Below are 72,089 nucleotides of genomic sequence, written 5' to 3' on the forward strand. Positions count from 1 at the left end.
GTTTTTCCCACACTCCTGGCAGCATTTGTTGGCGGTTGTTCTGTTCATCTTTACCATTCTCACTGGTGGAAGACGAAATCTCAAGGCTGTTTTGATTTGCATTTCCCCAATTGCTAGGGAGATCGACCATTTTTTGGGAGACATTCTTAGTCATTTTTTTCTTCTTTTGAGAATACTCTGTTCAGGTCTCAGGTCCATTTTTTGAATGGGTCATTTGTTTTTGTGACTTTTTTTAATTTCTTGGTTTTTTGAGACAGGGTTTCTCTGTGTAGTTTTTGGTGCCTGTCCTGGATCTCTCTCTGATAGAGTCCAGGCTGGCCTCGAACTCACAGAGATCCACCTACCTGCCTCCTAAGTGCTGGGATTAAAGGCTAAAGGATTAAATCCTCTGTCAGATGTACAGCTGGCAAAGATTCTCCCCTATTCTGTGGGCTTCCTCTCACCCAGTTGATTGTTTCTTTTGCTAAGTAAACTCGGTGTGTCCAAAAAAAGAAGTCATGAAAGTAGGAAGGAAACTAATTGGGAAGAACAAGGGTTCAGAAGGAGAGGGAGAATGTATTCACAACACAATGTATATGTGTATAAGAAATTGTTAAAAAGAGAACAATAAGTCTGGGCATGGTGGCACATGTCCTTAGTCCTAGCACTGAGGAGACAGAGGCAGGTAGATGTCTGAGTTCGAGGTCAGCCTGGTCTACAGAACAAATTCCAGGACAGCCAGGGCTACACAGAGAAACCTTGTCTTAAAAACTTGAGAGAGAGAGTGAGAGAGAGTGAGAGAGAGTGAGAGAGAGTGAGAGAGAGTGAGAGAGAGAGAGTGAGAGAGAGTGAGAGAGAGAGAGTGAGAGAGAGAGAGAGTGAGAGAGAGTGAGAGTGAGAGAGAGTGAGAGAGAGTGAGAGTGAGAGAGAGTGAGAGAGAGTGAGAGAGAGTGAGAGAGAGTGAAGAGAGAGTGAGAGAGAGTGAGAGAGAGTGAGAGAGAGTGAGAGAGAGTGAGAGAGAGTGAGAGAAGAAATTATAGTGTGGCCGTGTCACGAGACCTCCAAACAGGACCACCACAGAGCCGATATCTGATGCAAAACACACAGGGATTTACTGATAACAAGCAGGCCCAGGCTTGGTCCATGTCTAACATCTGACACAGCGGGTGGAGGAGGACAGCCCTGAGCTCTCTGGGTGAGGGGTTTTTAAAAGGAAAAACCACAGGCAGGGTGGTACAAGCCTTGGCATCATACGATCGGGTGAGGTTATGTAACCTTTGAATTTACTGGTTGGGGGTTACAGTTATCATTTTGGACAGGCCTGGACAAGTCCCAGGCTCTGTCCTTGAGCTGTCATGGGGGCTGGCTGACCTTGCACATACTGACTATGGGGGCTGACTCAGTGGCCCAGGCTCTGTCCTTGAGCTTCTATGGAGGCTGGCTGGCCTCACACGTTTACACTGACCCATGCACGCAGCTCTAAGTTGGTGAGGGGTCCCAGACAGTAAACAACTGCCTGCTTGAGCGGTCAGAGTACCTGCAGAAAGGGAGCTACTGCAAGGACTATGTCTTTTGTTCATGGCCCTCCCAGAAACTGCTTGCTCAAGTCTCAGGAAACTGAAATTGAGACCTGATCTCTGAGAGAAGACTGACAGCCTGTTATAGCATCTGCTTGGTCCTTTCAATAGCTAAGAAATTAAACTGTGCTAATTTAGTTTAAGTCATCATAATAAAACCCATCCTATATTAAAACAAATAACATATTTTATGAAGAACAATTGTATCTTACAAACAATAGTGTTGTTGCTTGCAGTTCTGCCAATTTCTTTAATGTTTTAATGTCTGATTTAATTTAGTCCAGAATCTCATATCTTCTTGTGTACTCAATTTATTATAACTCACATCGTATCTTTTTAAAAGGTAATTTAAGTTAAAAAGATAAATAATAGCTTAGAAACTGTTTAAAAAGTATTGATGAAGAAAAACCATAAAATGTGACTTTCTTTTAGAACCATTTTCTTATGTGACTCTGTTTGTTAGAACAAAATTTGAAGGGCATAGATCCTTATTAACCAAGAAGAGAACAGAGTGGCAACAGTGTTTGTATGTACACAAATGTCCATGCATCATGAGAAAAAAAGACAAAAATTCTTGTGGACCCACTGACTTTCATACCAAATAAGATACTTTGAATTAGGTTTGTAAGATAAAATAGTATAGATTCCTCTATAGTCATAGGCATACATTTTTTTTTAATAATTATCAACATTTAAATTTGTAAGACTAGATTGAGACTGGATATAACCATAGCAATCACTGACTCATCACAATTGTAATTACCTGCAATTAGCCCCAACAATACAAATAGTCCTGAACTATTGGCTATTAATAGTTTCAGAGAGGTGGAATCACTTCCTTAGCTGTGTACCTACTGTTGAGTCTATCGGACTCAACATGATAACTTCAAGCCCATGGTCATACAGACTGCCCAGGATAAACTCAGTGGACCACAAGACAAAATGAATAGACATGACTGTGACAGATTTGTGGGGAACAAAAGGCGCAGACAAGGAGAGTAGGAAAGCGGGGGGGGGGGGGGGGGGGGGGGGGGGGGGGGGGGGCCGGGGAGTTGTCAGTACAGGTGAGTAAAATTGCCTAGTAACAAATTTAATTAGTAGAATATTTAAAATAAGCATAACAAAGGAAAAGAACATAGTGAAGAGACAGTCTACAGAATGAGACAAAATATTTGCTTGTTATCTGACAGAAAATTAATATCCATTACATACAAAAAATTAAAAAATTATACCAAAATGACTAGGTCATTCACTATGTGAATGAAAGCAATGGGAAGTTATCAAAGATGAAGGACTAAAGGCCAATCAGTTTGTCTTAGACTCTCCAATATCCTGACACATAAAGGAAATATAAATGTACTGAGATTAGAGCTTGCTCCGGTCAGTGACTCTCATTAACTCAATAAACAAGATGAAGTGATGCCTTAGATGTGGGGCATAAGGAACCATTATGTAACATTGCTGGAGATGGAAATTAATCTAGTGCTTCGAGAAATATCAGCATATTGATTCCTCAAAAAGTTAACAATAGTACTACTTATGAACCCTGGAGAATAAAACCCAGCATAGCAGAGCTATTTGGATATCCATGTACTTTGCTGCACTATTCACAACAGTCAAGTTATGAAATCAGCCTTGGTGTCTACCAAAAGGTGAATGGATAAAGAAAATGTGTTACGTACATATACACAATTGAGTTTCATCCAGCTATAAAGAACAAAATTATATGATTTTTAGAAAAAAAAACTGATGGAATTGGAGATCATAAAAATCAGATACAGAAAGCAAAGTATACTATTTTATCTCATAAATGGTTTATACACATACACGTGTGTGAATAGATGACCACATGGACAGCATATAGACAGGAGACTATTTGGGAAGAGGTAGAGAGAGGGGAGAGAGGGGACAGGTGATGGTAATGGGAGGCGGACATGTTCAACACATGTGATATACTTCAATGAAAATGTCATCATGAGGCCCAGAATCTTTTTTTTTTTAATGAGATATTTCTTTTTATTTAAGCTTTATTTCAGTTTTACATTTATATTTTGAGTACAATAGGCTAAATACTTTATAAAAGCTTAAACTTTTAGATAACTATTACCAGTTAGTAAGTTACATATGTCCATACAAACATTAGGGTCTAACTTCAAGCTCGTTTTCAATTTTCTTTTTTTTTTTTAATTTTTATTTTGCAATGCAATTAAGTACTACATACAGGCACAGATTCCCTTGTTCTCCCCCCCTCCCGCCCCCCTCACCTTCCCCCCAGTCCGCCCCCCATTCCAATCTCCTCCAGGGCAAAGCCTTCCTCACAGACTGAGATCAACCTGGTGGACTCAGTCCAGGTAGGTCCAGTCCCCTCCTCCCAGGCCGAGCCAAGGGACCCTGCATAGGCCCCAGGTTTCAAACAGCCGACTCATGCAATGAGCACAGGACCCGGTGCCACTGCCTGGATGCCTCCCAAACAGATCAGGCCAATCAACTGTCTCACCCACTCAGAGGGCCTGATCCAGTTGGTGACCTCTCAGCCATTGGTTCATATTTCATGTGTTTCCGTTTATTTGGCTATTTGTCTCTGTGCTTTATCCGACCTTGGTCTCAACAATTCTCTCTCATATAAACCCTCCTCATTCTCGCTAATTGGACTCCCAGAGATCCACCTGGGGCCTAGTCATGGATCTCTGCATCCAGATCCCTCAGTAGTTGGATGAGGTTTCTAGCACGACAATTAGGGTGTTTGGCCATCCCATCACCAGAGTAGGTCAATTCAGACTGTCTCTCGACCATTGCCAGCAGTCTGTTGTGGGGGTATCTTTGTGGATTTCTGTGGAGGCCCAGAATCTTGTACTATGAAATACGAAATACTTTGTCAAAAATAACAAAATATAGCAGAGAAAAAGAATTCCTGATATCTACAAAGGGCCTGTTTTGAATACTCATCAGACTATCTACTATTGTATACTTAAAGCAACTATTATGGTAGGAGAAAGAATCATTTGAAATAATGATAATAGTTTTTATTACTTTCACTGGACCAGGAATATTACCAGCCACCAACAAGTAGCATAGAATAATTTTCATAGATTATTATTTAGTTTCTACCTAGCCAATCGCAGCTGTTTTAGCACAAGTATATGAATGAGTCGTGGAGGCCCTCTTTGTCTCTTTTGATTAGTGTTTGTTTGGAGTTTATTTTGTCAGATAGGACAGCAACGCCGCCTTCTTCTTCTTCTTCTTCTTCTTCTTCTTCTTCTTCTTCTTCTTCTTCTTCTTCTTCTTCTTCTTCTTCTTCTTCTTCCTATTATTATTTGTTCTTCTCTCATACAATAATCCCAACCACAGCCTCTTCTCCTTCATTCCTCCAGTTTCCTCCCACATCCCCTCTCCTTCAGATCCACTGCTCCCCCATTTCTCTTCAGAAAAGAGCAGGCCTCCCAGGGATATGAACTGAACTTGGCATAACAAGATACAACAATAAGACCAGCACAAACCCTCATATCAAGGCTGGATGAGGCAACCCAATAGGAGGAAAAGGGTCCCAAGGCCTGTTCACTTCTTGATTCCATTTGCATAGAATCCTTTTTCCCATCCTTCACTTTAAGGTGGTGCCCATCTTTAAAGCTAAGATGTGTTTCTTGTAGACACAAATTAATGGGTTTTGTTTCTTAATACATTCAGCTAGCCTGTGTCTTTGATTGGAGAGTTGATGCCATTAATATTTAGAGTTCTTATTGAAATGTATGTGCTGATTGCAATCATTTTGATATTTTTATGGTTTATGTTCTTACCTGTGGTTTGTTTTTCATTAAGCTATAATTTTGTTTTCTTTCTAGAGTCTCTTGGCTGTGATTAGTCCTCTCTTCAATTGAGAGTATTGCTTCCAGTATTCTGTTTAGTGATTTTGTTGGCTATGATGTTTTTTAGTTTGTTTGGATCATGGAAATTTTTTTCTTTCACCTTCAACTTTGGAAGATGGTTTTGCTGAGTACAGTAATCTAGGTTGTCAGTTTGGGTCTTCTAGAACTTGGGACGTATTGTCCCAAGCTTTTCTGGCTTTCAGAGTTTCCACTGAGAAATTAGATGTTATTCTGATTATATACAATTCTTTAGAACAAAGGAAAACTCATACCAGATGAAAACACAGAATTTCTAAACAATGAAGAGAACTGGAAATGAAAATTATGAAGATAAATATATATACCTCATTATTATTTAAATATCTTTATGGATATTATACAAATGAATATGTATTGTAACATTTATAACATACATATAAATCATACATATTACAATAACAAAATGGTTGTCAGGGTAGGATGAATAGGGATATACTGTTCTAAGCTTGTCATAGTATGGTACAGCTGGTATAATGTCACTTGAGGTAAATGATACACTGTAAAAACTCCAAAACAATCACTAAGATGAAGAGAAAACAACATGTTTGATGACAAGGTGATGTCTTCAGCGATAGGCTCTTATTATCAGGTTGTGGCTGAGAGCCAGTAGCACTGGACGTAACTTGTAATATTTGAGGGCGTCTATGGGACCCCTTGGTTCAACAACTCAAAAATACATAACTCATTTCTGGTACTGAAGTAATCTTGACCTGGAAAGACAACATTATTATTCTCTCTCTCTCTCTCTCTCTCTCTCTCTCTCTCTCTCTCTCTCTCTCTCACACACACACACACACACACACACACACACATCTATCTTTAGATATGCATGTTTCAATTAAAATAACTACAAAGGTTAGGTAACTAGTAGAAACCAGAGAGGAGGAGAAGATCTTTCAGAGATGGAGAAATAGAATACAGTGTTATAAAGTGATAAATCAGAAATTAGAATAGGATTAAGTGGGGAGGGGCATGGGAGGACAGGGTAGAAGAGATTTGGAGAGAGATAACTCATGCTAAAGGCCTTTTGAACAGCCATATGAAAACCTACTACTGTGGAAGCTTCCTAAAATTTATACATTATATAAATGGAATTTATAAATAGAGTTATCATATAATGAGGAAGAAAATGCCCCAGCTAGATATTATATACTGTTTTTCAGTTTTTGAGAACTCTCCAAGTGGATCTCTACAATGGCTATATTAATTTGAGTCCCCACCAACAATGAATTAGGGTTTCTTTCTCTCCACACCTTCTTTAGGATTTGTTGTCAGATATATTGATAACCATTCTAATTGGGGTAAGGTGGTATCACAAAGTAGTTTTAATATGCATTCCCATGATGGCTAGAGATATTGAACATGTTTTAAAATAGTTATTGGCCATTTATATATTTTTAAAAAATTTCTATTCACTTTATTAGCCCAGTGGTTGATTGGCAGTTTTATTTTCTTGGTACTTAACATCTTTAATTCTTTGTAAATTCTGTACATTAGCCTCTTCTCTGAAGAGTATGTGGTAAAGATTTTCTCCCAGTCAGTCTCATTGTTTATAATGGGTCTTTTTAAGCTATTTATACTTCGGGGCTTAATTTAGATGATGTGATTTTTAAAATTTTTCTATTTTTTAGAATAGATAGTTATGGATGGATAGAAGGGCTGGAATAGGAGGGTCAAGTGGATAAGAGGAGGGGAGATGGGGCTGTGGGAGGGAATACAGGTAGCAACAGCTAAAATGAAGGGGTATTTGAAGGATAGCATGGAAACTTAATACAGTAGAAACTTCCTAAAATATATACATATATGAAGGCGATCTAAATGAAATTGCCAAATAATGGGGTAGAGAGAGTCCCCACTGGCTATATCTTATCACTAAATGAAGCCTCCAGTACTGGAATTAGGTTACATCTAATTTAGTTATAGGCCAAAGGGGCCCCACGGGAACCCCAAAGAACTCAGGCTGTTGCCAAGATAGTATGTTTACTATCCACAAACTAACAGCAAGGGCCCATTGCTGAAGACAACACACAACTCATTACAGATGGAGAAATGGAGCTGGTGCCTACATAGAACTTTCACCCCTATATTCCAGCATCTTTGGTACAGGAACATACTCAGCACCCTACCAAAAGAGGAACATAAATACCAAGCCAGCCACAAAACCTTTGTCTACAATAGTATCCTATCTGCAAGATATGCTAGGGCAACGGTGGCCCAAAGGTTGTGGGAGTAACCAACCAATATCTGATTTTACTTAGACCCACTCCATGACATGGAACCCACACCTGACACTGCTTGGGTGACCAAGAATCTGAGATTAGATAGCCCAGGTACCTAGGGTAAAACCAAATACTACTGATCTAAAAGAAAGAAATAGTGATAAAATGTCTCCTAATGGTATTCTGCTGTACTCATTGATCGGGGCCTTGTTTAGCCCGCAGAAGATGGGAACAAATATAGAGACCTAGAGCCAAACATTACACAGACAGTTATTGGTGAAATTATTAAGGCCACTCCACGTAGTTAAAAGGGAGGTTTATTTTGTGGGGTAACTTACAAGTGAAGGGATAGGGTACAGGGTCTGGGAAAGGTGTGGCACAGTCCTGCGGTGTTCTCTGGAGAACTCTGCTTGGTCTAGCTCCAGCGTCCAGGGTCCAGGAACCAAGAGAGGCCACGCATCCGGATCTCGGGTCTTCAGCGTCCTCTCTCAGCCCCACCTTGTAGGTGTGACAGTTAACAATGGGGCTTGGTACTTCCAGGTCAAAGCTGAAATGGCTACCCACTACAGACAGTGAGAGACCTTGGAATACTCAGCCCTAAATGGGACATCTCCATCAAATCCCTCCCCTTAGAGCTAAGGGGACCTTATGGAAGAGGAGGCAGAGAGTGTAAGAACCAGAGGGCATGGAGGACACCAAGAAAACAAGGCCTTTTAAATCAACAGAGCAAAGCTCATGTGAACTCACAGAGACTGAAGTAGCATTCACAGCTGTGACCTGCGGGGGTCTGTACCAAGTCCTCTGTGTATATATTGTGGCTTCCAGTTAGTGTTTTTTTTTTTTTTGGATTCCTGAGTGTGTGAACGAGTGGATCTCTGATTCTCATGCCTTCTCTTGGGCTCTTTTCCTTCTGTTGACTTGTCTTGTCCAACTTTGATGTGATGATAGTTTTTGTTTTATTTTATTAGATTATATTTTGTTATCTTTTAAAAAGAAATGAATAAATGAATGAAAACCTAGCCACTATGGTAAAGGTTAACAACTGAGCTGTCACTTATACCTGCTGGGAGAGGGAAAATCAGTTTTCTCCAATAGAGTGACACTGGGTATATCAACCACTCCAGGGCAGGTTTTATGTTGCCCAAAATATAATGGACTCCACAGTTTTTTTGTGTTTGGTTCCAGTTTGATATATATATTTGGTTTTTCGAGACAGGGTTTCTCTATGTAGCTTTGCACCTTTCCTGGAACTTGCTTTGTAGACCAGGCTAGCCTCGAACTCAGAGATCCACCTGCTTCTGCCTCCCGAGTGCTGGGATTAAAGGCGTGTGCCACCACCGCCCGGCTCCAGTTTGATATTTTTTTAAAAAATCTTTCTTGGGTGTGATTTTCTTTTGTCTTCTTTTTTTGGGGGGGGTTGTTCTTTTGTTAGTTTTTTTTTTTTTGCTAAAGAACTTAAAGTGGGTGGGTAGGGAGGGCGTGAGGATCTGAAAGAACTTGGGGGAGGGGAAGAATATGGTCAAAATATATTTAAAATTAAAATTGTTTGAAATAATGAAAAGATAATAAAAAAGGGGGCTACAATGCAAACATGGCTTTTAAAAATGATTATTTTTATTGCTGTGCAAATGTGTCTGTGAGCAAACCATGGTGACCAGAAAAGGAAATCAGATCTACTGTAGCTCGGGTTACAAGAGGCTGTGAGTTGAGAGGCAGGGATGCTGGAGATGGAGCAAAGGTCTTATAGTAGACAACCTAGTGCTCTTAGGCCCTGAGCTATGTCTGCAGCCTCCAACATGGCTTCCAGTGGGATCCTGGGCTCGAACTGCAATCTTTTTTTTTTTTAATTTTTTTTCTTTCTTCCTTTCTTCCTTCCTTCCTTCCTTCCTTCCTTCCTTCCTTCCTTCCTTCCTTTCTTTCTTTCTTTCTTTCTTTCTTTCTTTCTTTCTTTCTTTCTTTCTTTCTTTCTTTCTTATTTTATTTTATTTTACAGTACAATTCAGTTCTACATATCAGCCACAGATTCCCTTGTTCTCCCCCTCCCGCCCCCCTCCCCTTCCCCCCAGCCTACCCCCCATTCCCACCTCCTCCAGGTCAAAGCCTCCCCCGAGGACTGAGATCAACCTCGTAGACTCAGTCCAGGTAGGTCCAGTCCCCTCCTCCCAGGCCGAGCCAAGCGACCCTGTATAAGCCCCAGTTTTCAAACAGCCAACTCATGCAATGAGCACAGGACCTGGTCCCACTGCCTGGATGCCTCCCAAACAGATCAAGCCAATCAACTGTCTCACCCATTCAGAGGGCCTGATCCAGTTGGTGACCCCTCAGCCACTGGTTCATAGTTCATGTGTTTCCATTTGTTTGGCTATTTGTCTGTGCTTTATCCAACCTTGGTCTCAACAATTCCCGCTCATATAAACCCTCCTCATTCTCGCTAATTGGACTCCTGGAGCTCCACCCGGGGCCTAGCCGTGGATCTCTGCATCCAGATCCCTCAGTCATTGGATGGGGTTTCTAGCACGACAATTAGGGTGTTTGGCCATCCCATCACCAGAGTAGGTCAGTTCGGGGTGTCTCTCGACCATTGCCAGCAGTCTATTGTGGGGGTATCTTTGTGGATTTCTGTGGGCCTCTCTAGCACTTTGCTTCTTCCTATTCTCATGTGGTCTTCATTTACCATGGTCTCCTATTCCTTGTCAAACTGCAATCTTACACTTGCATGGTCTATGCTTTACCTTCTGAGATCTCTCTATGGCTGGAACAATCAACTCATCGCCCATGGTCATAACATTCGGATTCCATCACTGTTTTCTGGGGTGTTAATGTCATATTTGTACCATTGCTTTTCCAAAATCTGACACACTTGCTATTTCTGAGCCACCTGGGGGTGGAAAGACATCCTGTCCCTTCTCTGTGGTGAGCTTTTCAATCCTGTGTGAAGTCACTTGTTACTCAGGAGTGAAACCTCTGCATTTTCTCATCTTTCTGATAAGTTGGCCTTTGGCTCAGAGTTCAGATGAGGAGTCATTGCTATAAGGCTCCTGTGCTGTGTGTCTTCTACTAAATAGAAAACATGGTTCCTTTCATTTGAGGTTAAAGATGGGGCCTGGCAGGGGAGGGGCTATATGAAGATCGCCAAAGACTGGAACAACTGCTGTGCAATTGTTTCATATGCCAGCTTTCCAATGTTTGCTCTGCCTGATGGTGGGAAGGAAGGAGTGGAACTGAGAGAGCATATGCAGAGGAGACATTTCCCCTTCACAGTGACCAGCCTCTGCTGTGTGGATACTACACTGGAGTCCCTGAAGAGCTGCACTGTGATGTGAGTTGTTACTCTGGTTACCAGAGTCTAGTAAGACATGACCACTCCTGTAACTGATGCTCTGCACTGATTTGTATTTGATGAATGTAACGACTTGATTTTCATTTTTTGACTGTGTCAAATGGCATCTTTAAAAATAAAGGTTAAATTAAAAAAAATTCCACTTCTTTTCGGAGTATGCATTTTCACAGCAATTCTAATGATGCTCTGAATTTCATTGGAGAAAGTTGTAATGACACCCCTTGATGTCTAATTTTATTAATTTGTGTCCTCTCCTTCTTTCTTTTCATCAGATTAGCTAAGATTTTATCTATCTTATTCACCCTTTCAAAGAATCAGCTTTGGTTGGTTTTGTGTATTGTTCTTTTAATCTTAGTTTGCGATCCTAGGCACACTGGAGCCAAAGCTTGGGAGCCACACTGACCCCCAAGACCACTGGGCTGGGACTTGGTCACAAGGTGCTCTCTGATTCTGCAGAAGCTGGAGCCCTGTTTGTAGCTCTCCCATCCTGCAGAACAGTTTAAAGACGATCACCGTTTGAGTTGCTTCTCTCTGCCTTTGCTTGAGGTTTACGGTGGGAGCTCTCAGCTTGCTGCGCCAGCTGTCATGCCTGCCTGCTGCCAAGCTTTCCCAGCATAGTGGTGATGGACTCTTATCACTCCGGAACCGTACATCCAAAGTAACCCTTCCTTCTGTAAGTTGCTTTGCTCATGACATTTTATCACAGCAATAGAAAAGTAACTGGTACTGCTACAGTGCTATAGTAATAAACACATGGTGCAGAAGAAGATAAACAACAGATATAGATCAGTGTAATAGAATAGGGACCTCAGTTAGAAGTCCCTGCAAATAGAGCTATCTGAGATTTTACAAGGATGTCAACAATATACATTGGAGAAAAGACAGAGTTTTCAACAAATGATGCTGAGAAACCTAGACCTCAACATGTAGAAATACTGGACCCTTATTTCTCACCTTGCACAAAAACTCAACTCCGAATGGATTAGATAACTCAACCTAAGGCTTGTTACTATGAAACTGCTAGAGGAAGGAGTAGGCATGCTTCAGTGTACAGGTACATTAATAGATGTTCGGAATATGACTCAGGAAGCACAGGAAGACCAACAATTGGCAGATGGAGTCTCCTGAAACTAAAATGCTTCTGCACTGTGAAGGAAGCTGTCAATCCAGCTACGAGGCAGCCGAAAGAATGGGGGAACGATCTTTACAGATCTACTTCTCACGGAGAATTCGTATCTAGATAATATAAAGAACTAACAAAGCTACATATGAAGAAAACGACCTTTAAAATTGGCCTATGAGGGGCTGGATGATGATGGCTCAGTGGTTAAGAGCATCTGCTGCTTTTCTAGAGAACCTGAGTCCTTTCTGAGCATCCACATCATGTGGTTTGCAACTTCCTGTAACTCCAGCTCCAGGTGATCTGATACTCCATAGGCACTTACACATGCACATACCCTCACACATACACGCACTTATGCACATTATTTAAAAATTTTAAAAATAAATAAAAATTAAAATGGAATATGGAACTGAATAGAAGGTTCTCAAATCGGATGGCTAGCAAACACATAAAACAGTGTTCAGTTATCCATGGCTATCAGAGAAATGCAGATTAAAGTCACTTTAAGATTCCATCTCACACCAGGCAGTGGTGGTGCATGCCTTTAATCCCAGCACTCAGGGGGCAGTGGCAGGCGGATCTCTGTGAGTTCGAGGCCAGTCTGGTCTACGGAGTGAGTTCCAGGACAGGCTCCAAAGCTACACAGAGAAACTCTATCTTGAAAAAAACCAAAACCAAAACCAAAAAATAAAAAAAACAAAACAAAAAAACAAGAAACAAAAAACAAAAAAACAAAAACCTTCCATCTCACTCCAATCAGAGTGGCTATGATCAGGAATACAAATGACAACAAATCAAATGGGAAACTTTATACCCTGTGGGAGTGTAAACTTAGTGCAGCCACTTTGGAAACCTGTCTGGAAGCTTCTCCAAAACAAAAACAACTAGAACTATGGTGCCAAAGAGATGAGTCAGTGGTTAAGAGCTCACACTCTCTTGAAGACTCCTCAAGTTTGTTTCCCAGCACCCATGTTGGGCTCCCCACCGCCTGTGATGCCAGCTCTGTGGGTCTGGTACTCTTTTCTGGTCTCTGAAGAAACTGCTCTCACACCTGTGTGCACGAGCACAAATGTAATTAAAAATAAAAACTTCTTTTTTTTTTTTTGTTCCAGACAAGGTTTCTCTTTGTAACAGTCCTGGCTGTCCCGGAACTCTCTCTGTAGCCCAGGCTGGCCTCAAACTCACAGAGATCCACCTGGCTCTGCCTCCCGAGTGCTGGGATTAAAGGCGTGCGCCACCATCACTTGGCAAAAAGAAAAACAATTAAAAAAAACTAGAAATAAGATTACCTCAGAGCTATCAGCTATACCTCTCCTGGACATTTATCCAAAGGCCCATATATTACCGTACAGAGATAGCCTCACATTCGTGTTTAAAGCTGCTTTACTCACAATAGCAGGGAATGGAATCAACCTAGATACCCGCCACTGATGAATGGATAAGGAAAATGTGGCACATACACACAGTGCAATATTATTTAGCTGTACAGAAAGCTTGTGAAATTTGCAGGTAAATGGATGGAGTTAGAAAAAATATGCTGTGTGAGTTCTCCCCGACACAGAAAGACAAACACTGCATGTTCTCTCTCCTATGAGGGTCTTAGCTTCTAATCTTTTGTTTTCTATGTTTAACTTGGAGTACATGTGGAATCTAGGTAATTAAAACTGTGATGATATTGTGTTCCCCCAAATACTGTGCACCCTAATAAACTTATCTGGGGTCAGAGAACAGAACAGCCACTAGATATAGAGGCCAGAAAATGGTGGCACACACACCATTAATCCTAGCATTCCAGAGGCAGAGATCCATCTGGATCTCTGTGAGTTCAAAGCCACACTGGAAACAGCTAGGCATGGTGACACATGCCTTTAATCCCAGGAAGTGATGGCAGGAAGCAGAAAGGTATTTAAAGCATGAGGATGAGAAACTAGACTGGTTAAGCTTTTAGGCTTTTAGCAGCAGTTCGGCTGAGATCAATTTGGATGAGGACACAGAGGCATCCAGTTCATGGATACAGGATCAGCTGAAGAATTGTCTAAGTGAGGAAGCTGTGGCTTGTTCTGCTTGTCTAATCTTCCAGCATTCACCCCAATACCTGGCTTCAGGTTTGTTTTTATTAATAAGACCTTTTAAGATTTGTGCTACATAAAACGGGCCATTAAAGAAGGTGGATAGTAAAAGGTAGGTAAAATCAAACATGAGAGAGGGAATACTGGGAGAAGAAAGGTTCAGACATGGAGTGGGTGGGGAATGGGTCCATGAAGGGATGGAGAGAAGTTTACCCAAAATGGAGAGTATATGAAAATGCTATATGGAAACTATGGTGATATTTGTGCTGAAATGTGATTTTATTTGTATGTTATAAATAAAGTTGCCTGGGGGTCAGAGCTAATAGCAAGCCGTAGCAGAAGCCAGGCAGTGGTGGCGCACACCTTTAATCCAGACCACATGACAGACAGATCTCTGTGTGTTCAAGGATACAGCCAGCATGGAGACACATGCTTTTAATCTCAATACCAACCATAGAGACCTAGAGGTCTGTATAGACAGGCAGTGATGAGAAGGTCATGTGGTTGGGTTTACAACCAATAAGAAGGCAGAACAGAAAGTCAATAAAAAGACAGACACACAGGAAGTAGGTCTCTTTCTGAGGGGAAGGACGACAACAGCAGGAAGAGTAAGAAGGCGGTTTTAGTCTCAGCTCTTAGCTACTGCTCTGACCTCTTGGGCTTTTAACTCTGCATTTGGCTCTGTGTTTCTTATTTAATAAGACTGTTACATCTACAGGAAACATACAGTATTGAAACCTAAGTAAAAATTTACTCAGAGGGGCTAGTAGAAGACAGGTGTTATGAAAATTAGGGGTGAGGAAGTATTCTGGGTTAAAGATTTAAGTGGGGATGGGGGTAGGGGCACTGGGGAGACCAGGAAATAAAGGGTATGTTAGCCGGACCTAATGATGTATGAAGAAACCTTAAGGAAGTCAACTAATGTGTAAGCTAATTACGAATATAATAAAAAATGCAGTTTGTGGGGATGGAGAGATGGCTTAACAGTTAAGAGCTCTTGCTTTTTTCCCCAGAGGACCTTATTTCAGTTCCCAGCACACATGTTATGTGGCTCACAACCACCCCCAAGTCTAGCTCCAGAGCATCTGACACCCACTTCTGGCCTCTTTGGGTGCCAGTACATACTTGGCATATGTATGTGCTGACACATACAAATAAACAAACAAATTGAAAAGGAGGTTTATCAGAGGTATCCTGCTGAGGTGGACAATACTGCTCCCTGAAGACAAAGGCTATTAAAAGAAAATCTAAGTGCCAGGCGCAGGACATTTCCCTCTTGGAGTTTTGGTGACAGAGGCCCTGCAGGCACCCACACCAGCACTGTTCATTGCCATGGCCTTTGGTTGTCCACTCTCACAAAACTGCAAATCTCTATTGCTGAATCCACCACACACTTGGACTGCAATGCAGCGAGAAATCAACTCCAAAATGCCCAGAAAGCTCCTTGCTAGCTAGTTTCTGTAGTAGTGGAAGATGCTATGCTGGATGCTGGGGGAGATGAGACACTGATGACCTTGCCTAGAACTGTATCCTACACTTTCCAATATTGACTCGGCAGGAAAGTTGTGCCTGCTAGAATTATGGAGGTTATGGGAGTATCCAATCACTTTCTGATATGATTTGAGGGCTACCCAATGGAGGGATTTCACGTCTGTTACTGTAAACCTGGTCAAAGGCTCATGACTGGGGAGATCATAGTCCTAGGTGGGGGAAACCTATTGGTGTTGTTTCACTAAAATGCCATGTTGTCAAAACATCTAAGGATGTATGTTTTTATTCATAGATTTGTGTTGCTCTAGAGCTTGGTGGGAGAGGCTTATTTTCCCAGTGGTGAGTGGTTAGTGCACAGACTATGTTCTAAGTGCTGAAAATAAGTGACTGTGACTACTCGACAATAGACAGGACATCCATATTAACCTCCCGAATCCAAGGTGGGGGCAGAAAAGAGTGTAAGGGCCAAGTGATGGTGAAGAGAGCTGTGAAGTGCTGTCTTCTGGCCACGGAATGGCTGGTGCACACAGCAAATCACAGCAGCCATGGTTGCCCGCACAAAACTTGCACAAGCTCAAGAAAGTAAAAATTCTGGCATGGATGGGCAAGGGGCTCCTAAGACTCCGCCCCTATGGAAGGAGCTAATGACAGTTGGCCGGTGCTCAGGAGGCAAGTCACTTTTCATTTGGGGATATGGCCACTGGTAGGTTTCTCGGACCCCTGATAAGGGCCCCACGCCCATGCACATTTGATAATCACTAATTGAACTTAGTGGATAATAATAATAATGATAACAATATTAATAATTTCAAAAATAGGACATGAAGTTGGGAGAAAGGTGGGCTGGGGATCATGGGATGAGTTGGAGAGAGGTTGTAGGGTATAGATATGCTCAAAGTAGATTGTATGCATGTATAAAGTTTTCAAAGAATAAAAGATTAAAAACTTCAACTTACATATATGGAGACGAGGATGTAGATTAGTAGTAGAGTGCTTGCCTAGCATGCACAAAATCCCGAACTTTACCTCCAACACCACAATAATGTGTGTTTGTGTTTTACATTATAGTGCAGAAATAGTAAAAATCTGCTACTATACTACATAACCACTGCCATTCACCAGCACAATTTCAACTATGTTGTCTGTGTCAATAAGTTTCCAATATTTATCTCTGTTTCAGATCTTAAACTCCCAAATTTATCTGACTGTATTGTAGACACATCTGTTTGGCTAATCTACAAACACATAATAGAACATGGCCTCTGGCCTTCTCGTCTTATCTTTGTATTGTCTCAGCTATTGCCAGGTAAACAGATGGGTTTATGCCAAAAATCAGCTATTAACATGTTCTTTTCAAGAAGCCTTCTCTGAGTCCCTAAAATGATTTAGCTGGCACACTTTCATATTTCTATTGTCTCTACCTACCCATTCTCCATTATGGCATTTTCTGTTGCAATGTTACTGTTTATCTTATTTACTACACAGTGGAAAACACCAATTCAACTTATTAAAATTTTGTGTCCAGATTAAGTCCATTATCACTACATTATTTTTAAATTTATTTTTATTTTATGTGTATGAGTGTTTTGCCTAGATGTATGTATGTATACTACATGTGTGCCGGGTTCCTGCAGAGGCCAGAAGAATTGAATTCCCCTGGAAATGAAGTTTTAGGTGCGGGGAACTGAATCCGAGTCCTCTGCATGAACAGCAAGTGTTTGATTAAAAGCCATATTTCCATTTTATTTATTTATTTAATGTGTGCATCTTTGGGGATGCACATACCATAACTCATGTGTGGAGGTCAGACAACAATTTGCAGGAAGGAGTTGGTTCTACCTTCTACCTTGGTTCTGTTTCTACCATGTAGGTTCTGGGGATCGAACTCAGGTTGTTTAGCTTGATGGCAAGCATCTTTTTACCTATTAAACCACCTCACTATTCCCTAGATGAGTACATTTACTTACTCAATTGATTAGCTAATGGTCATTTTTCTTAAGGCTTCTAATAAGTCTGTCTTTGTTACCAGCCTTTTACCACTTTTGACATTCTCAGCCTGTGTACATTTTCTTTTCTAATTTTCTCTAACCTATTGCTTTGTTCATTTACAATTCTTTGTGGCTGGAATTTCTTTCTGATAATCTGATAATCAAGAAAACAAATTGAGAGAATGAGAATTATCAGTTATATTTGTTTTCATTCCTAGAAAAACATTTAAGTTTTATGTTATAGATAAAGGTCTACTTAATTAAAAGTTTTGGATGCTAGAAGGCTCACACTGAAGACTAAGTAGTCAGCACATGAAATTTTGGGGGACGTACTACATTCAGATTATAGCACAAGCCTCCTCATGTCCTCTTGAATCTACCATTTCACTACTTTTCTTCCCACATGAAATCTTTGTTTTTGTGACTTCTAGAATCATCTATACAAATACATATATGCATGCAATAATAATTAATGACAAAAGAGGACATGAATTTGAAGGATATATGGGAGGATTTTGTGAGAGGAAAGGGACGAGAGAAATGCTGTAACCATATTACAATCTCAAAAACAAACAAAACCCCTGTCTATCCTCTTTATTAACTCCTGAAATAACTCTGTCACCTCTTGGCCACAAATGAGTTGTGGTTCTCCCTCACCTTGGTCCCCCAAAACCACAGCACACTGGTATGCCATAAGCCTGTGTGTAATATTCTGTTCGGGCAGACTCTGGCAGATTGGCAGCCTTGGGTAGCTCATCATGCAACACAGAGCAGAGTGCAATACAATGCAAGAAGGTTATAGTAATATCTAATTAGTAATAAAGAAAGAAGACATGTTTCTGGGAAGACCTTTGTCTTGTAAAATACATAATGATTAAAAGTTGATACCAATAGGATAAAAGGAGATCAAGTGAGAGTCACAATACATATGCCACTGATCTCAATGCCATATATGAAAATTCAGATTCCTAGCACATATAAAAATAGCGAAAAATATAATGACAGTAAAAGTAGAAAAGAAGTGAGCTCAAACATGGTATAGCAGCTCCTAGCGTAAGTATGTTTTTATATTAGTAAAATAATCATATAGTCAAATCCACAGTATACACTAAATCTTAATTTTAATTGAAATTTAGATTTATTGTTTCATTATTAATCTTAAAATAAAAAGCAGGGGCTATGGTGATATCTACATGATTAAGAGCACTTGTTCTTCCAGAGGACCCAGGTTCAATTCTCAGTGCCCACATGGCAGCTAACAAGTATCTGTAATTCTAGTTCCAGGGTGTCCAGCATCCTCTCCTGGCCTCCATGGGTGCAAGAAGTGCATGTGGTGTATGGTGTATGCATGCAGGCCAAACACCTATACAACAGAAAATAAAAAATAAATCCAAAAAATAGCAATCGTTTAGATGTACAATGCTTTGCATTTCCTTATCTGCTAAATAGGATATTATGTTACATTTCTGTAAATTCAAAAACTTTTATATTTATCTTCTAGTTATAATCAACTGCCTATATACCTCCCTTGGGTATACCAAGAAAGTCCATTCCTTCCAGTTTTGCCTGATTGGATGACTCTTCATAGCTTCTCTACCTTCATATCCTCTTCACTCATTCAAACATGACCTCCCTTTCTCAAACCATTCCAGATGCCCTTTTGTATTCCCATAGCATGGCACCATTGCATCTGCCCAATATAATAATGTTCATTCACTTTTCACATTTCCATGACTATTCTTCACGTACAGGGGACAAGTCAGGGTTAACTTCATATACCCTGTATCTGACATAAGACCAGATACACAGTAATACGTTTTCTACCATTTTAATTCATTCATGAATGAACTTCTGTGTATCTATGGTGCATGTGTGAGAGAGTATTGGTGCCTGAGCATCACAACACACATGTGCAGTTCAAAGGTTCTGTGCTTCCAGTGTTTGTTCCCAGGATAAAGTTCATGCCGTTCAGCTCACAGGGCTAGCACTTCCAGCTACTGAGGCATCTCACTGGTTCTTTCTACAAGTTTTTGATGGACAAACAGCAACATAAGTAAAGGAATGGAATACTTACCTAATTTTCAGTAGGATGCTGAGGAGGTCATTCAACTTTATTCAAAACCTCAGAGAAAACACCCTACCAAAATGTGAGGTAGGATGATTAAAATTAACAGTACTACCCTGACTACTTGTATTTGAGGTTCTAAATACCAATATTTATGGGAAAAGCATGTAATTCTTTTACAAATGGCTGATTCTAGGAGTGATGTGGGAAATTTGTTCAGAAATTAAAGAAGACAATGACCAATGAGATTATGTGGAAGAATACATTTACCAAAATAGGAGCTCCTAATTTCTCAAGCATCAAGAAATTGACGACAATGGATCGACACAGTTAACGTATTTTTAAAATTAGGAATTCTAATTATCTTTAGGAAAACAATGACATACCTAAGAAACCAACTCCTTACTGATTTGTTTTGTTTTGTTTTTGTTTTTCAAGACAGGGTTTCTCCAAGTAGTTTTGGTGCCTGTCCTGGATCTCGTTCTGTAGACCAGGCTAGCCTCAAACTCACAGAGATCCACCTGCCTCTGCCTCCCGAGTGCTGGGATTAAAGGCGTGCACCACCACTGCCTGGCCCATTACTGAAATTTTATTAACAAAAATAAACAGCAGCAGTATCCTTAGCTTTTGTGAAATATATTTCAGCACACACATGCACTCACAAATAGTGGAAGGCTCTCCACTCTAGTCATACTTCAGCTACTTGCTAGTACTTCTGCCACGTCCCCCTTCTTTTGGGACTCTCCAGATCATAGACTCCTCCCCATTAGGGACCCTCTAGTTTTTGTGCCTGGTGTAGAGACACAGGTAATCTACCAGTGCTCTCCAGCACAACCCTCCCATTCTGGTGGTCCTGTGGCTGCTTGCCAGGGATCATGACCTCCTCCCAGCCTATCTCCCTGTCTTTAGGACTGGCAAGGTCATAGACCCTTGCTACTGGAGACCCTTTATCCTGCCCACATGACACATAGACATAGGCAAGCTATTTGCACTCCCCAGCCAAGCCCTGCTCGGTCAGCCCATGGCTACTTGCACCAGACCCATCCTCCAGGCCCAGTCCAGACTGCATATCCTATGCTCTAGTCCAGCCAGGTGAGTCTGCCTGACCCTATCATGCCTGTACCCTACCCAGTCCCTATAACTAACCTAGGTCTCCAATCAGGAGCCCCAGCCAAACTGGTGAGTCTAATCTGTGTCTTTACTGACATTCAGGTTTGGGCCAGGGGGTATATCCTGCACATAGGTGGTATATCAGACACATAACCAACAAAGAAAGTCCACATGTCAGATCTCATTGCCAAAAAACAATATGCAAGGTCAATCAGTATGCACCCCTGCAAAATAATCCAACAGTCCTATAGGAATGTTCTCCAATGAAAATTACTTAGCTGAACCTTATGACAAGGAACTTAAAAGAATAGTCATAAGCTTCATCAAAGATTCAAGGAGTTGAGAAAAGACAGAAAAAGCACAACCAACTTTATGAAGTACCCAGGGGTCCCGGGGTTTAGCTACGTCCGGCGTGGGATATCTGAGGAAAAAAATCTACGTACACTATGTTCTTATGTCTGTTAACTTTATAGGAATAATTCTAGACATACCAAGCTCTGTATCTGGCTACTTTATTTCTCTGAGATGAAATCCTGTCTCCATAACTGCAGTTCTGTCTAGCTCCCTAGCTCATAGTCTGGCTAATGACTAACTCTTGTGCTTCCAGACTCATCTTCGTCCTCTGTATCTTCTTTCTCCATCTCTGCTCCTCTCTACTCCTGGCACTCAGAAGACTCTACTGGAGATCTGCTTACCCTCTACTGCTCACCTCTGTCGGCCTCTTTTCTCTCTCACCATGCCATTCCTCCATTTGTTATTCTACCTCTCACCTTGATATGTAAAATCCTCTTTTGTTCTCAGTCAGTTGCTCTGGAGAGCTGCTAGACCTCATGAGCTTCATTTGCACAAGAAACAAAGTGGCTTACTGACCTTATCCAGGTACTGGCTTCAGCAGGGAAGCTACCTAGAAGTTCAGCAGATTTGAAAATATTTGGCCAAGCAGGAATTTCATAGCAGAAGACAGCTGAAATATTAAAGGCTGGATAGCACCAAATATTCATAATAAATGGCTTGCCTTTCGACGGACCCTTGGCTGGTCAAAGTACAGCTTTAATACACAGCTGAATCTCTATGATGTATTCTTGCAGCCTACAAGACAACAAGAATGAACTCAAAACCAATAAATGGCTGAACAAAGCCCAAGAAAACACAAACATAAGTCTGATTGAAATGATGAAGACAATCTAGGATTTGAAAACCAAATCAAATAGAAATATTGAATATTGCTGAAATAAAGATGGAATTGAAAAACTCACTAACCCAATTAGAAAATTCAGAGGAAAGAGGAAAGTCTTACAAGTAGAATGGATCAAGTAGAAGATAGAATATTAGAACTTGAAGATAAAGTAGAGGAATAAAACCATACAAGCAATGAATATAATTTTTTTTCCAAAAACACAGGAAAAGAAATGAAATATGAGATGAAATAAAAATACCAAACCACACAAGTTCAATCAAGAAGAAATCATCAGTTAAACAGACTCATGACAAATAAAGATATTGAAAAAGTAATAAAAAGCCTTCTGACTGAAAAAAGGCCAGGCCCATATGGATTCACAGGAGAATTCTACCAGACTTTCAAAATGTTAAGTTATTAAAAAATAGGGACAGTTTCAAACTTTTTCTATGAAGACACACACACACACACACACACACACACACACGGAACAAACAAACAAACAAACAAACTCAAAAAGCTAACAAACAAAAAACAACAACTTTAGGCTAATATGGCTAACACTCCTGATGACCATAGATTCAAAGTTCCTCAATAAAATACTTATAAACCAAATACAGACATACATCAGAAAGATCATCCACCAAGATCAAGTAAGTAGGTTTTATCCAGAAGATGCAGGGATGGTTCAATATATGTAAGTCAATAAATATAATAAATCATACAAATTCAATTAAAGGAAAAAACATACAACAACTTCAATAGATGAAGAAAAAGCCTTCGACAAAATTTAACATGCCTTCATTATAAAAGTTTTAGAGATAATAGAACTGAAGGAAACTTATCTCAACAAAAGAAAGACAATAGATGACAAACTCACAGCTAACGTTTTCCTGAAAGGATAGAAACTGAAGCAGTCCCATTAAAATCAGGAATGATACAGGACTGTCCATTGTCCTCACTTCTTTTCAAGAGAGTGCTGGAAGCACTAGGTGGAGCAATAAGACAAGGGAAGAAAATTAACAGGATACAAATAGAAAACGAAGTCCAATTATGTGTATTCTCAGATAATATGATATTATACACAAGAGATCCCCAAAGTTCCATCAAATAACTTAGAAATGATCAGCAATTTCAGCAAAATGGCAGTATATGAAAACAACTTACAAAAATCAATAGCATTTCTACACATCAACAACAAACATACTGATAAAGAGATCATGGACACACTCCTATTCACAATACCCTGAAAGAAAATAAAATATCTTGGAATAAACCCAACCAAGGAAGTGAATGACTTCTACAATGAAAACTTTAAATCTCTAAAGAAAGTGATTGAAGATGGTAAAAATTGGAAAGACCTCATGTGCTTATGGATTGGCAGAATTAATATTGGGAGCAATGACCATTCCATAAAAGACAATTTATAAATTCAATGCAATCACAATAAAAAAATCTCACAATCTAGCTATACTACACTTGGGCGTATACCCAAAGGACTCTTTATCTTACTATGAAGATACTTGCTCATCTATATTCAGTGATGCTCTATCCATAAGAGCCAGAAACTGAAAACAGCCTAGATGTCCATCAGGTGATGAATGAATAATAAAAATGTGGTCCATTTATACAATATAATAATATTCAACTACTAAGAAAAATTAAATTATGAAATTTGGAAGTATATAGATGGAGTCAGAAGCAATCATCCTGAATGAGGTAATCCAGACCTCAAAATACAATCGTATGTTGTCCCTTATATGTGGATGTTAGTTAAGCTTTAGATACATGTTTCAATCCAAGTAACCACAGAGCTTAGGTAGCTAGCTAGTAATGGACCATGGGGAGGAGGGGATCTTTCAAGGAAGTGGAAATAGAGTTCAGTGTTATAAAGACATGAAGGGGAAACCAGAGTAGATGATTAATTGGGGAGGGATGGAAAGGGCAAGGTAAAGGAGTAAATATGGGGCAAGACAACTAACATTAAAGACCTTTCGAAAAGCCATATAGAAACCTACTACTGTAGAAGTTTCAAAAAATATACGCATGTATCAAAATAATTTAAATGGAACCAACATATAATGAAGGATACAAGGCCCAAGCTAGACATCTTATGCCAACAAGCAAAACTTCTAGTTTCAGAAATGGTTTGCATCTTTTTGTATCATTGGCCAAAGGGGTCCCCTAGATCTGCCCAAACATCACAGACTATTGCTAAGGCTATTTGTTACTCTTCATAACCTGATTGGCAAGACCCTATTGCTAAACACACCACTTACATATGTCATTGAACATGGAGAAATTGAGCTGGTGCCCAGCTAGAAGCTTTACCCCTATTAACTAGCAATCATGGTGATAGAAAGCACTTTGCATGCTACTGGAGGAGGAAAGTAATCATCAGCATCACCTAGCTACAAACCCTGTGACCTACAACAGAAACTTGCATGCAAGATATACTGCTGAAGCAGTAGCACAAATATTATGAGAGTAACCAACCACTATTTGATTGGATTTAAAGCCCACTCCATGAGATGAAACCCATACATGACACTTCTAAGTGGCCAAGAACCTGAGTCTAGATAGGTCATGGCCCTAGGGGAAAACTTACTACTATCATTCTGCTAAAGGAACATAGAAAATAAAATTATGCTTAATGACGTGCTATACCCATAGAGCTGAGCATCACTCTACCCTTATCAGAGAAGTTTCTTTTTGTAGTAGATGGTAATCAACACACAGATTCACAAATGGACAGAGAGTGAGAGACTTTGGAACACTCAGCCCTAAAGGGTATGCCTTCATCAAACCCCATTCCTTAAGTTTCAGGGATCTGTGTGGAAGAGGAGGAAAGATTGTAAGTCAGAGGTGGTGGGTGACTCCAAGGAAACAGCGTCCTCCCTGCAAAGCAAGACTGATGCACATATAAACTCCCAGTGACTGTGACAGCATCCACAAGACCTGCCCAGGTTCAAGTCAGACAAAATCCTAGCACTGAGAAGGGGAAGTGCACACTAAACAAGAAGCTGTTTGCAATTGATTGCCTCTGGAAGAGGGAAAGTCAGTTTCTCCAAAGGAGTGTCACTGTGGATATCAACTACATCCTGGGGCAGCCCCAAGCCCAAGGAGGTCAACAGAAAATGGACTCCAATGGTGTGTGTGTGTGTGTGTGTGTGTGTGTGTGTGTGTGTGTACTTTTTGTTTTGTCTTGGCATCTTTTTCTATTGATTTTGTTTCTTTTTTTTTTTTTGGTTTGTCATCTGCTGTGATTTTTGTTTCTTGTTCCCCTCCCCCATTTTTGAAATATGGAGAAAAAACATGAAGTTGGGTGGGTAGGGAGGTGGGGAGGATCTGGAAAGAGTTGGGGGAGAAGAAAGAATATGATCAAATATGTTGTATGAAATACATTTTAAGTAAAAATAAAAAGGATTTAAAAAAATCCCCACAATAGTCTCCACAGAAATAAAAAAAAATCTAAAATACCCATGGAACCCCCAAAGGAATTTGGATAACCAAAGAAGTTCTGAACAAAACCTCCCCCAAAACCAAAAAACCTAAACCCAAACCAACCAAACTAACTAACTAAAAACAATGCTGGACAGATTACCAAACCAGATTTCAAGGCATATTGCAGATGTATAGTTATAAAAAATTGTATTGTACTGGCACACAAATAGGCATGTAGTCCAATGGAACAAAATAGAAGTCCCAAAACATGAGTACATATAATTATAGCCATTTGCTATTTGACAAAGATGTCAACAATGTACATCAGAAAAAAGATAGTATCTTCAGCAAATGGAGCTGGAAAACTGGGTGTCCACATGTAGAAAAAAGAAATTAGACCCCTATCTATCATCCTGCACACACACACACACACACACACACACACACACACACACACACAAACAAACAAAAAACCCCAACTCCGAATGGATCTGGATCAGGTAATTCAACATGAAACCTAAAATGCCGGACCTGCTAGAAGAAAATATAGGCAGTATCCTGCAATGTATAATAGGTATAGGAAAGGGCTTTCTGAATAGGACTTCATTTGCACCAGAATTAAGACCAACAGCTGACAGGCAGAGCCCTATAAAGTTGGAAATTTTCTGTCCAGCTAATGCAATTGAATGATGAGGAACCCCACAGCGTGTGGAGAGAATCTTCAGTAGCTATACATTTGACAGAGAATTAACATCTAGATTATATAAAGAACTTCTACCCCTCCCCCAAAGCCAGTCAAGAAAACAAATAACCCAATGAAAACAGCCTATGGATTTGAACAGAGAGTTCTCAAAAGGAGAAGGAAAAATGGCTAAGAAATCATTTAAAAGGTGTTCACTATCATTAGCAAATTAAGGAAATGAAAATGAAAACAACTGAGATTCCGTCTTATTCTAATCAGAACGGTTACGATTAAGAAAACAACTTACAACAAATGCTTGTGAGGAGGTGGGGGAAGGGGAACCCTCATCACGGTTAGTGGGGTTGTAGACTGGTGCAGGCACTCTGGAATTCACTGAGAAGAAGTCTCAAAAAGCTAAAAATCAATTAATCATACGATTCAGCTATCCCACTCCTTGGCATATACCTAAAGGACTTCCGCTCCACAGATACTTGCTCAGCCTTGTTTATTGGTGCTCTCAATTCACTATAGCTAGGAAATGGGAACAACCTAAATGTCCTCCAAGCAATGAATGGATAATGAAAATATGGTACATGAACACTATGGAATGCCATTCAGCCATAAAGAAAAAACCTGAAAAAAAATTACAGGTATGTAGATGTAAACAGAAAATACTAAAAATGAATGAGGTACCCCAAAGTCAAAAAGAAAACCATTGCACATTTTCTCTGTTTCTTCACTTCAAACCTTCAGATATGCGTATATAATTAGGAGTAAATGCAGAAACCAGGAAAGTAAAAAAAGGGACCAAGAATGTGGGGAAAGAATTCCACAGAGAGGAATTACAGGGAATAGGTGATAGGAAGGGAGAAATGGGAAAAACAGAGAGAGCTTTAATTTGGGATGGTGGAGGACAATACAGAAAGACAGGAGGAAAGAGGGGATGAATAACACTAGGTTTGTTTTCAGTAGCAATAGTGAACTGTATCATTTCATATTCACCTAAAATTACATAACTACATATATGTGTGTATATATACATATATACACATATAAGTGTACACACACACACACACACACACACACACACACACACACACACCATAAACTATCTAACAGAGTCCCCAGTGCCAGACATGGGAAGCCTCCTTTTGAGTGAGTTGTCACAGGAGTCCAGGATGCTCTAAAAGCAATATGGAATATTGCTGTTGCCCTTGGTTGCTTCCCAGAAGTTGCAAGTGGGACCTTATTGCTGAGGACACCACAGACTTTGGACACAGGACTCGATGGATTTGAGCTGCATCTGGCCCAAAGGCCCATTCCCTCCAGACTACAGGAAGGTGCTCTATGCAAGTTGCCAAGGGAGGAAGGCAATCAATCTCAAAACTGCTGTTATCATTGTTCAAGACTTTTTTAGGCAGTCATATTGTTGAGATTTCATGAGTTTATATTCCCTGTCATGTCTAGAAGACATAATATTGTAGACTTCCTAGTCCTCTGCCTCCTACAGTGCACCCACTCCCCACATCACACCCACAACACACACACACACACACACACACACACACACACACACACACACACTCCACAGTGTTCCTCATACCCCAGGTAGAAGGCTTGTAGTACAGATGTGGCAATTGTGGTAGAATCCTGGACTCCTGTGACAACCCACTCAAAAGGAGGCTTCCCATGTCTGGCACTGGGGATTCTACCACCCAGTTCTGATGCCTATGAATCACAGCAATGACAATCCCTGCAAGATATCGCTAAGGCACCATGATGACACTTGGATCTTGGTGATAACCTACAGCTGTCTCTTTGAATTTAAGGCCTGCTCAACGGGAAGGAAATCATGCCTGGTACTGTAAACCTAGTCACCCCTTGTTAGTGAGTTCATTGTTCTTAGATGAGAACACACTTCTACCACAATGGCCACATCTGTAGTACAAGCCTTCTGCCTGGGGTATGGGGAACACTGTGGAGTGTGTGTGTGTGTGTGTGTGTGTGTGTGTGTGTGTGTGTGTGTGTGTTGGAGGTATGATGTGGGGAGTGGGTGCACTGTAGGAGGCAGAGGACTAGGAAGTCTACAATATTATGTCTTCTAGACATGACAGGGAATATAAACTCATGAAATCTCAACAATATAACTGCCTAAAAAAGTCTTGAACAATGATAACAGCAGTTTTAATTCCACTGGCATGGGTGAAAGCTCACCAGGCCTCACACCTCGATAAAAAGCTGTAGGTAATTACTGTCTGTTGATAGAGGGATAATTAGTCTTCCTCAGGAATGAGACCCCTCAATGGTTATCCAAAAACAAATGGTCAGCTCTGAAATCACACACACACACACACACACACACACACACACACACACACACACAGCAGGGGAGCCATTCTACAGTATGAATGAGCTTGTATGAATAGAAGACAAGTGGTCATTTTAAAGTTTGTTGTTATTGTTCAGATTCTTCCTTTTAACTCTTAATTTTTTTGAGGGGGGAATATAATTAAAGCATTTCCCCCTTCGCTTTCCTTTCTCCTGTCGAGTCCAGCTCAAGCTGTTGACTGGTTCTGAGGCGGGGGAGTGTGGAATTGGGAAATAATAGCTATGAAATATACACGTAAATGAAGAAGTAGACAGAGACACAGGATAGCTTCAGGAGGGCTCTGGGTCAATACCACAGACCCCTGAGTTTTATTACTCACAGTCTTTATATACTCAAAGCAAGGGGGGGCAAAAAGATCTCCCCCTTTCAAGGACATCATGGTTCAAGATACAAAGTACAATCAAGTGTAAACACCTCTGCTGTGGGATGGTCTGTATGTCAAATTGCTCTGATTGGTCAATAAATAAAACACTGATTGGCCAGTGGCCAGGCAGGAAGTATAGGTGGGACTAACAGAGAGGAAAATTGAGAGAACAGGAAGGCGGAGAGAGACACTGCCAGCCGTCACCATGACAAGCAGCATGTGAAGATGCTGGTAAGCCACGAGCCATGTGGCAAGGTATAGACTTATGGAAATGGATTAATTTAAGCTATAAGAACAGTTAGCAAGAAGCCTGCTACGGCCATACAGTTTGTAAGCAATATAAGTCTCTGTGTTTACTTGGTTGGGTCTGAGCAGCTGTGGGACTGGCGGGTGACAGAGATTTGTCCTGACTATGGGCCAGGCAGGAAAACTCCAGTTACACACCTCCTTAGTACTCAAGACATCTGGTGACCACGCCTTATGGCAAAGCATCCCATAATTAGGCCTTGAAGTATAAGACACCCAGTAACCACACTTTTGGCCAAAACATCCTATTATGCAGCCTTGCAGGGAAAAACAAGCTCAGACTCTCTGACCTTGAGTCAAGATAAAAACAAGTCACAAGCTGGGGTCTCTGTGGGCCACAACATGTAACCCTCCCATGTAACATTCTGCTCTCTTTCAAATTCATGGCCGCTTTTCTTTAATTATATACATATAATTAAATATATTATTAAATATAAATATATTCCTAGATACATAATATACAACCTGGTCTGTCTGTGTAAGTTCCTTGTACATATGTATGTTTTCAGGGCTGACCATTTGGTATTGGACAACCAGTTGGTGTGATTTTCCCCACAGAAGTCTATTTCCCTCTCTGTCAGTATTCCTTAGTTACCTGTGAAGATGGTAAGAGCCAGAGAAACATGGAGTTTGCCACGAGATTATGCCTCCTAGAAATGTGAGAATGTAACCATAAAGTCTTACTAACATGGCTGCCTAAACATGACCTGAACAAGAACAACAGCAATAGACATGCTAATGTGGATGGGGACGATCATGAGGATTCAACCCTAGCAAAGAAGGTTTTATACTGAACTAATAAAGTTACTGTAAAAAGACATCTTAAAGACAATCATGGATTTATGAGTATAGACTATTATATGACATAAGAAAATGTTCAGAGCCGGGCTGTGGTGGCGCACACCTTTAATCCCAGCACTCGGGAGGCAGAGTCAGGAGGATCTCTGTGAGTTCAAGGCCAGCCTGGGCTACCAAGTGAGTCCCAGGAAAGGCACAAAGCTACGCAGAGAAACCCTGTCTCAAAAAAAAAAAAAAAGAAAAAAATGTTCAGAATCTTCTTAAGTTTTCAAAAAATCATTTCTTTTATTCTTGAGATTATAACATAATCACATTTTCCCTCCCTTTCCTCTCTCCAAACCCTCTCATATACTCCTCCTTGCATTTTTTCGAATTCATGGCCTATTTTTCATTAATTGTTGTTACACACACACACATACATGTATATATATATATATATATATATATATTCCTAAATATATAAGTACAACCTGTTCAATACTCATAATGTTACTTTCATGTGTGTTTTCAAGGACAACAACAGCAGATATGCTAATGTGGACAGACAAAGCCCATGAGGCCACAACCCTACACAAAGAACTAAAGACAACTAAAAAATGCTGAGAGTGGGAAACAGTCTTCCCCAGGGAAGAGCACACCAACTGGTTATCTAATACCAGTGATCAGCCCTGAAAACATATGCACACAAGGGTGTGTGTGTCATAACAATTAATGAAAAAAGAAAAAAGAAGCTGATTCTAAAGTATATGTGGAAATTCAAAATCCCAAGAATAATCAAAGCATTATTGAAAAAAATAACAAAACTACATGACTTCTATGACCATACACATATTACAAAGTTATATTAATTAAGGTGGTTATATTCATAGAAGAATAGACAAACCAAACAGCAAACTCTAGAACCAACACATGTATCGATAATTTGGTTTATGACAAAGATAATGCCACAAGCAGGGAAATGATATTTACAGTAAATGCTTTGGGGTTGATTAGATGTCCTTTTAAAAACAAACAAAAAACCCAGGCCTTTTACTCATACCAGTACAGATAACATATACAAAAATGAGTTCCAGATAGGCTACAAATATACATGAGAGATGGGGCAACAACATGACATTAGGAAAATATTTTCATGATCTTGGTAAATATAAAGATGTTTTCTTAATCAAGCCAAAAAGTATAAACATAAAGAGAGAGAATGATGAATGTTATTAAAATTGAGGCATTCTGTTCATAAAAACTGATTAAGAGACTACAAATGCAAGGCACTGTGATTTCCAGATGATAGATCCTTATGTATTTTAAACAGAAAATCTCCTTCAGGTAATAGCAACATATTCAAGAGAAAAAGTAGACAATAACCTTGAAGAGACACTTCATAAAATTTATATAAACAGCTAACAAGCACACAGAAAGGTATATACTAATTAGCAGAACAATGTAAAACACACACACAGTTAACTAGCACTCACAACTTCTAGAATAGCCATTCTTTTTATTAAAACATGATGGCTGATAACAATATTCTAAAACAGTTCAAACTCTTAAAAATATTTTTAGAACTCCATTTTTGTTGTTTGTGTGTATATGATTTTGTATTATTGTTTATTATATCAGATAACCAATTAGGGGCTCATCACTGAGAGGCTTTATGCATATATAAAAACATAATAATAATAATAATAATAATAATAATAATAATAATAATAATAATACAATAACAATCAAATGCTGTGGATATTGCTCTGTATGTTGTGAATGTATTGCTCTGATTGGTTAATAAATAAAGTGCCAATTGGCCAGTAGCCAGGCAGGAAGTATAGGCGGGACAAAGAGAGAGGAGAATTCTGGGAACAGGAAGGCTGAGTCACGAGTCATCAGCCAGACAAGGAGGAAGCAAGATGTAAAGATACCGGTAAGCCAAGAGCTACTTGGCAACTTATAGATTAAGAGAAATGGGTTAATTTAAGATATAAGAACTAGATAGCAAGAAGCCTGCCACGGTCATACAGTTTGTAAGTAATATAAGTCTCTGTGTGTTTACTTGGGTCTGAGTGGCTGCAGGAGCCAGGTGGACACAGGAAAACTTCAGCTACAGTCAAAGAAAAAGAGGCTATTAATTTGAGAAGGAATGGGGGAGACATGGGAGGGGTTAGAGTAAGGGGACATGAAAGGGGCTAGAGAGAAGAAAAGGAAGTGGAAAACAGATGTAATTATATTTTAATTAAAATACTTAAAAATTATTAGGAGCTTTTTTAAAGTACAATTGCTTTGGAAAACTGGTTGTAGTATCTAATAAACATAATTAGATATATAAACTGTGATTCAGCAATTCTACTCTTATGTGTTTGTCAAGAAGAAATTTGTGCATATGTCACCAAAAGACATGTACCAGATAGAATCTTCATAGTACAATTTAAAGTTCAAATATGGAGACAATCATAATGCCCATCTGTAATAAATGATCTAATTCTATTGTGGTCTCTTCATACAATGAAATTCTATATAAGAATTAAAATAAAGGAATTACTATTGTATTCTATAACACAGATGAATTGCAAAAGAAATATTTTTTTCTGATCCAAATTATTTTTATTTTTTTGAAAAATTTAAAAATTAAAGTATATTTATGTCATTTCTCCCTCCCTCCCTCCAACCCCTCACTTACCCCTGTCGATTCACTCTCAAATTCATGGTCTCTTGCCTTTACAATTGTTACATATACATGTGCACAAATATATAAATAGAACTGCTGAGTCTATGTGGTGTTGATATATATATATATATATATATATATATATATATATATATATATATATATGATTTCATTGTTGACCACTTGGTACTGGATAACTGATTGGGGGCACCCATCCACCTGGGAAAGACTGATTCTCCCTCTCTCAGCAATCATTAGTTGCCCACAGCTATTTGTCAAGGGGTTGGTCCCCATGAGATTTTCTCCCTTTTCATGTTAGCATGTTCATTGGTGTTGGCATTGTTCGGGTCTTACTAAGCTAGCCATTCTTTTATTTTTTTTTAAGAACTGTAAATTTATTATTTTAAAAGCTATTTTATAATCGATATATAAATGGGCATTGATATGAAAATAATGTTTAATTAAAAACAATGTCAATGAAGAGTAGGTTTGCATAATATAAGTACAATTATTTTTACATAATATAATTACCAGAACCAGAAACTGAAGTCATATTGAAAGTATCCTTAATATTACGAGGCCTATTTTTCAAAAATCTACCAATTCTCAAATGGATTTTACTCTCGAACTCTTTCTTGGCTGTATTTTGTTGCATCTCTTTTAGTGTGAAATTAAATCTCTGAAACTCAGGCATGGCATCCACAAAGTTAAGAAGTTAGTCCAAACTGTCTTTTCCAATAGGTAAGTGAAATTCAGCAGTCTGCTTTTCAGCTCCCCACTTCGGACAGATTCTTTTGTTATCTCACCTTTTGTTTTGGGTGAAGAACGTTTTTCTTTATTACTTCAACTTAACTGTACCCTGTCATTTACCCAACTTGGTTTCTAACTCTGCACCTTTCTCAAGAATTTCTCTATGATCTCTATCTTCTAATCCTTGAAGGTCACAGACAGGCTCCTTTTTATAAAGATGTTCCTATACATTTGTTATTGTTAGCTGTTTACTTCACCTCAACTTTTTGTCCAGTTAAAAACCGAACTTTTCACATTGTAGATTTTAATCTTGGGAATTACCTTTTATCTTTCATCCTGTTCATCCTTACTTTCTCCCCAAATTGCAAGACTCTCTTCAGGTTGTTTCCATCAATAAAGTTATTTGCAGCGCAAGATCGCACCTTTATTCACTGGTTGAATCAAAACTGAAGTATTGGAGTAAAGAACTTGTATTTTATTTGACCATTCTCATTGGTTAATGGTTCAGCAGAAGGGTGAACTGGAGAATTCTTCAGAATTAACACTGCTCTGATTACCTCTTCATGAAATCTTAGATCATTAAGTTAAAAATGCTTGATCTCAGGAGCAAAATTTTGAAAGAACCATCCTGAAAAAATTCTCTTGTGAACCAAATGTATTTCCTAGGTTATATGTCAAAGATAATGTACTTGGGTCCTCTTTCTCACTTTTGGGCACCTTTGCTTTTCCAGTAATGACTGATTTTAGTTTATAAGTTCCATTTGCATTTGCACATATAGGGCAGACAACCATTCTTGGTTTAGTTTCCTCCCTGGTAAGCAGGTATCTTTTCTATATGCCTGAGTGTTCTCTGGCATTGACTTCTAAAAAAAGTCAGTCTCATCCCCACTGGATAACTGAGCTAAATGTAGTTTTCCCTCTAATTATCTAGATAGTTTTTGTCAAAATAGCTCAAAGTGTTCTGAAACTGAACCTCAGACATGTTCCTCACATGCTTTTGGGTTCCCAAAATTACATGACTATTTCAAAATCTAAAAAGTCAACCAATACTGGCCTTAAAGTCTATTCACCCAAAACACTGTGTAAATCTTTCTGCAGCAGCCTGAACAACCACACCTTTAACAGATTAGCGGTTCTGTTAGGACCACACGTAAACATTACATCACCATATTTGGCTCCTATTGGCCCCCTTCTCTTTTCCAGCATAGCATATCTTGTTTACTGATACCAAATTCATCCCTTACACTTTAAAGAGATTGGCCAGCTTCAATCCTACTTAGAACCTTCATTTTCTTCTCCAAGTTAAGTATAGTATATTTCCCTCTCGTTCATTCTGAATTTAATTTAAGACAACCAACAGAGATAAGAAAGGGAAAAGCCTTAGTAAGCTGGGAAGAGGGTCTTTGTTTTGCTTTTTTTTTTAGCCTTTGCAGTAGAAAGCAACTGACTGGAAAGATTGAGGGTTTGTGACTGAAGTGCTAAGCTAGAGAGGTAAGGAAGCTGCCATTGACCAACTACTGTCTGCTTCTTACTATTGCAAGACAGAGGATGTCAGTCTTCAGAGCTCTACTGCTTTTTCTACCAGTCAGGAATGCCAGGGATACCTGCATATTTTCCCTAACTCATCCTGGGGAAAGGGGACAACATAAAGCAGGAAGCAACTCAGAGATGCTCCCACAAGAACGGCTCCAGAAGGGATGTCAATAAGAAGCCATGCTTGAGCAAAGTGTGACAGACTTGATTGTGAAGAAAAGTTAATGGGTTGTACATAGGAATGCAATCTAACTTTTATTTCAGTCAACATAGCAGTGAGCTTTGAGTGGCACTAAGTCCCTGAGGGAATCTGTAAATATGGAAATAGTCTTTCACAACACTTTTCCAGTCTCAGATCTTCCTTGGGGATTATGGATGTGTGTGATCAAGTGTTATCTTTCTGTGAAATGGTTTCATATTTGGCATCTCACCAAGTTTCAAAATCATGGCAGTTCTCACATAGGAGTCTAGAAAGTTTGCAAAATATTTTACCAGAGTTAAAAAAATCTGTCCTTTCATTTATTTTCGTAAGTTTACATTAGGGTGATAAATGATGTGTTTCATATTTTAGAGCTGAGTTTTTCTTCAGTGCAGATTTTCTTTAATTTGAACCAAGATTCAACTGTCTGGATTCAAATGCTGCTGTTTCTGATAAGCTGTTTCCCATAAGTTCTTCAGATGGCAAGTTCTTCTATAGCTCTGTGCCCTTAGCATTCTTTTTTAGCTTTCCCTGATGCTGTTGAAAGCCAGTTCAGGTCTTTTGAAATGGCCTGCTCTAGATATTTCACGGTTTTAATTCCAGGTACACTACCTCACAGGAAAAACAAAAACTACCACGATAGTCCCTTCCAGGTGCTTCAGGGAAGAATCCTGATGGAAAAAAGCAGACTTTGTGACAACAGGAAGCCCACCTTCTGGCTTAGCACCTGCCACTGAGAAAATATGTGGCTCTAAGCCAATCACTTCTTAGGTCTCAATTTCTTTGTCAAGGAAAATGCAATCTATTTCACAGTTTAAAATTTATCTTACACACACACACACACACACACACACACACACACACACACACACACACTACAAAACAAAAACTAATGGTTGTGAGGAAAGCATTACGCGACTCAGTAGGCATTCAAACCCGAGGTCCTCCCAGAAAGCCGAGGAGGACTCTGTAAGCGCAGACACGACAGGCGGGACCCAGGCAGTGAGCACAACATGCAGAGGAGAGGCTGCAGCCACCAGCGGCCACCAGCGGCCCCAAAGCTAAGCAGGGACAACAGAGAAGCTAGGTGGCGATGCCCTCCCTGTCAGCGTGCAGGGCACCTCTAGGCCAAGGTAGCCATTCTTGAAGCAAGGAATCTGTACACAAAACCTTGCAAAATCTAAATGATTGCGTTTTTTATAAAGTTCAAAACCAATAAAATTATTAAACAACGATAGAAGCCAGGACTGGGATTCATTTGGAATTAAGGTGTAACAGGAAGTTGATACGTTTATGATCTTGCCGATGCTGATCATAATTACATAGGTGTGCTCACTCTGAAAAAGTGATTTGAACTATACACTTAGAACATATGGCACTTTCCTGCAGGCATTTATGTTTACATAAAAATAATGCCTGTAAGCCTCAAGTGGTTCATCCGAAATGGATCAGAAAGTGAGAAGGACAGAGACATAAACTGATATGATAAAGGTTAGCAATTATTGTTCTTCTAGGTTCTGACTACAAAAGCATCACTTGTAACCTTTCAACTTCTGCAATAATTTTGTTTAAATTTTATGTTGAAAAAATATTCAGATTAAAAACAGTCATCAGAGAGATAGGCTCATAATTCCAACACTTGGGCAGCAGTGGCAGGAAGACAGGGAGTTTAAGAACCAGTCTCAAAAATGTAGAAACAAAAGAAAAATTCATTGTGCTTCTTAGCTAGGAAATTAACCAACTGCCTGGGAATAGGAAACTAAGAAAATATCAACACCTAGATTAAAGGGGCTGGGAGGAATCAGTGGGTAGAATAAAAATAAAATATAATGATATATATGTATGAAAATAGCACAACTAAACCATTACTTTATGTACTAACCAAAATACAACTAAAAAGGATAAAAGAATATATTATTCTGTAACTGCAAATAGTATAACTTCTCTAAATTGATTAAAAAAATAATTTTCAGTCTTCTAATTCTGATTTGCCCTGTAAATGATAAAATCACCATTTCTATAACACTAAAAAATCCTATTGTGATAATGGTTGAAATAGTGTTAAATTTATAGATTAATTTGAAGGTGACTGTCACATTTTTTGTATAGAAACTACTAATCAATAACACTACACATCTCTCAACTGTTTTAAAAATCAGCTTTATTTATCGAGATTAGGCTTTCTGTATTGCTCAGGCTAGCTTTCAACTCCTGGGCTCACATGATCTTTCTGCTTTTATGTCTTCAGTAGCTGGAATAATGGGCATGTAACACAGCATTCTGATTGTTTATATAGTTTTCAAATTTCTTTCATTAGTGTTTTGCAATTTTCAAATGCATAATCTATGCATTCTGTTTGTAAATTCATATCTAGTTATTTTTTGAGATATCATAAATGTATCATTTTAACAACAATGTAATTGTTGTTGCCATTATAAATTTTGAAAATTTCATTACTTTTATATATATATATATGTATGTTTGTGTACATTGACTTATTCTTTGAGTTTCTATTAAATTCACTGGATATTTCTAGGGTTTATAGTTTTTTGTAGATTTCTTGGTAACTATCTTTTAGAAAAATATGAATTTTATTTAATTTTCATGAGAAATGTCTGTTGTCTTTTTAACAAATTGGTGGTTACTTATTTGGTGCTAAGAAATTAATTCAAGTCCCCACAGTTTTACACACTTTTTCTAATACCATGATATGTGACCCTGCATTGTTTACTACTTCTAAAATGATGTTGAGTAGAGGTGATGAGAAAAACTTCTTTGCTTTGCTGTAGACTAGAGGAAAAACATCCAGTTTACTGCCATTAAGGACGTTAGCTGTGGGTTTGCAGTAGAAGCTCTTATTACTAGCTTGAGGGAAGTTTCCTAATTGGTCAAATTTGTAGAGTGATGCCTTTTCTAAACCATTTGAGACACTGATCTTATTTTTTTCCCAGTGGACTGGTAATAGGGGTAGTTTACACTGACTTTTTGACTATTGACTAACTTTTTATAACAATAGCAGACCCAATCTGGTCATAATAAATTGTACTTTTGTGAACTGAAAATCCCAGAAGGTCAAATGACTGAACTTGAAGATTATGGAGGCTTAAAATGTAGGCGAGGGTCAACTTATCTTGAGCTACTTTGATTCCACTTGAAATCCACTCTGACCACTCGTGTCTAACCTAACATCTTTTTGACTACTAAAATCTTAAAAGAGCAAAACACTAGCTTCCACCAATCTGAAAGCTAAGGAAGTCATCAGATAGCACGTGAAACCCACACCAGTGTTCTCCCTGGCTTGCTATAACCTGTGTACCTGTGGTCCCCTTTAATGTATTTGACAAATACTTTTATGGTTTTTTAAATTCTGTGTCTAATAAAATCTTACATAACTTCCTCCATACTGGACATACTTGTGGTGGCTTAAATGAGAATGGCCCCCATATATTCATATATTTTGATGCTTATACCCCAGTAGGTGGAACGGTTTGGGAATGATTAGAAGGTATGGCCTAGTGGATGAGCTTTGAGCTTCTAAAAGATCATGCCATTCCCAATCCCTTTCTATCTGCTCATACTTGTGGCTCAAGATGTGGGTTTTCAGCTGTTCCTGTTCTCAGTCTTTGCTCTGCCATCATGGATTCTAACCCTCTGAAACCATAAACCCAGATCAAACACTTTCTTTAATTAGTTGCTTTAGTCATAGCATGAGTCTTTTGAAACCTCAAAGCCTACTCCCAATGACACACCTCCTAATCCTTTTCAAACAGTTCTACCAATTGGGGACCAACTAAGCATTCAAACCACCATAATGATATATGTGGAAACCTGTATATGTGCATTCCTGGGTCATGGTCACTCATATTTGGCCCCAGAATAAACTCTCTCTTATGTCCTTTGAGGTGAGAGTTGGGTTTTTGTATCAATACTTTCCATATATTATTATGGTATTTTTGCTAATAACTTATTCAAGAATTTTGTGTCTCCATTCATGGGGGTTATTTATTTTTTTAAAAAACACAATTTTATAATGTGAGTTAGGAATTGTTTCTTCCTTTTCTGTTTTCTGAAAGTAATTGTACAGGCTTGAAATTCTTCATTAAATATATAATCAAATTCACTAGCAAAAAATTTGGGCCTAGAGACTTCTGTTTCAAAGTGATTTTAGCAGCGACACAACTATCATTATAATAATTATAGTGCAGTTTGTGTTATCTATTTCATCATGGGTGAATTTTTGTTGTTTAATGCAATTAAGGTTTTGACTAATTTTTTATAAATTGCTGGATATATATATATGTATGTATATGTGTGTGTGTGTGTGTATGTTCAGAATGTCCCTTATTAGCTATTTTATATTATGAGCGATATAATATCTCCTACTTTACACTTGATAATAGAAATCTATCTACTTTCCCCCTCTGACCTTTCTTTCCCTTTCTCAACCTTCTGGATAAGTGGGTATTGTAACCTGCTAACATCTTCTTAACTATATATTGCAACCCAGAGATAAACCAACCTTCAAAATTCTAAGTAAAGTTTCCATTTCAAATGAATATGCATTGTTTTGGCACCATCCTAAGTGCTGAAGGCTTTGCAAATCTGCTAGCAGTTAGTGGATCCTAAGAGCAAGGAATGACGTCAACAAAGTCAGATACCGTAAATTAGAGTTATCACAAAAAAGAATACATTATTCAAAAATTATGAGACATACAATAAAACAGGAACACGTTACTCATGCACAGGAGCTTAAAGGGTATACTAGAAATTGCTAATGAGATGGTTCAGATACCAGATTATTTAAACACATATTATTTTTTGGAAATATTTTTGTTTTATTTTTTATTACTATTATTATTTTTATTTATTCTTCTCTCATACATTATATCCTGACAGCAGTTTCCCCTCACTCCACTCTTCCCAGTTTGCACTTCCTCCCCTTTCCCCCAGATCCACTTCTCCTCCATTTCTGTTTAGAAAAGGTCAGGTCTCCCACGAGTATCAACAAAACATGGCATATCAAGTTGCAGTAAGACTAAGCACCTCCCCATGTATTAAGGCTGGGCAAGGGGACCCAGCATGAGGAGTAGAGTCCCAAAAGCCAGTAAAGAGTCAGAGACAGCTGCTGTTCCCACTGTTAGGAGTCCCACAAGAGGACCACACTACATAAACATAACATATTTGCAGAGGACCTAGCTCAGACCCATACAGGCTCTACGTTCATCACTTCAGTCTCTGTGAGCCCCTATGAACCCAGGTTAGCTAATTTTGTGGGTTTTCTTGAGTTGATTCAGTTTCTCCTGTTATCTTTGACCCCTCTGGCTCCTATAATCTTTCCTCCTCATCTTCTGCAGGGTTCCCCTGGTTCTGCCTAGTGTTTGGCTGTGGGTCTCTGCATCTGCTCCCATCAGTTGCTGGATGAAGCCTCTTTGATGACGACTGGGCTAGGCACAGACAATATGAGTATAGCAGAATATCAGTAGTAATCATTTCATTGGCTTTTTTCCCCAGTTCTGTTTGGTTCTTGCCTAGGTCTCTGGGCTATCCAGTCTCTGGTTCCTGGCCATCCAGGCAGTGTTGAGCATGGGCTCCCTCTCCTGGTGTGGGCCTCAAGTTGGACCAGTCATTGTTTAGCCACTCCCACAAGTTCTGTGCTACTGTTACCCCAGCACATCTTGCAGGCAGGACAAATTGTTGGTCGAAGGTTTTGTGGCTAGGTTGATATCCCAGTCCCACAACTGGAAGACTTGCCTGGTTACAGAAGATGGCCAGTTCAAGTTCTGTATCCGCCATTACTAGAGTCTTCACTAGGGTCACCCTCGTAGATTCCAGGGAGTTTCCACTGCACTAGGTTTCCACATTGCTCCCCAAATGCTCCCAGTTCCAGTAGTCTCTCCCAGTACTCTCTCCCTCCATCCCTCCACCCCACCTGATCCCTCCTGTTCTCATCTCCACTCACCCCCAAAATCTATTCTATTTCCCCTGCACAGGGAGGTCCATGCATCCCCTCTCCTTCTTTGAGTCTTTCTTGTTACTTAGCCTCTCTGGGTCTGTGGGTTGTAGCATGACTATCCTTTATTTAACAGCTAATGTTCATTTCCTCCCCCCAATCCCTCCCATGTATCTCCCACTTGCTTGCTCTCAAATTCATGACCTCTATTTAATTGTTGCTTTAAACACATATACACAATATATGTGTATATATAATAATTCATATATATATAATATATATATATATATATCCTACTCAGTCCACATAATGTTACTTGTATCCATATGATTTCAGGGCTTATCACTTGGTATTGAGTAACCAATTGGAAAGCTCTTCCCTGGGGAAGCCTACTCTCTTGCTCTCAGCATTCCTTAGTTGCTGTGCCTACAGTTGGGGCCCTATGGAATTTCCTCCTTCCAGGTTAACGTGAGTCTAATTTCATGCATCTATATGTTGACATCTAGTTTTTATACCACTAATTATTGAAGGTGCTGTCTTTTCTCCAGTGTATGTTTTTGGTATCAGGTACAAGATCTAACAGACAAAATTCTAAATCAGCCAGTATAAATAAAATATAAATCAATTAACCATGGCAAACCTTAAGACCTAACAGAGGTGTTGTTAATATTTCACCAGCTAGAGAATATGAATAAAGTTTGGAAATGATAAAACAGAAAAGTAGGAATTTTGGAGTTGAAAAATAGAGCAAACCAAGTGAAAATTTCATGAAAGGAACTCAACACTAATCTTGAACAGTCAGAGTTATAATCAAGCAACTTTAAGACAGATCAAATGTTATTCTTCAATCTGAAGCACAGAAAGAGACAAGATTGTTGAGAAAACAGAGACTCAGAAAAAGGTGAGATTCCCCATTAATCCCATTACCATACATATAATGGTGCACAGTAAGGGAAAAAATTCAAGGAAACTCCAATTTTGGATAGAAGAATCTATACCAAGCCTGATGAACTCTAAGCATGACAAAATCAAGACCAGGCAGAAGCACAAAAGTACTGAAAGACAAAGAAAATATTGAAAGCAAGAAGAGACCTATGTTTTAGAAAGATCCTAATAATATTGTCAACTGGATTCTTATTGAAATAATGAATACAACAAAACAGTGAGATGATATATTTTAAGTGCTAAGAAAAAAAATGCCAGGAAAATTATGTGTATTTTAAATGCAACTAAGTTAGAAACTATTTAACTGCAAGGACTACATTTTAGACAGTTTATGTCTATCAAGTGTTTTTCATACAGTTGGCTCAGTGCTGAAAGAAATAGTAAATATGATGAATTTTTTTTGCAGTGTTAGTTACTGAACTTAGTTTCATACATGCTCAGGAAGCACTCTACCGCTGAGCTGTATCCCTAACCCATAGAAAATGGATACAAATTAAGATCATCCTGTTAACTGAACTAAACCAAACCCAGAAAGAATTCTATGATTTTTCATCTGTGAATTCTAGATTTCATATATGTATATGTATTTCATATATATATATATATATATATCAGAAAAATAAAGGAGAGGAAAGAGGACACTAATGAAAAATGGGAAAAGGTACACCAATTCACATTATAGTTAATCACTGCTTAATGGCAATGAAAAAAGAGAAAAAGTTAAAAGCACTAAGAGATAAAAGCTACGTTAGGTACAGAGAAACAACGATAACATCATTGCATTTCTCAATGGGAACAATTCAAGTAAGAAAATATTGAACGCCACTGAAATTCTAAAAGAAAAAAGTCCAGGAAAAATTCAATATCTGGAAAGAATATCTTTCATAACAAGATAAAATAAAGTATATAAAAAGGCAAATGTGTTGTTGACAAGGACTGTACTTGGTTTTTTTTATTGTTGTTGCCACTGTTTTTTGTTTTTGTGGTAGTAGGATTCATATGTAGGGTCTCATCTGTGCTAGGTTAGAGCTCTATCACAAAGCCCATGTGCAAATAAATACACCTATTTTTGAAGGTGCAAATAAGATAAAAATAAAAGATTTGATAGAGAGTCCATTGTTAACTATACAGTAAGAGTACAGTAAAAGAAGGATGTGTAATAGTCATAAAGCAATCAATTTAATAAGAAGACATGCTGTATCCGGATACCAAGGTAGGAGAATAATGAGTTCTAGGTTAGCCTGGAGTATATTGTAAAAGCTTGTCTAAATAAATAAATAAGAGAGCATATCAATCATAAATGTTTACATACCTGGCAAAAGAGTATCAAATCTTTGGAGTAAACCTGATAGAACTGAAGAGGGAAATATTAAAATCAATAATTTTATTCAGGAATTTCAATGACCTCTGTCAATGTAAGCAGAAAATCATCAAAGATATAAATTGAATAATACAATTAGCCATCTAGACTTGACAGACATATATCACATATTCAACAACAATATTATGAGTCACATTTTCTCAAATACACATGGAATATTTACTGATATAAACCATATTATAAGGAATGAAATAAATCCCTTCAAATTCAAAGGCTCAAATCATACATATATTTTCTCAGACAACATGGATTTCAATTAGAAATCCATAATAGAATGACTATAGGAAATCCCTAAAAATTTGGAAACTAAATTAAGTTATATAACTTATGGATCATAAGATAAATTAATTGGGAAATTAAATTTTTTGCTAAATAAAAATGGAAACACCATCTAAGCCTATGGGATACTACTAAAGAATTATCTATGAGGGAATTTATAGTATTGAATATAGTAGGAAAGAGATTTCAAAGTTTCACCATTGTCTCTTTATAACACTAATATTCTATTTCCCTCTCCTTAGAAGATCCCCTCTTCTATCTAGTCCCTTATTAGGTACCTAACTGACCTTGAACTCCTGATTCTCCTATCTCCACTTCCCAAATCCTAAAATTACATATGTGTACCACAACATCTGGTACAAATTTCCATTTATTGATTTATATGTTGGTTATAGGTGTGTTTCCTTTTTATAAAATATTTATAAGGCAATATTTTTTGTTTCTTTATTTGCTTTTTAAATTCTTTGAGACTTTCATACATGAGTATTTACTTTCTTTATTTCCCCCTCCTTTGTCTCCCCTAACTCCATCTTACATCCCTTCAACTCACTCTCAAATTCATGACATCTTCTTCTCTAATAATTACACACACATAATATGTATATACAAACACAACCTGATGAGTTCATTTAGTGTTGCTCATGTGTATACGTGTTGAGGGCTGACCACTTCAGACTGGATAACCTACCAGGGGTTTCATCCTTGGAAAAGATTGAATGGCTCTCAGCAGCCATTAGCTCTTTAGCCTATAGCTCTTCTTCTAGGGCAGTGGTTCTCAACCTTCCTAATGCTGCGACCCTTTAATACAGTACCTCATGTTGTGGTGACCCCCCAACCATAAAATTATTTTGTTGCTACTTCATAACTGTAATTTTACTACTGTTATGAACTATAATGTAAATATTTCTGGAGATAGAGGTTTGCCAAAGGGGTCGCGACCCACAGGTTGATAACTACAGTTCTAGAGCACTTATGAAAATTTTCCCATCCACATTGGTATGCCAACTAGTGTTATTATTGTGTAGGTCTTCTTTAGGCATCTTGTTGAGATATCATGTATGAAGTTTCTCTGTCATATATAGAAGACACTATCCTGAAGCAAACATTGTGGTACTCAATCTTTCTTCTCTCCTTCTGGATGTTCCCTGAGCCTTCAGTCAAACTTCAGAGAACAATTGACTATGGGGTGCCCAACCCGAATTGTATTTTTGCCTTTTTATAAGAAAATAAGCATAATTTTGTTTTATGCAATTATCTTTTTTTTGAGACAAGGTTTCCCAGTGTAAGTAGCTCTGGCTGTCCTGGATCTCGCTCTGTAGACCAGGATGGCCTCAAACTTACAGAGATCCACCTGCCTCTGCCTCCTGAGTGCTGGGATTAAAGGCGTTCACCATCATTGCCTGGCTTTATGCAATTATCTTTGTGCTATATTTTACAATAAAATGTTTTAAAAGGGGAAATATTAAACTTACAAAAATGTATGAATGTCATTTGTACTTAAAAATATAGTGGGGAAAATCTTTGATTTAGTGATAAACCCTTTAAAGACAAATGCTCCCTCACAAACCGAGGGTTTTGTCCAAGGTCAATTATTTTCAGAGAAGTGAATCTCTGTCCCTTTCTCTGTCTGTCTCTGTCTCTCTGGCCTGCCTCTTGCCTCTTTCTGAATCCTATGACTGACAGACTGTAAGGACATCCATCCACTATTTTTCCTTTCTCCTTTAATGTTATCAAAGCAGAGAAGCCTGTGTTCTCCAACAGATACCGAAGCAACAATCTTGCTAATATTTTTATGACTAATTCAGTTGACTCAGAAGAAGGCAAAATTCTAAATCTGTCCTGTTTATTTGAATAAATTGCTTTATGTGACAACAGCCCCCTAAACTTTGACAAATTCTCCTCAACCCGTTTAAAGAAACCTATCACAAAATGTCCCAGTACATGCGTGGGGTACTGTCCAGAAGGCCATCTTTACATTTCACCTCTCAGTTTTTCCTGTTAATTCCCTTTATCTCACAATAAATTAAATAAATAAATCATTACCCAAGGAAAAAGGATGAAGGGATATCCAAAGGCTTGGGAATAGCATACAGCTGTGGCAGCTCTAAATTGAACAGTATCAAGGGCCATGCTATTCCCATAAAGTATGGAGACCACAGTTCTCAAATCACCAGTCATTCACTTGGTTTCTAACGTCTTACTTCGTTGTTGGGTTGATTTAAAATCAATGTCTAAAACTCCACATAGGAAAAGCAAATTGTATTATCTCCTGCTTCCCTCTCTCTGCTATAAGATAATGTACAAACAATGTTATCCAGGATTTAGATAAAATGTCAACCTTTTCTGAGGGTGATAGTCTATTGACTCTAATAGACTTAAGGTTTTTTTTTTTTTTTTTTTTTTTTTTTACCTCAGAGGTCATAGCTGCTGTAATTGAGCTTACAGCCACAGTTTCTTTTAACTACTACAACTTCATTGATTCTTATTTGTAAACCCAGTTCCCATTTCAGGCTCTCAGAATGAAGCTGAAGCTGAACCATCCTGGCCTGTGATTCTAGAGAATACTCTTGGAGAAGTCCCCATGAATAGGGCAGGTATACCCAGAATACAGTTGGTTGGAAAAGCACAGGTGGCCTTAGTCTACAGAATGACTTGCCAGCTACGGTCCAGGTACTGGCACATGGTTAGAAATGGCTAGAGGGCACGGGTGAAACATTGCCTTCCTTGGAAATTTAAAAAGATCTTTATCCCTGTCCTTAAAGTGGAAGCTGATAGGGCACCAGTGGGAACAAAAAAGCCTCTGGATTTCAAATTAATAAGTGATCTTAAGTTGCAATGACTATTTTTATACATTTCATAAATCCCATCTGAGCACTACTTGGGTTCCCCCTTGGGTTGCTCATTTTGCCTTCCATTTATTCAATAGGGGTTTTCATTTTACGCGAAAATTTTAGCAGAATTTGAAGTCAGGTGTATATAAGGTTTAATCATTGGGACTTGGGACGTGGTCAAATCATTCTCCCAGATCATATGAACCAAAGTAAATAGAAAAATCTCATTTTAAAAACTGTACTTCTGGACTTAGCCTCTGTCGGAGAACTAAAGGGGACAAACCTACGGATGGCAGCAAGGGGTCAATTCACCACAGGCATTGGGTCAGGGGTGGAGGAGTCGGAAGTGATTGGGATTTGGGGGAGGAGATTCGCTTACACACAGGAGCAGAGCATTGAGCGGCCATATCTGCCGCCGCCGCCGCCGCCGCAGCTGTGGATGCAGCATCTGCGCTTTGCTGCCTCTGCGCCGCTAAGGTTCGCGTAGCTATCCCGTGGCCCTTGGCTGTTCTGCCTTACCACCATCGGTGGGAACAGCACGTCCTGACCTGCCTCCCTCCCTCCTTCTCCGCCGCACCCCGGCTGCTCAGACATGGATCTCGGCAGCAGCAGCGACTCAGCTCCCGACTGCTGGGATCAGGTGGACATGGAAGCCCCGGGTTCGGCTCCGAGTGGGGATGGCATCGCCTCTGCGGCCACGGCAGCGGCCGAGGCAGCAGAAGCGGAGGCCCAGCGCCAGCATCTCAGCACGGCCTTCAGCAGTCAGCTCAACATCAACGCCAAACCTTTCGTGCCTACTAGCGTAAGCGCCGCGGAGTTCGTGCCGTCCTTCCTGCCGGGCTCGGCCCAGCCGCCCGCCCCCACAGCCTCCAGCAGCGACGAAACCTGCCCCGGCGCCGGAGACCCTCAAGGTAAAAGGCTGGGATGGGGAGCACCTGTGGAACCTTCCAAAGATGGACCTTTAGTGTCGTGGGAAGGTTCCAGTTCAGCCGTTACCATGGAACTTTCAGAACCTGTTGTAGAAAATGGAGAGGTGGAGATGGCCCTGGATGAATCGTGGGAGCTTAAAGAAGTAAGTGAAGCAAAGCCTGGGGGTTCTTTGGGAGATTTGGGGCCCCCAGAAGAAAGTGGCAAGGAAATGATGGAGGAGAAAGAGGAAATAAGGAAATCAAAATCTATGGTCATACCGTCAGGTGCTCCTAAGAAAGAACACGTAAATGTGGTGTTCATTGGGCATGTAGATGCTGGCAAGTCAACCATTGGAGGACAAATAATGTTTTTGACTGGAATGGTTGACAGAAGGACACTTGAGAAATACGAAAGAGAAGCTAAGGAGAAGAATAGAGAGACTTGGTATTTGTCCTGGGCCTTAGATACAAACCAAGAGGAAAGAGACAAGGGTAAAACAGTGGAAGTGGGCCGTGCGTATTTTGAAACCGAAAAGAAACATTTCACAATTTTAGATGCCCCTGGCCACAAGAGTTTTGTCCCAAATATGATTGGTGGTGCTTCTCAAGCTGATTTGGCTGTGCTGGTCATCTCTGCCAGGAAAGGAGAATTTGAAACTGGATTTGAAAAAGGTGGACAGACACGAGAGCACGCGATGTTGGCAAAAACAGCAGGGGTAAAATACTTAATAGTGCTTATTAATAAAATGGATGATCCTACGGTAGATTGGAGCAGTGAGCGATATGAAGAATGTAAAGAGAAACTGGTCCCGTTTTTGAAAAAAGTTGGCTTCAGTCCAAAAAAGGACATTCACTTTATGCCCTGCTCAGGACTGACTGGAGCAAATATTAAAGAGCAGTCAGATTTCTGCCCTTGGTACACTGGATTACCATTTATTCCATATTTGGATAGTTTGCCAAACTTCAACAGATCAATTGATGGACCAATTAGGTTGCCAATTGTGGATAAGTACAAGGATATGGGCACTGTGGTCCTGGGAAAACTGGAATCGGGATCCATTTTTAAAGGCCAGCAGCTTGTGATGATGCCCAACAAGCACAATGTGGAGGTTCTAGGAATAGTTTCTGATGATGCTGAGACTGATTTTGTAGCCCCGGGTGAAAACCTCAAAATCAGACTGAAAGGAATTGAAGAAGAAGAGATTCTTCCAGGCTTCATACTTTGTGAACCTAGTAATCTTTGCCACTCTGGACGCACATTTGATGTTCAGATTGTGATTATTGAGCACAAATCTATCATCTGCCCAGGTTATAACGCGGTGCTTCACATCCATACTTGTATTGAGGAAGTTGAGATAACAGCCTTAATCTCCTTGGTAGACAAGAAATCAGGAGAAAAAAGTAAGACACGGCCCCGCTTTGTGAAACAAGATCAAGTGTGTATTGCCCGATTAAGGACAGCAGGAACTATCTGCCTGGAGACATTTAAAGATTTTCCTCAGATGGGTCGTTTTACTTTAAGAGATGAGGGTAAGACAATCGCAATTGGCAAAGTTCTGAAATTGGTCCCAGAGAAGGACTAAGCAATTTCATTGATGCCTCTGCACTGTAATGTGCGAAGATTGACTGCAATTTACTGCTCATTGACAGACTTTTGTCCATATTTTGCAGAGAAATTTCACAGCAAAAATCCATGTTTTGTCAGCTTTCTCATGTCGAGACCTCAGTTATGGCACTCTTGAATGCATACTCCAGTTTCTTCCCTCTCCACCACTCTGCTTCCTTGGACAGATCAGTAATAGCTTTGTAAGTGACGTGTATGTAATTGCCTACAATACTAAAAATAATATATTTTAAATTTTGATTTCCCTTTGGGATATCTAGACATCATTTGTTCTGTGCAGAACAATCAGTGTGTCAGTGTGTATATGTTAATGAAGACAACTAACATGTAAATAAAGTGTTCCATTTGAAACTTCAGTATTTGAAATGTGTTTGAATAATGCTTGAATTTATATGAATTACTGTTTCATTAGGTTATTTTCTCAAGTAATTAAATACATTATTACTTGGGCTTAAAAAAATCTCCACTGTTTGAAATGAGGAATTGGTCAAAACCACACAGGTTTGTACTAAATGAAACTTTACTATGGAAAAAAAAAACCCCTATCTCAGTGTCCTTTCCAGTTAACTGTGTTTTCTGTGTCTAAGTTCAATTAGTAAAGGAGTTCTACTTACCCAGTTATTATTTGAAAATGAAGATTATCTTTTTTTTCTCTTCCATTAGGTCCCATAATGTTGAGCACGGCCAAATCACACGTATTCCTAAGGTTTCAGACTATATATGTTGAATAGACTCTTATGTACTCCATCATCTTTAATGTGCTTTGGTATCATTCACTGTGAAATTTGGGGTGCAAGACACAATAACGGGCATAATTACTGAAAAGGTAAATTGTTGAACTAGGACTATATGTCATTTACTAAAACAAAGGACTTGACATGGGAAAGGAGTCTATTCCTCATGGTTGAGGGTTCATTACAATCTGTTCTCCAAACAAATTCTTGAGGAAAACACCAGTTGTCGATTCTAAGGTAGTTAGATTTATTGCCAGAAGAATGACTTTATGACCCTCAGAACTGTCAACAGCTGGAGAATTTTCTGTCTTGGTAAGTAGGTACTGACTTGGTGTAAACATCTTCCCAGTGGGGTGCAGAACCAGTTTCTTTTAGGTACAGCTCTATACTTGGAGTAAGAAACTTCTTTACTAACCCTCATGTGCAGGCTGCTAGATGTGGACACTGCGGCCACAACACCCTGGGCCTCTGCTCAGGTAATGGCAGTGTCTTTCTTTTCCATGGTCTCTTTCTTTGTGTGCCCATGAAACTCCTATCTCAGTGTATTAGATCATTACTGACTGGGTTGGATTACCGACAGCATGGCTCTATTGTGCATCATCCACCACAGGTCATCAGAGCACCTACTTTAGAAAAAGATTTTAGCTTGTCATGCTTCAGCTAACCTAATCCATAAGGAACCCCATATGGTGATGAACACCATCATTTAATCATGAATGTCTATTGCAGGATTTTATCTTTTGTCATTAGGAGTTCCTCTTTTTTGGTTGTGTGCTAAACTTTGTACAACAATCAGGCCAGTCCAGTACTTGATAAAAATTATACCTTGGCAGTCACTTTATTGAGAATGTCCCTCTAGCCATGTTAGCCCCACTGTGTAACCTTGGCAGGCCTTGAGCTTGTGATCATCCTGCTTCAGTGTCCTTACTGTTGAAATTATAGATGTAAGCCACCACATCCAGCTCTTGGCAACCATTTAAAACATTTTTTAACGTTATATTAATGTCATAGTAATTTTAGTAATTTACCAATAGCTGTATATATATATGTGTATTATATTCATATTATATCCACACACACAACACACACACTAGCTTGCTCTCTCTTTTCTACTAATTGGCCAAAAGAAAAGCCGAGACAGAACTCTGTTTCTACTTGCTTTGGATAATTTTTCAAAAACTGGTTCCTAAATATTTGTGTGTGTGAGAGAGACATACACATAATATTCAGAGAAAATGTCATAATCTTTTGAAGTCTATTTTAGAAATGATTTCTTTGAAATTCAGTGATGATCCTATCATTTAGGAGGTTGGGGACACCAGAGTCTAGCTCTTTTAAGGTAGTACATATGAGCCCAGCATTGTGACACTGGCTTGCAATGTAACTACTTGGAAAGCTGAGGCAAGATGATGTGTTCAAAGCCAGTTCTCCAACTACACAGTGAGTTTGAGAAGAGCCTGAGCTACACAGTGACAGCCTGTCACCGAGAACCACCAGTAGATAAAGACATACAGTAATATTTCTTTCTAATTTCTAGGTACTTTATAGTTGTTAACATCTAATATTTTTCAATATTTTAAATTAGGGCCATTTGCCAGCACAGCATTAATTAGTTTGCCCAGTGCACTGAACTACTTATAAAGCCATAATCAGGGCAGTGCCCCGTTAAAGAATTTCTGTTATCTCCAATTAATATTAAGTTAACTTTTTCATGCTTTAAATAAGAATGTCCCTTATAGGCTCATGTATTTGAACCCTTGGTTCTCAGTTGCTGGTGCTATTTGGGGGAGGTTTGGGAGGTGTGGCCTTGTTGGAGGTAGTATGCCACTAGGGGTGATCTTTGAGTGTTTACAGTCTCACCCCACTTCCAGTTGCTCTCTCTGCTTCCTGCTTGCAGTTGAGGATGCCCACTCTCAGCTTCCTGCTCCCGCTGGCTGCCGTGCCTGCTGCTTGCTGCCCTGCTTCCCTGCCATGGTGATCTCTCTGGAACCGTGAGCCTAAGTAAACCCTCCATTCTGTAAGTTGCTTCTGCTCATGGTATTTTATCACAGCAATAGGAAAGGAACTGATGGCAGAAGTTGGAAACCAGAGAGGAGGCTGTTGCTGTATAGTGCATGAGCATGTTGTTTTTCAGAGGAATGTGGAAGACTGAAACTTTGTAGAAAAGTTGGATGCCGTAAGCAGACCTTATCAGGAGCCTTGAAGACTGTGGTGCTGAGAGTACTGCAGAATGTAGTAGCCTGGCTCACAAGGTTTCAGAAGGGAACAAGATTAGCAATTGGACTAGAGCCCATTTCTGTGCTATTTTGGCAAAGAAACTGGCTGCCTTCTGCCCTTTTCCTAAGAACTCGCCTGAGGCTGAATTTTAAGAAGTGGACTGGGAGTTCTGTCCAGGAAACTGTTGCATGTGTTTAAACATTTACACCCCCTCGCATGTTTTCCTCTTGTAGTTTCAGATCTTCTATTAAGGTATTGGATCCATTTGTGTTGATTCTGGTACAGAGAGAAAGTTTCATGTTTCATTCTACTATGTGGGAGTGGACACCATGGTTTTTGACATCTTTTTAAGGATAAGTTGGTTATAAACTCACACAGTTATTTCTCTATTTTATTCCACTTCTGTGTGTTTTTTATATGCCAGTGCCATGCTTCATAGTTATTTCCATTTTGAATATGCAATACTTCCAAACTTTGTTCTTTTTTCTCAAGATTACTTTGGCTATTCTGGGACATGTGTGCTTCTATATAATTTTTTTAGGATTATCTTTCTAGCTCTGTAGACAATGCCGTTAATATTTTGACAGGGATTGCCTTGAATCTATAAATTATTTTAGATAATATGGATATTTTAACAACAATAATTTGTCCAGGTCATGAAAACTGTGGAGTAATTTCTTTGGCAGAGGAAATGGCCATGCTGTGTAATGCTGAGTGTGGCATGACTATTATCCATAATGCTTTTGCTGGTCTATGATGATAAAGAGAAAGTGGGACAAAAAGAAATACAGAATGTACAGTTTGGAGAGATAAAGATTGGCTGGAAGAGGGGCTATAATTGTTAAGGAGAGTAATAAATACCACTAAGGAGAGGTCTGCTTTGCACTTGAATAAATGGTAGGGTTCCTTCAGGGCAAGACTCCACCCAGCTAAGCTTCTGACATGGGAAAGAGAACCTAGAGTGGTTTCTGCTTCTAGAAAGCAACAGCAAATAAAAGCTGCTGCTCCTGGGGTCCAGGGAAGTGTAGATCCATCCCGAGTTGGCAGCCTAACTTGGCAGTATCATTCATGTTGTGTGGGCTTTAGGGGCATGAAAGATGCAGAGTGAAGGGGTTGTAGATTCCTCTTCTTCTGTGTTTACAGAGAGCCCAGGCAGTGAGTGTTAGGGGAGTCCTTGGATGAAGGCCCTGGGAGGCCATTACATGAAGCTGTGAAAATGAAGCCTGTCCCCAAGAAGTTAGTGATGTCAGAGCTGTGAGATGTCTGCCCAGGAGAGCTGCATACATGAAGTGAAAGCATCTAAGAAGGAGATGTATGTTGTAGGTACCAAAGCTGAAAGGACAGAGCCATCTAAGTCCTTTAACATGGAACATAGAGCTACAGGGTTTAGTGTTTGCCATTCTGGATTCTTGTCTTCCTTTGGTCCCTTTCCTCCCTTTTGGGATGATAATGCATATTCTGTGCCATTGTATGTTGATTGGAAGTAAGTAATTTGTTTTTTTTTTTTTTTATTTACAGGGAGCTACAGTTAAGAGATTGCCTTGAGTCACAAAAGAGACTTTGGATGTTGGACTTTTAAGCAGTGTTGGGGCTTTTAAAGCCTGGGGACATTTGAAAGCTTGACTGGATGCAGTTCGCATTATGATATGACCATGAGTCTGTGGAGGCCATAGAGTGGAATGGGCTGGTTTGAATACAAGTTGTCCCCCATAGACTCATGCATGAGTCATGAACACTTGGTCCCCAGTTGATGGTGCTATTTAGGGATGGTTAGGAGTTGTGGCCTTCCTGGAGGAAGGATGCCACTGAGAGCAGGTTTTGAGTGTTTATAATCTCACCCTATATCCAGTTTGCTCTCTGCGCTTCACACTTGTAATTGAGGATGTGAGCTCTCAGCCTCTGGCTGCCGTGTGTGCCTCTGGCCGCCGTGCTTCTGTATCATGATGCATGATGGGCTTTTATCCTTCTGGAACCATAAGCTGAAATAAACTCATTTTTTTTTTCTATATAAGCCAAAATAAACTCATTTTTTCCATAAGTTGTGTTGGTCATTATGTTTTATCACCAAAACATATAAGTGGCTAATGTACTCTTAAAGAGCTTTATCTCAAATTTCGGTCAACTAAGATTATGCATAATTTCCCCATGTCTTATTGCATGCTAAATATACAATGCCCTTCAGGATTTATCAGTATGTACCCACTGGCTTTTAACAACTTTATAAAATACTTTTATTTATTCTTCGAAAAATTCCTAAGTATATTGAATGCATTTTTGATCATATCTATCTAACACCACCTTCCTCCAAATCCTCTAATGCCCTCTTCTCCTTCTCCCTCCCAAATCCTTCTAGCAACTTCTGTCGTAAGATTCCTCCTCTACTTCTCTGGACTTTATGGGACAGCTCTGAGGAATGTTACATGAAGAAAGGGGTGAACCTGCATTCCATGTCAGCAAAGACCCAGGAAGGAAAGCAGAAGAAACCTTTGGCTGGGTAACAGCACACTGCATTTCTCACAGAAGCATCTTTCTTTGCTATCTAGGAAGAGTGTTAGCTGAATTGGACTCTGAAATAATGGGCATGGTTAGTTTTCATTTTGTACTCACTAAAAGGAAACATCAACAGCCACAGACTCAGCAATTGATTGTTTTTCTACATTAAAAAATTTACTAATACCTGGCCATTGATAGGAAGGAAACTTGGGTTGAGGCTAATCCTTAAGAAGGTGAATTTGTCTTAGAATTCAGGAGAAGCTTTATAACTGTGTGTGTGTTAATGTTCCACAGACCACCAAAATCAGAAATGGAAAAAGAATAAAAACCTTCTGAATGGACAGCCCATGTGACAGAAAAGAGGAAGGGTGCTTGACTTGTATTCCAGAAAGAACGGCTGACAATTTTGTATAACAGCATATAGAATAATATTAACTTTCCACATGATTCTGTACCACACTCTACGATGGCCGATTGTTTTTTTTATAAGAAATTTGCCTTAACTTCTACAGAGATTTTTCTTTTCTCACACTTACCCTTAAACTTATATAATTTATTTTTAGAGTCAATGGTGAGATAAAATTCACATGTAAAGCCCTTTTGTACTCATATTAATAAGTCAAATCTGCAAATGCAGGTCATTTTACATACACCTCTTTTCTGCATGTGTATGTGTGCATATGTATGGGTACAGTGTGCATGGGGTGCACAGTGTGTGAGGGTGAGGGGTGTGTATAAACACGTGTGCATGGGAAAGGCCAAGGCTACTGTAGAGCATCTTCAGTTCCTTTCTACTTTGTTTATTTAATTTTTTTTTTTTTTGCTCTCTACTTTATTGAAGCATTGTCTCTCACTGAACAAAGAGCTTGCTGATTCTGGCTACCAGTTTGATCCAGGGATCCCCTCTATCTGCTTCTCAAGTTCTAGGGTTACAGGCAGTCAAAATAACTGCCAGGATTTTACCTAGGTTGTAGGAGTCCAAACTCTGGTCCACATGCTTGCTTAGTAAATATCTACTCCACTGAGCTGTCTCCTCAACTCTAATTTTGCGTGTCTAATTTTGCATCTCCAATAAGGATAATTTTTTTCTCTTTAATTGCTGAACTTCTTCAAAAGTTTAAGCAGTCAGTATTGAAATATTGCTTCAGTTTGGTATGAGGAGATTAACAAATAAACAAAAAATTGTTTATAGTCAGAGTGCCATGTACAACATGTACAGTCATGGCACTGCATCTTTCACTTGTTATATATATATATTACATACCCAGTTATACATGTTATTTTGTATTTGGGGCACTGAGTTATGTGCATTGGTGTTTTGCCTGCATGAGGGTGTTGGGTACCCTAGAACTGGAGTTACAGACAGCTGTGAGCTGCTATGTGGGTGCTGGGAATTGGGTCCTCTTGAAGAACAGATAGTGCTCTTAACCACTGAGCCATCTCTCCAGCCCCTGGGGAACTAGGTTAAAAGTTCACTATTGTCTAGTGGAGGCCTAGGCGAATTATGTCCTCCTAAGTCTAACTTGCTTTAGTGCAGTCTAACTGAACTTTTTCCACATTAATAAATTTACATGGTAAGTGACCAATAAATACCCCAAAAGTTTCATTAGGTTTGACTGGCTGTTTCTGGATTCCAGAAGATTGACAGGCACCACTCACACTTCCCTGAGGCAGCTTGCAGATCTCAGGTTGCCAGACTGTACTGGATGTCAGAGGGTTACCGGGAGTGACACATTCCTCCACCTGTCTTGTGGAGGCACCTCAACCAGATGTGTGCTGCTTTCTCCATATTGAGTCCACATGCTCAGAATCCAGTCAAATATTCCTTCCAGGGAATTCTCTCTCCCCTCTGCTGCCAGGGAATCAGACAGCTTGGCTGCACTGGTGTTCGCGAACCTTCCCCCTCTCCTCTGAGACCTGTAAGGAAGGGAGATCTCATTTCTTCAGCACCTCCGCCTGCCATGCTACAACTGTCTGTGCATATGTCCAAGGCCTTAACGACTCTTCTAATAAACACCCACCACATTTTCTTTTATAAACTAAATATTATAAGTAATTGCAGTAGGAAGTTGAACTCACTTATAAGAGTAACAATTGCCTTTGGTGCATTAAGGTTTTTATTTTTAAGTTTAGAAACATGATTTGAAAGGCAGTGCATGTATTTACTAAAATTAGAAGTACATTGTTTATGAGAGCAGTGTTTTGGAGGTTGCCACAATCTTTATCTTAAAAGGAAGAATTCTAATTTTGGTCTTACGGCTTTTCTCCCTTTAAAAACCTAACATGGCATTTTTTTCTCTTAGCTTTAAAGATATAGGAAATATATGTATTAAAAGTATTCTTAGTAGCTGGAGAGATGGCTCAGCATCTAAGAGCACTGGATACTCTTCCAAAGGATATAGGTTCAGTTCCCAGCACCCACAGTCTCAGGGAATCTGATGATCTATTCTGGCCTCTACAGGTACTGTATGCACAGTGCACATATGCATGCAGACAAAACACCATACATATAAAATAAAAATAACTGAAAAAAATTAAAAACTGAAAGAAATTTCAACAGTTTAAAATGAAGTATTCTTTTAAAAAAGAAAGTGTCTCAGCTGTGGGTGCCTGGAAAACAAAAATCAAGTTAAATTCTTCCTTGAAATGGGAAGAAACGGTACAGTTACAATCAAATCAGAGCAAAAACAAATATCCAGTCTTGCAAATGACGCAGTGTGTGCAATGTCTGGGATTCACTCATGATCTTCTGAGTCCAAAGGGCTTAGGCAACTCCACTTCCCTGGCTCTGCCACCTGCAATACATGCAACTCATCTCATAGGCTCAGAGCTGCAGCGCTTCACTTCACAGCTGCTGCTGTCTTTGATGGTCACCCACAGTTCTGGCATCTTCAACATGCTGGGCTCTGCACAGCAACTGAGGCTAGACCTTTACCGGTAGCCTCGCCTAGGTTCTCTTCAGGGACTCCAACCCTGTCACAAGGTACCAAGCTGTAGCCTCTTTCCATGACCATTTCTGAGGGAGTCCCCGCAAGTTTCCACAGGGAAGCAAACCATGCAAAGAAGTAAGAATGAAAACCTGGTGCAGATCAACTTTATGAACACACGCATCAGACTTCAGGGAGTCTAATAACACGTGGTTTATTCCCAGTGTGTTTAAGCCCAGTGCAATTTGAAAAAAAAGTCCTACCATAACTTGATATGCTGTGTTTTGTTGAGATCCATGGGAGGCCTGCCTCTTTCTGAACAGAAACAGAGGAATGGATTGGGGTGGGGGTAGGGAATAGGAGGAAAGGAGGGAGGGGGAAACAGGTTGGGATGTAAAATAAATAAATAAATTTAATTAAAAATTATTTCCTGGTGTAATACAATCCCAGGTGAACAAAGAGGTGTAATTACATTGAAACTCAACTCAGGGTACATGTCATGTCTTCCAAGGAGGTGGGTTCTAGAGACAGGCTACCTGTGCTAGCTTAAGGGCCTAAGGGTCTGGCCTGGCCTTGGTCATACAGATGAGTAGAGGTTACTTTGGCTATTAGCTACTTCTGGTCCAGGTTGTGGAAGCTTGGGGGAGCCTATGGCTGTAAGGGTAATTTAGATCACTAGCCACCTCTGGTCTTGGTTGTAAGAGCGTGATATGGCAAGGCCCAACAGATAACACAGATCACCAGGCTGTTTATCACTCCCAATTCTTAGTTTTCTAGATGGAAAAATAGGTTTTTCCATCTTTCCCACTGGAAAGACAGTCCTGTGTGCTTAGCATTCTTGGTTTCTCTGGAGATCTGTGGGCACAAGGACCTTCATGTTATGCTCCCCAAACCTTTCAGTGCTGAGTTCTCTACTGCAATGGAGACCACACCTTTACCAGTCTCTGATGGTGCCAGGCCTCAGCTATTCTCCAAGACTCATTTGTACCTTCTAAACCAGTGCCATGGAGGAGACATTACCAAGTTTGGCTGTTAGCATGAGGTGTAGCCTTAGCTATCCTGGACCATACTGTTTGTGTGCTGACCCTGAGGAAATATTTTCAGGAGATTTCACCTCAATGATGTTTGTCTCTTAATCACAGCCCCAGATAACCAGCATCAAATTGTTTCAGTAAAGCAAAAGTTTTACTTCAGTGGTACTGATCCCTTATTAAAGATAGCTGATTCTTCAGCCCCAGCGGACCAGGAACCACAGATTTTTAATATAAACTGTCACATGAATGGTCTTGGTAGTCTTTGAGGAACTCTAAAACTCCCCTCTGAAACATCACAAGCCAGGCCACTATCATCTGTACTGCTCTCAGTATTCTTATCTTCCAAGTTCCCACAACAACTCATCAGTCTCTGAGTCTTCAATGACCTTAGTCTTAGTTAGGGTTTCTATTGCTGCTAGGAGACACCATGACCAAGGCAATTCTTATAAAGGCAAGCACTTAATTGGGGGCTTTCTTACAGTTTCAGAGGATTGGTTCATTATCATCATGGCAGGGAGCATGGCAGCAGATAGGCAGGCATGGCACTGGAGCAGTAGCTAAGAGCTACATCCTGATCCAGAGAGAGAGAGAGAGAGAGAGAGAGAGAGAGAGAGAGAGAGAGAGAGAGAGAGAGAGATAGCACCACTGGTCCTGGTATGGGCTTTGAAACACCAAATCCAACCCCTAATGACACACTTCCTCCAAGTCCATACCTCCTAATCCTTCTAATCCTTTCAAACAGTTTCATACCCTGGTGACTAAGCTTTCCAATATATGAGCATATAGGAGCCATTTTTATTCAAACCACCACAATAATTTTTAGCTTAAAGTTTCAGACTCTTCCACAATCCTCTCTGCAACAACATGGTCTGGTATGTCACAGCAATACTTCATTCCAGGTACAAATTTCTGTTCTAGCTTGCTTCCTACTGCTGTTCCAAAACACCATGACCAAAAGCAATTTGAGGAGGAAAGTGTTTATTTCATCTTATGGATTACAGTCTATCATGAAGGGAAGTCAAGGCAGAAACTCAAGCAGGAATCTGGAGGCAAGAACTGAAGTAGAAACCATGGAGAAATGCTATTTATTGGCTTGTTTCCTGAGCTCAAGTTCAGTTACCTTACTTCCTAGGTAACTACCTGCCTCAGGGTGGCACTGCATTCAATGGGTTGGGTCCTCCCACACTGATCACTGTTTTAGTTAAGTGTTTCTATTACTGTGAAGAGACACCATGACCACAGCAACTCTTAGAAAGGAAAACATTTAATTGGGGCTGGCTTACAATGCAGAGGTTCAGTCTATTATTTCCACGCAGGAAGCATTGAGACACACAGGCAGACATGGTGTTAGGATTCTGCTGCCACTCCAGCTGCATGACCACACATACGCAGTTCAGGAGCTAAGCAAGGGGTTTTGTATCTTACGTCATCCATGCGCTGCGTGATTGCGTAAATGCGTGCAGCGCAGTCACACAATCAGTGCATGCGTGGTAGCTCCGTAAGCCCACCTGCACATGTGCATGGGAATCCTCAAAAAGCTGGATGCGGCTGGATGGTGGTGGCGGAGGCGGCGGCGCACGCCTTTAATCCCAGCACTTGGGAGGCAGAGGCAGGCGGATCTCTGTGAGTTCAAGGCCAGCCTGGACTACAAAGAGAGTTCCAGGAAAGGCGCAAAGCTACACAGAGAATCCCTGTCTCGAAAAAAAACAAAAAACCAAAAAAAAAAAAAAAAAAAAAAAGCCAGGCACAGACTCCTCCTCTCTCTTCTCTGCTCTCTCCTCTCCCACTCTCTCTCTCTCTCTCTCTGCTCTCTGCACATGTTTCTTCCCCAGGCCTGGCTCTTTTGTCCCCCCTCTCCTCTTAATAAGCTCTTGATACTGGGTTTTGTCATGTTTCATGACCTTTTCACCTGGTAACAGCGCCGCTTATCATTTTTTAAAACAACACATGATACTGGAGAGGTAGCTAAGACCTCTACATCTAGATTGGTAGGCAATAGGAAGAGAGAGTGAGCCACTGGGCCTGTCTTGAGCTTTTGAAACTTCAAAGCCTGCTCCCAGTGACACACTTCCTCCAACAAGGCCACACCTAATCCAACAAGGCCACAGGTCCTAACCATTTCAAATAATGCCAGTCTCTATGAGCCCATGGGAGACATTTTCATTCAAACCACCACATTCTACTTCCTGGTCCCCATAGGTTTGTAGCCATATCATAATACAAAAATTCATTCAGTTCATCTTCAAAAGTTCCCATAGTTTCTCATAGTCTCAATTGTTTCAAATTTCAAACTTTTCTGAGACTCATGGCAATCTCTTAACTGTAACTCCCTGTAAAACCAAAATAAAAAAGCAGGTCACATACTTACAACATACGTTGGCACACAATATACATTACCATTCCAAAAAGGAGGGAAGGGAACATAATGAAATACTGGACCAAAGCAAGACTGAAAACCAGCTGGGCAAACTCTAAACTCTGCATCTCCATGTCTGGTGTTAAAGTGCTCTTCAGATCTCCAACTCCTTCCAGCTCTGTTGACTGCAACACACTTCCTTCTCTTGGGCTGGTTCTGCTCCTTCTTAGCAGCTCTTCTTAGCAGGTATCCCACAACTCTGGCATTTCCAACATTTTGGAGCTACCAAAGCAATCCAGGATTCACCTTCACAGTGCCACACAATGGCCTCTCTAGGTCTCCATGCAGGGACATCCCTGACACATGCCTAGCCTCAGCAGCTTTCCTTAGTTACAGATGGAGATTCCATAACCATTTCTTGTATCCTTGACTCTGAAGCTAGAACCATGTGGCCAAACCTGCCAAGTTCTATTGCTTGCTGGGGCCAGAACATGGCCTCCTTGTTCAAATACATTTTCACCAGCTTTCTGCTTTTGATGGTTCCATTCACTACCTAAGCTTGGCTGTCCTTGAACTCACTCTGTAGACCAGACTGGCCTTGAACTCTGAACTTTGCCAGCTTCTGCCTCCTGAGTGCTAGAATTAAATACATGTAGTACCACACCTGACCCTAAACTTTTCTTTACTACCTTTTGACAAGTTGGAAGCTTATCTGGGTGGGGTCTTGCCCCAAGGTCACCACTCCAGTTCACTTTATTTATCATCAGGTTTTTCTTTAAACTTTTTAATCTACATTTTGTATTTTTCCTTGCTCAGCTTGCTCCATTTCATTGTAGATCTGCATAAGACTAAGCACTGATACCTAAACAACACAGTCAATACTAGGTGGTCTGGAACTCTCCTCTGCCAAAGCTGTTAATCCATAACTCTTCAATTTAGCCTCAGCCAGATTTTTTGGACAAGTGCAGAAAGTAGCCACACTCTTCACCAAAGTATCACAAGGATGGTGTCTAGGCCACATACTAATATTCTTCTCCTCTGAAATATCTTACTCTGGCCCCACAGGTTAAAATCACACTCAACACCACTCTCTTCTCTGCCCCTGTTAGTATGGTCCATTAAGCCTCATTTAAAGTAGTCAACTGCTTTTCTAGTCCGGAAGTGTTCCATATTCCTCCAAACAAAAACGTGATCCAGCCTATTACAGCAATACTCCAGTCCCTGGTACCAACTTCTGTCTTAGTTGGGCTTTTATTGCTGTGAAGAGATACCATGACCATGATAACTCTTCTAAAGGAAAACATTTAATTGAGGCTGGCTTACAGTTTAGAGGTTTAGTCCATTACCATCATGGCGGGAAGCATGGCAGCATGCAGGTAGACATGGTGCTGGAGGTAGCTGAGAGTTCTACATCTGGATCAGCAGGCAGCAGGAAAAGAAAGAGTGCCACTGGGCCTGGCTTGGGATTCTGAAACCTCAAAGCACACTCACAGGGACACACCAAGGCCACAGGTCTTAATCCTTTCAAATAATGCCACTCGCTATGAGCCTGTGGGGGCCATTTTTTATTCAAACCACCACAGTGGGCATTTATCAGAAGCATCTGGGTTCACTGACCCAGGTTGAGGCTGGTTTGGTGTAAGTTCCTTTGGAGCAATTTGTAGTCCACAATTGACTCCTGGATGGTGTCTGTCAGGGGAGTGGAAGTCTGCTTGGGCAGATATAGACTAGGGACACAAGTTTAGGAAAATCTTACATTTGAAGCTGTGGGGGGCCCAAAACAGCTTGACCACAGAGCTACCATAACAGGCTTAGGGGCCCAGACGCAGCTGCTGTGACAGGCTTACTGACAGGCAACACCCGGATCCAGAAAAAGCCATAAGCTAACACCACCCAGGGATCCACCCAGGAATGAGCCAGCCTCTAAGGGGACATACCTGACACCCCAAACATTCCAACCATTAGATAAGGTTAGATAAGATCTGATCTTCACATGTCCCTGAGCCTAGCACACACTTATTTTCCTTTTACAGATATCCCTAGACAAATGTCAGCCAATCAGGGTCCTAAACCCTAGAAATCCCCTCACCCCAACCTCTGCTATGATAAAACCCCTACCCTGCCTGGGCTCAGGGCTCTCTGCTCACATGGCTGCATCAGACAGACAGAGAGACTGAGCTTGGAGCTTAAAATAAAGGCTCTTTGCTTTTAAATATGGGATTTGGTCTCTGTGGTGGTCTTTTGGGGGTCCCCTAGGTTTGGGCATCACAGGAACTTCTCTTTCAGGAATGGGCAGTAGGTGGAGAAGCTTAGGCTATTGCTTGACAGGAGTACTTATCGGGAGTCCCTTTGACCTGTGTCAGATGGATCCAAGTCTTAGACCGAGAAAGAAATCAGGGAAACAATATCTTTCACAATAAGCTAAAAGAAAAAAAAAGATCTCGGGGGAACTCTAAACAAGTAAGTTAAATACTTGTATAATAAAATATTAAGACATTGAAGAAAGAAATTGAATAATATATCAGAAGATGAAAAGATATCCCATGGTCATGGATCAGTAGGATTAATAGAGTGAAAATGGTCATCCTAATAAAAGCAATCTACAGATTCAATGCAATCCCAATCAAAATTCCAACACAATTCTTTACAGACCTTGAAAGGACAATGCTCAACTTCATATGGAAACAAACAATCCAACAAAACCCAGGATAGCTAAAACAATCGTGAATAATAAGAGATCTACTGGAAGTATCACCAGCCCATATTTCAATTTCTATTACATAGCTATAATAATAAAAATAGCATGGTATTGGCATAAAAACAGACACATTGATCAAAGTAATAAAATTGAAGACACAGAAATAAGTTCACACAACCATGGACACCTGATTTTTTGATAAAGAAGCCAGAAATACACACTGGAGAAAAGATAGCATCTTCAACAAATTGTGCTGGTCAAACTGGATGGCTGCATGTAGAAGAATACAAAAAGACCCATATTTAACACCTTGCACAAAACCTCAAATGGATCAAGGACCTCAACATAAGACCAGATACCCTGAATCTGATAGCAGAGAAAGTGGGGAATAGGCTCGAACTCACTGGCACAGGAAAGGACTTTCTGAACAGGACACTGATAGCACTGATTAAGACCAACAATTAATAAATGCGACCTCTTGAAGTTAAAGAGATTCTGTGTAGCAAAGGACACCATCATTTGAACAAGATGGAAGGAAGCCTACAGAATTTTACCAATTATACATCTGATAATGTCTAGTGTACATAGGAACTAAAAACTGAACATAAAAACCCAGAAAAACAAATAACCCAATTAAAAATGTGGTATAGAACTAAATAGAGAATTCTCAAAAGATCAAACAGAAAAGGCTGAGAAACACTTTAAAAATGTTCAGCATCCTTAGCCATCAGTGAAATGCAAATTAAAAACACTTTGAGATTTCATCTTACCCTAGGCAGAATGGCTAAGATCGATAAAACAAATGACAGCTCATGTTGGTGAGGATGTGGGGGTAAGGGGAACAAACACTCATCCATTGCTGGTTGGAGTACAAATTAGTACAGCCACTATGGAAATCAGTGTGATGGTTCCTCAGGAAGCTGGGGATAGGTCTATTACAAGATTCAGCTATCCCACTCTTGGGAATATACACAAAAGATTACACCCTACCACAGAGATACTTGCTCATTCTTGTTCATTATTGCTCTGTCCTTCATATCTGGAAGTTGAAAACAGCCTAGATGCCCATCAATGGATGAATGGGTCAGTGAAATGTATACATTTGCACATTGGAATATTATCCAGATGCTAAGAAAAATAAAATTATGAAATTTACAGATAAATGAGTAGAGCTAGAAACAGTCATCTTGGGTAAGGTAATCCAAAGCCCCAAAGACAAATGTTGTATTTGTTTCTCTTGTATGTGGATGTTAGCTTTTAAGCTTTCAATATGTGTGTTTCCATATGAATAACCACAGAGGTTAGGTACTTAGTAAGGGACCAGGGGGGGCAAGAAGGGATGTTTCAGAGGAGAAATAGAGAGTAGAGTTATAAAGAGATTATGGGGAAACTAGAAATAGGAAGATTAAATGGGAAGAGAGGTGGGAGGGGAGGGGAAGGAGGGAATACGGGGAAGGACAGCTAATACTAAAGATCTTTTGAAAAGTCACATGGAAACCACTATTGTAGAATCCTCCTGAAATATCTACACATATGAAATGAATTTCAATGGACTTACCATACGATGAGGAGATAATTTCCCAGCTAGACTTCTTATGCCACTAAGTAAAACTTCCAGTGCCACAAATGGGTTATGTCTTTTGAGTCATTTGTCAAGGGATCCCACATACCCCCCCCCAATATCAGAGCCTATGGTCAAGATTATTAGTTACTCTCCATAATATGATGGTAAGGCCCTATTCCTGAAGACACCACTTGCTCATGTCATAAAACATGGAGAAATCAAGCTGGTGCCAAAGTCAAATTTTCACCTCCTACTGACTAGTGTTCATGTCCTGAAAGGTACTCTGTATGCTACCAGAAGAGAAAGGTAATCATCAATATTACCCAAATATAAACCCTGAAACATAAAACAGCTACATGCCTGCAAGATATACTGGTGCAATAGTAGCACAAATATTATGGGAGTAACCAGCCACTTTTTTTTTTATTGGATTTAAGGCCCAATCTATGAGATAGAACTCATACCTGACACTGCTAAAGTGGCCAAGAACCTGAGACTAGATATGTCATGGGCTTAAGGGAAAGCCTAGTTGTAGATGAAATTCTAAACAGTCTTATTAAATAAGAAACACAGAGACAAATACAGAGTTAAAAGCCCAAAAGATCAGAGCACTAGCGAAGCCTTTAGCTTACCAGTCGCTGCTGTCCTTCCCCTGAGAGAGACCTTCTCTTGTGTGACCCGTCTTTTTATTGCCTTTCTGTTCTACTTTTTCATTGGCTTTAAACCTAACCACATGATTTCCTCATCATTGCCTGTCTATACAGACCTCCAGCTCTCTATGGTTCGTACTGAGATTAAAGGTTTGGGTCACCGCTTGGCTGTGTCCTTGAACACACAGAGACTCTGGCTGCCATGTGATCAGGATTAAGGGCGTGTGCTACCACCACTGGACTTCTGCTAAATGGCTTGCTTTTAGCTCTGACCCCCAGGCAACTTTATTTATTAACACCTAGTACTATTTATTCTGCTAAACACAGCAATAAAATGACTTCTAATAACATATTGTTATATCTATAGATTAGTGCATCACTCAATCTTTATCAGAGAAGCTTTCTTGCAGCAGATGGGAATTAACAAAGAGACTCATAACTGCACAATGTGCAGAAAGTGAAAGACTTTGGAGCACTCAGCCATAAATCATATGTCTTTATCAACCCTTCCCTTAAAGGCACAGGAATCTACATGGAAGAGGAGAAGGAAAGATAGTAAGAGCCAGGGGTGGAGGTGATCCCAGGAAAACAGTCTTTTACATACAACAGAGCTGGTACACATGTAGACTCACAGAGACTGTGAAAGCATGCAGAAGACCTTCATGGATTCAAAACAGACAAAATCCAACATGAATAAGGGGAGGTAGATTCGTGTTCCCACCCCTAACCAAGAAACTATTTTCAATTGATAACTGGGAAAGGGAAATTTTATTTTCTCCAAGTAGTGTCACTGAGTATATACTATAAAGCAGGCCCCATGCCCAGGAGTAGTGAGTAGTTGGCTAACACAAAAAGCACACACACATGCACACAGGAGCACTTTTGGTTTTGTTTTGGAAATTTTTGCCTTTTTTTATTTGTTTTGATTTATGTTTTTCTGTTTTGTTTGTTTTGAGGAAGGGAGGGAGGGAGCAAGCATGAAATTAAGGGAGGAGGAATGTGGGAGGATCCCGGAGGAGTTCAGTAGGTGAAGTAATATGATCAAAATGTATTGTATGAAAAATTTTAATAAAAATTCCATGTACACCTAATTCTGACAATAAAAATTGGAAAAAATACATTATATAAAAATTTCAGAGAACTAATGAAATATATTATTAAGAACGACATATAAAGATTTTATTGAGTACCTCCAATAATGTATAAAATTTTACACTCAAAATGGATCATACTCCTAAAAGTACATTGAAGTGTACTTTTAGAAGAAAATATAAGAGAAAATCCTTTATTTTTTCAGGTAGCCAAGTAGTTCATATATTTAACACAACAATTCAGAAGACAATATGAAAGAATTAGCAAATCCAAGTCACAAAATGGGAGAAAACCCTTACAATTCAAATACCTGGCAAAGAACGTGTCCTGAGAATAGAAAAAGAGATATCAAAACTAATAAGTAGGGTAAAAGATAGAAACCCTTCTATAGAATATACGTGAATGACAAACAGATACATAAAATGTTGCTCAGAGTGGGGCTGAAGAGATAGATCACAGTTAAGGAAACTTGTTACTCTTGCAGAAGAGCCAGGTTCAGTTTCCAGCAGCCATTTGTCAGCTTACAGCTGTCCATACCTCTAGTTCTAGGGGATCTAGTGCTTTCTCCTGGTCCCTGCAGGCCCCACATACACATGATACACAGAATACATACAGTCAACACACATAAAGACAAAATGAAAATAAATTAAAAAAATACATTGCTCATCATCACTAGCTATGAGGAAAATGTAAATTAAAATCTATTAGGATGGAAGAAAGGTCATGGGCAGTATCAAGTGCTGGTGCACAAATTGAACAGCTAGACCTCTGCTGACCTAGGCACAAATATCGAAACACAGCAGAATAGTTCTCTACGCATTTCTCAGTTTAAGCATCTACTACCACATAACCCTAAAATTCCTGTCACAGACACATTTACCCTATTGGGAAGTCTGTCCAAATTCATAGTATTACAGCTGAGTGTGGTGGCACACATCTGTAATCCTGGAACTCTGTAGTGGGAAGCAGGGAGGATCAGCATTTGAGGCCTTCCTGGGCTACATAGAGAGACTCTCAAAAAAATTCACAGGACAATGCAAGTGCCCATTTTACTGTAAGTATAGTATTATACCTAGACTTTTAAACTAAAACACACAAAGATTCCAGGTAGTGCAGAATAATTGTAACTGTGTAAATAAAAACATCTTTGTGTGTCTTCCAAAAAACTATACAGATCAGCACAAAGAGGTTATAAAACCACACACAAAAATGCTTCCACTGTAAATTTCAGCCCAAAATACAGACTGTTATCAATTCCTCATTACTGTTTTTCAAACCTCTGCTGTGAGTTATTCTGAAACGTGATGAGGGCTTTTTAAAGAGAACAGTGGGAAGGTGATGTGAAATAATGCTAAGAAAGCATGAGGAAAAGTCCAAACCTGAAATGTAAAAGTACTAAAAAAAATTACTAGGTATATTTGACTAGCAACTATAGAAAAGGCCTGGTACCCAAGGCACTGGCCACAAAAAAGCACTGTTTCTGGGGTAAGAAAAGGCAAAAGGAACACTGAAGTATTATTTCAAGATTTGGTGATGGCAGGAAGAAACCAGAAGGGGAAATATAGGCTCTTGTCAGAAAAAGAACAGCAAAACCAAAAGCAAATAGGTCTGCATCTTCATACATGCTTGCAGTCCTAGAGGCTGAGGCAAGAGAATCATGGGTGGGAGGTAAGCCTGGCTTACATAGTTAGGCCTTGTCTTGCACAGACTGCTGGCAATGGTTGAGATACAACCCAAACTGACCTACTCTGGTGATAGGATGGCCAAACACCCTAATTGTCGTGCTAGAAGCCCCATCCAACGACTGAGGGATCTGGATGCAGAGATCCATGGCTAGGTCCCGGGTGGATCTCTGGGAGTCCAATTAGCGAGAATGAGGAGGGTTTATATGAGCGAGAATTGTTGAGACCAAGGTTGGATAAAGCACAGGGACAAATAGCCAAACAAATGGAAACACGTGAACTATGAACCAATGGCTGAGGGGTCACCAACTGGATCAGGCCCTCTGAATGGGTGAGACAGTTGATTGGCTTGATTCAGTTCTACATATCAGCCACGGATTCCCTTGTTCTCCCCCTCCGGGGGAGGCATCCAGGCAGTGGGACTGGGTCCTGTGTTCATTTCATGAGTTGGCTGTTTGAAACCTGGGGCCTATGCAGGATCCCTTGGCTCGGCCTGGGAGGAGGGGACTGGACCTACCTGGACTGAATCTACCAGGTTGATCTCAGTCCTCAGGGGAGGCTCTGCACTGGAGGAGGTGGGAATGGGGGGTGGGCTGGGGGGGAAGGTGAGGGGGACCGGAGGGGGAGAACAAGGGAATCCATGGCTGATATGTAGAACTGAATTGTATTGCAAAATAAAAATAAAAATTAAAAAAAAAGAAAGAAAGAAAGAAAAGAAAATTCAGACCACACACAGTCCCTCTCTACAGTGCCCAAAAGGGAAGGGATCCACTGAAGAGGTTGTACTCTCAGCTCACTGTCAAAGATTAGTGCTCTTGATCTAGGAAGGGTGCAGGGAGCACAAACCTCTAATCCTGGCTTCAGAACCAATAGAAGAAATAGTCCATATCTATCTAAAGCTTCTTTACAAACAGTGGAAAATGAGGAAACATTTCATGCAAAATAAAGAGGCAGGTAAGGAAGGACGGGAAGTCCTTGGTGTGGCGGCACAGCCATGTTATATCACATGTATGTGGAAACACACCTACCATTAATTGCTCTCCTTTGGTGACTTGGTAAACCAAATTAAGCAAAGCAGTGACTTACATGAATGTACAGTGATGTGTAAAGAAAGATGCGAAGATCAGGGACTATTTTCTATCATAGCCTCTAATTTTCCCTTTCTATCCTCTCTCAATTCAAACTTTTAAAAACTCAAAATATAAGTTATATTAATTTTTTCAGTCATTCACGAATTATTTCATTACAGTGGCGTGTCATGAGAATGCTGAGAAAAACTTACTGGCATCTGTATAAAATGAATGATGGTGGGCCTGTGGAAATCTGACCACCCTTTGTATAATGGTTTCATTATATGTGTGCTATAATGCTGACCTCTTAGTGTTTTGCAGACTTAAAAAGACATCTGGGAAAAAATCTGTGGTCTAAACAGTCTTGCTATTTGAAACTCTGGTGTACAAGTTTCATTTGACAAAAATAAGTGTTTTCCTATTGTATGTATGATATGCACTTATTTGTAATAACTATTTGTAATAACTAATGCTGTCTCTGAATTCATAAGGAATTTAAATTTTTGATTGGTAGTACTATATAGACTTAGATTCTAAATTTCACCTTAGAAGTAGAAGATAAATGAGTATACAATGGCTTCCATATAGTTCTTCTGTTGTTGAACGGAGAGCTAATTGTTGTTGTCTCTTTTTTATGTCTATTTCCTCTTGTACTATGTATGTCTTCTAAGGATTGATGGGTATTGGATATTGGTATGTACCTAATTGTTTAATTTTCAAGTTTTACTTTTATTGATTGTGTTTTTGTAAAGCATTGTATCTAAAATATTGTCTATTACTTGATAGTTGTGTTTTTGTAAAGCCTGTGTGTGTGTGTGTGTGTGTGTGTGTGTGTGTGTGTGTGTGTTTAACATTCTACATAAATTTAACTTCTGAAAAAAGAACCTGAATAACAGTTTAGAGATTCTAGGACGTTACTCAAAGGACAAGCAGAACAGACTACTGGCATGCCTGACCTAAGACCCACTCCTTCTACACTTCTTAGTTGCTTAAAATTGGACCTAGGGTTTATTAGCACTGTCTTAGTTAGAGTTTCATTGCTGTGATAATAAAACACCATGACCAAAAGCAATTTGGAGAGGAAAGGGTTGATTTAGATTAATTACATATCCTGAATCATAGTCCATTGAAAGAAGTCAGGGCAGGAGCCTGGAGGCAGAAACTGAAGCAGAGGCCATGGAGGGGAGCTGCTTACTGGTTTGCTTCACATGGCTTGTTCAGCCTGCTTTCTTGTAGCATGTGTGACCACTAGCCCAGGGGTGGCACCAACAACCATGAGTTAGGCCTTCCTACATTAACCACTAATTAAAAAATACATAGTAGCATTTGACTGTAATCCCAGCACTGGGAAGCTGAAGCAGAAGTATCATAAACTTGAGGCTAACCTAGATATCACAGACAGACCCTATTTCAAACAAACAAGATAGAGTTCCCTGTGGAGCCCTTCCACAAGTAACTACAAGCCAACAGGTTATACAGAGATGACTCTTATGCACTGGTAACCTGGCACTGTCTGGAGTGTGCTCTAATCTTGGTTCCTACTTGTATTCTTAGGACATCTGTTTCAAGCATGAGCCTGTTTCACCTCCAAACTGAGGTGTTAAAACAAAGGGTAGGGGAATGTATTCAGCCTATCCTGTAGGAATACTTTCAAAAGACACTTGTGCTCCCGTCTTTGGCTATCAGACTATTAGAAGAACGGAGCCCTTCAAATTAGAATCGCCTACTTGGTGAGGAAATGGAGGAAGACCTGGGTGCATCCAGAGGAGGAGCTTGTCTCTCTCTTAGAGACAATGTCAGATGAGCTTGCAGCAGACTGACCTAGCAAGAGCCTTGGAGTTGAGAGCAGGGAATCACACCTTGCCAGGCTGCGTAGTTATGCACGGCTCCTGCTTTCTATTCAAATTTAACCCTCATGTCATGGTCCAAGAAGACAGACTTGTGGGAATCGCTGTGGGGTTTTGTTCCTATTTACAATTTGGCCACACTAAATACATCTTTTTCTGCTTTTCATCATTTTTTTTAAATGTAAAATGTATTGGAAGCTGGAAGAGAAAAAGCCCAAAAAAGCAGACCCATCAGAATAAAAGCTGACTTCTCCATGGAAACTTTAAAGAGTAGAATTGTTTAGAGCTATGTACTTCAAGCCCTAGGAGACCACAGATACCGACAGAAGACTACTATACCAACAAAACTATCCATCCTAATGAAAAGAGAAAGAAAAACTTTCCATGACAAGATCATTCTAAAGCACTAAGTCAGCTCTACAGAGGATACTGGAAAAACATCTCAAACAGAAGAGAATGATAAAAAAAAAAATCTATGAAACTACAGAAAAAAATACTAACACATTTAGTAAGCAAGTGATAACTAAAACAACACCAATCACTACACAATCAACAAAATGACACGAATTAACACACATTTTCAATAACTCTGTCAATCGACAGTTTCAACTCCCCAGTCAAAAGCAAAGACTAAAAGACTGGACCG

The 72,089-nt window shown here is 39.8% G+C and overlaps 1 protein-coding gene across 1 annotated transcript; it reads left to right on the plus strand.

The window, feature by feature from the left end:
• Positions 1-46,919: 46,919 nt before the first annotated feature.
• Positions 46,920-54,176, plus strand: Gspt2 (G1 to S phase transition 2). The gene has a single exon (XM_059250990.1). The coding sequence runs from the start codon at positions 47,140-47,142 to the stop codon at positions 49,036-49,038; it is 1,899 nt and encodes a 632-aa protein (XP_059106973.1). The 5' UTR covers positions 46,920-47,139; the 3' UTR covers positions 49,039-54,176.
• The last annotated feature ends 17,913 nt before the right edge of the window (positions 54,177-72,089 follow it).

Source organism: Peromyscus eremicus, chromosome X (assembly GCF_949786415.1).
Source record: "Peromyscus eremicus chromosome X, PerEre_H2_v1, whole genome shotgun sequence".
In the NCBI taxonomy this organism is placed as follows: Eukaryota; Metazoa; Chordata; class Mammalia; order Rodentia; family Cricetidae; genus Peromyscus; species Peromyscus eremicus.

Bases quoted from the DNA above. Each gene is read 5' to 3' on its own strand.
- Gspt2 (XM_059250990.1), top strand. From the start codon at position 47,140: ATGGATCTCGGCAGCAGCAGCGACTCAGCTCCCGACTGCTGGGATCAG.